The 72,089-nt window shown below is 37.5% G+C and overlaps 1 protein-coding gene, 1 long non-coding RNA gene and 1 pseudogene across 3 annotated transcripts; 2 read left to right on the forward strand and 1 right to left on the reverse strand.

Annotated features, from left to right (window-relative positions):
* Positions 1–6,084: 6,084 nt before the first annotated feature.
* LOC110929777 lies at positions 6,085–9,414 on the forward strand. 2 transcript variants are annotated; one of them, XR_002587385.2, is made up of 4 exons: positions 6,085–6,566; positions 7,098–7,887; positions 8,144–8,191; positions 8,283–9,414. It is a non-coding gene; the product is annotated as an uncharacterized LOC110929777 (long non-coding RNA). The 2 variants fall into 2 exon arrangements; XR_002587384.2 differs by lacking the exon at positions 8,144–8,191 and having other exon boundaries at positions 6,086–6,566.
* An 11,014-nt stretch (positions 9,415–20,428) lies between these two features.
* LOC110928019 (oleosin 5) lies at positions 20,429–21,206 on the reverse strand. Its single transcript, XM_022171275.2, has one exon. It carries the CDS (start codon positions 21,156–21,158, stop codon positions 20,682–20,684), a length of 477 nt encoding a protein of 158 aa, XP_022026967.1. The 5' UTR covers positions 21,159–21,206; the 3' UTR covers positions 20,429–20,681.
* Positions 21,207–22,453: 1,247 nt separating this feature from the next.
* On the forward strand, positions 22,454–24,016 carry LOC118490696 (annotated as a pseudogene).
* Positions 24,017–72,089: the final 48,073 nt, after the last annotated feature.

Here is a 72,089-nt window from a genome sequence, read left to right on the forward strand (position 1 = left end):
TGGTCTAAGCTTGTTTGATCCGACCATTTACTGTTTTGACCCGGTTCGGAACCGAAAGTTGCAAAACTTTGACTTTTGCTTTGACTTCAGTTCTGACCCGATTTAGTATGACTTAGAAATGCCTTAGGACTCCCTTAGGACCAGGTTACATGATGGTATAACCCTCTGTGGGTGGTTCGATGTTTGTCCGAGTCTTTTGCACCTTTCCGTTAAATGCTTAAATGTTGATCATAATTCCCTTTTTACCATAAAACGAGAATTTTGGATATGTGAAAGGACAATAACCTTAGTTACTGATTTCTAAACATGTCCCTAAAATTTCATGACAATCCGAGGTCCAGAATAGGAGTTATGCTAAATAGGGCAATTAAGAAAACTTTGTAATTAAACGGCGCACTTAGCATAAAGCCTATCTAAACCCAAATTTCGACACCAAACCTTTTACACACTGATGTAATATAATGTTTTAGTATTTTTAAAGATTTTTAATTATTTTTAACCTGCTCATAACCTAAGGTTATGACCTTGATTCGGTAAATACCGAATATACCCTTTTCGGACATAAAACGAGTTCTACATAGTATTTTGACGCCCATACAATTGCTACTGATTTTAAATAATAAATAAAGTATTTTGAACTATATAACCTGGTCAGAAAACTCAGATTTCCTGTATAACCCGGAAATCGCTTAAAACGACTTTATACGCGTATTAAACGCATAGTTTGGGTTTAAAACCATTTTTGTCATAAAGACTTATTACCTACTGATGTAACTTGTTAAAATAAGTGGTTTTACTGATTACTTCAGACCCAAACATCAGAAGTATAAATAATCTCTTTTATAATCTTTAAAATGACCAAAATACCCCTACGGGGCGTATTATGGGATTAAACTCGTTATGGGCATAATGGAAGGTATCCTACTGATATCACAACATATTTAGAGCATATTGACTTAGGAAACCTGTTTAAGACTCTTACGGTTACCCGTTACGCCATTTACGCGTTCGGTTCGGTTTATGTAACTAGTTTACATAAATTAGCCGAAACGGGTCTAACCTTGTCGTTTTTATCTCAAAATCTAGAATGTGGTTGGATTACCCATATTATACAAGTCTTAAAACTTGTCGGGTGTAAATCACATTCTATTCCGGTCTTCGCTTATTCGTGCGTAACCGTATCTTTCGTTAAAACTAACCGGTCTAAGCTTAGGCTTAATTAAAGACCCGTTAGGATTCTAATAGGTTATTATAAACCTTCGTTCCAGAATAGGAGACCCGGTAAAAGCTACTTGCAATTGCTGTTTGTGAATTATACTTTGCAAAGGTAAATACTTTTAACTTAGTTCCCTTATACGGGCTTGGGGTATGGTATATAGAATACCGCTTGGTCCGGCATTGAATCTTTAATCGAATAGAGATTAAATCATTGATATGCCTTGTTTTGAAATGTTTTGTTTGCTTAAAGCCTTTGGGGGGTTAATCACCATGTCCCGGATATCCTTGGCATCATCTTACGAGATGGCCACGACTTGAGCATGGGGTGTAGGCGTACACCCGTTGATGCATAAATGAATAAATATAATGTGGTGTGTCTAGTGATCTTTAACCCGGTCTACGGAACGGGCTACTGAACGCATAAGAAACATGTAATTCGTTTACAAATATTATATTAAAATAATTATCCCAAGTTATTAATGTTTGTGCCACGTGCATTCAAATCAATTTTATTAAACCTTTTTCAAAAGTGTCGGTTGAATGTATTTACCAGTGTAAACTGACGTATTTTCCCCACAAGGTTAAGTGCAGGTACTAAGCGAACTAGGCTGGCTTTCTCCTAGCATCCTCAATAAGTCCCGCAAGCTTGGATGTCAAACTGTTGAACATGTTTCCTATTTATTTTGGATCCCCTGTGGATTAATTTCGACTGTTGTGATACTTGATATTACAATTTATTAAAGTTGAAATATATCTATCTTTTGCTTCTGCTGTGCATTTAAATATTGTGTTGCTTGACTATAATGTTACCAACTACGTCACGATAGTTGTAACACCTTGAAAATTTGTGTCCAATAAAGTATAAACACGTGTCATAAGCTCTGAACGTGAGAAAGAATACTTTGAAGGGACTAAAGTTGACAAAACAGGGAAACTATGTGAATATAAGGGTCCAAAGTGTCAACAATGGATAAATACATTCTAAAATAGCCCTACATAATGTTTATACCTCCCAACGAATAAATCATGGATCATACGAAGCTAAAAATGAAAGAAAGTGAGGAATTACAAACTACAGGGGCTAAAAGTGTCAACATGTGCAAAGTATACCTCTGAGTGACCTTTTGGCAGACCCGAAGCTTTGTAACGGTAAAATATACTCACTAGAATATGTGGTTAAAATTTCATAAAGTTTCGTTATCGTATGAGAAAGTTATGATCAAATTCGTGTTCGAGGGGTTAAAAGCGTCAACATCGAATTCTATGGCCTTATGAGTGGTTACAAGGTTGGTCAAGGACTTAACCAAGTTAGTAAAAGTCCCAAGGCCCTTAAAAATCAAGTTTGGAGGCTGAAATGGTAATTTAGAAGCTCAAAACCACGTTACAAAGGACCAGGGACCAAAAGTGCAAAGTTTGAAAACTTGTTGACTGATCAGACAGTCAGGCGGCCCGCGTGAGAATCCCTGGTAACCCCAGGCGGGCCGCATCAGACTCCCAGTAACAGAATTCCATGCACAACTGCCAGTCAGACCTGTTAACCGACTTTGTGACCTGTAAACTGATACCAGGGGCTGAACAAATGGGTTTTCATGCACTAGGGACAGTTGTGATGATCAGGGAGCATGCATAGGCTCTTGTGGCATCATCTTATGAGATCAAGAATGCTATATAAAGAGATAAATGTTGTGAACATTTGGGCATTCATTTGCAAAGTTCACAAGTATACTCTCTGGAGCTCTCTGGTCAGCAAGCACTCATCCTTAGGCTCTCTAATCTCAATTAGGACTCTTGTAAGTGTCCTTAACCCTTCCTAATTCGTTTTAGCTTAGTTAATTAGCTAAAAGTCAAACCGTCGTAATTAAGGTTTGACTTCGTGATTAATTAAAATGTGCTCTATCAAATCACGAATTAAAAGTACCTTTAAGTAGGTAATTATGTGGGTAACAAACTCTTAAAAGGGTATTTCCAGATTCCCACTCTAACTATGTTAATTGTCGAGTCAAAGCTTATTATAAAAAGTCAACAGAAAGGTTATTTGCGAATTAATACATAATTAGCAATGTAGGATACATGCAACCTGTTTAATCATTAAAATAACTTGGTAATTAATGTAAGAACATGTTCCAACATGTTCAACTCGACAATTTTCAGATTAGGCTCGGTTTGGAACCGAAAGTCGCAAAGTTTGACTTCTGTTTTGACTTTCAGTTCTGACCCGTTTAAGCCAAGATTAGGATTGCCTTAGAGCTTCTTTTGAACCTATTTACATGTTAGTATAACTCTCTGAGATTATACAACTTGGTTCATTAGATATCCTATTCACATGCATGTTTCCGTTAATCGCTTATATGTTGACCATTATGCCCATTTGACCTTAAAACGTGATTTTTGAAAATGTAAAAGGGTAGGCACTTTAGCTACTGAATTTTAAACTTGCACCCAAAATTTGAAGTCAGTTTGAGGTCTAGATTAAGAGTTATGCTCAATAGCGTAATTAAGAACTTCTTTACTAATTAAATGGCGTAAATTACGTATAGCCTATCAAAACCCAAATTTTTATACCAAACTTTTTACCCACTGTTATAAAATAATATTTTGGGATTTTTGGAGATTTTTATTTATTTTTAGGCTGAGCATAACTTAGTGATCTAAGATTAATCCGGTTTATGCCGATTTTGCCCTTGTTAGCCATAAAATGAGTTTTACAAATCCTTTTGACCTCAAACCAATTCCTACTGATTTGTTATGATAAATAAATTATTTTGAGCCTTCTGGAATATTAAAAATATCAGCTTTTTACAGAAAACCCGGAAATGGCTCCAAATCGCCTTTTTAGGCATTTTTAACGCATAAGTGTGCACTAGAACCTTATTAAGCTTAAGGGGTTGAACCTACTGATGTAATTAGTATATTTTTATATTTTAAACAGTAGGCAAATGTTTTGAACTCAGAATTCCAGAATTGACCTTTTAGGCACATGTGAAATTACCAAACCCCTGCGGTGCATAGTAAGGTTAAAGATAATAAATTTCACATAAATTTGATACCCTACTGTTATAACTTAGTAAATTAAGTATATTTACTAATTTAATCAGACCTGTAACTCAGGTTATCATTTTAACCCTTTTTCACTTTATAAAATGACCAAAACGCCCTTTTGAGGCATAGTTTTGGTTTATAATCATTTGGGGCATAATGGAAGGTATCATTCTGATATCACAACATATTTTAAGCATATTGACTTCAGAAACTTGTATTTGACTCTTATGGTTACTCGTTACGCATTATACGCATTCGGATCGGCTTATGTGACTAATTTGGCCATTTTAGCCGAAACGGGTCAAACCATATCTTTTTTGGTCTCAAAATCCAGAATGTGATTATGTTACCCATATAAAACAAGTGTGCAAGCTTGTTGGGACAAAACCACATTCTAAAACGGTCTTCGCCTTATTGTGCGTTTAAAACCGTAATCTTTATATAAAACTAACCGGTCTAAGCTTAAGACCCGTTAGGATTCTAATAGGTTGTTAAAACCTTAATTTCCAGATCTAGGAGCCCAGTAAAAGCTATGTGCACTCGTTATATTTGGTTTATACTTTGCTCAGGTAAATACGTTTAACTTATTTTCCCTATACGGGTTTGGGGTACGGTATATAAAATACCGCTTGGTCGGGGAATTGACCTTAACCGGTCTTGGTTATGTGCAGTCAAATTAACCCGTTTGAAAATGCTGTTTTGTTTGTTTAACGCCTTTGGGGGCTTAATGACCATGTCCCGAATATCCTTGGCATCATTCAAAGAATGGCCACGACCTTAGCACTCGGGTGTAGGCGTACACCCGTAGTGTTGTACAACATGTATAATCGTCGGTACGAGAGAAGTCTCGGGGCGGAATTATATTAAGTGGTGTGTCTATTAAACTTTAACCCGGCATGACCCGGGCTACTGAACGCAGAACGAACATGTAATTCTTTTACAAGATTATTAAGCAAATAATTATCCCAAGTTATAAAAAGTTTTATGCCATGAGCATTTAAATCAATTTTAAACATTTTCAAAATGAGTCAGTTGAATTGTATTTACCAGTGTAAACTGACGTATTTTCCAAAAAGACTAAGTGCAGGTACTACGCGTAATAGGCTGGTCACTCCTTAAGCATCCATAGAAGTCTCGCAAGCTTAGGATGCATGAAGTCTGTTGAAATGAAGTTTCCTTTTTATTTGATTCTGCCTGTGGATTCTATTTCGACATTTTGTGATACCCGAATATTACAATAATTTAAGTTGAAATAAATCTATCTTTGCTTCCGCTGTGCATTATAATTTGTGTTGTTTGACTATGATGATATCAACTACGTCACGTTAATCCCTCACCGGGCCCACCGGTGACACGTGGAAATTAGGGGTGTGACAATAGTCCCCCACCGGGCCCACCGGTGAAACGTGTGAAAATCGGGGTGTGACAATTGGTTTAGATTTCGAAAACAAATTATTCAGAAAATCATGGAGAAAAACGGTTACAAAAATATGGACATGGATAGTTAGTTAATGAAGATAAATTCCAAAAATAAAAATAGAATGTGAAAGTACACAATTACCCTTCTAGTTAAAAATCTTCAATGCCACATGTCGCATTCTGATTGCTTCCTAGACTTTCTAGAAAAAACCCACTTTCTACCCAACTCCTACTCTATAGTGGTATGATGTTTTTTTTAACATTAAGTAATATAAGTATATTCAAAATACAACTCTAGCAGGAATCGGGGGAATATGAAGACATTTATTTATATACTCTTAAATACAAAGGTCGGTGACCCGACCAAATGACAAACCTGCCCCTAAGAAATGTGTTACCAAATGACAAAACTGCCCCTAAGAAATGTTGTCATTATTGTTGTGCCATTGTCTTCTTATCTACCTTTCGTCAATCCCTAACGCCAGATCACCTCTTTCTTCTCCAAATCACCCTCTTCAACATCCTCTCATCCTCCTTCTCACTCACCATCCTCTATTTCTAACCCTAAACCTACAACTCCGTCGCCTCTACAAACCAAAAGCGCTAACAAACAGCCCTTAGTTATCGACAATTCTCCTTCATTAGGATCATTTACAAACACTTAAAAACCACCACCACCACAAATCTGGAGAACCACATCGACCCACTAGAGATTTACGAGAGAGAGAGAGAGAGAGAGAGAGAGAGAGAGAAAGATAAGAGTTGGCGGTCACCGCAGCGGCGGTCAGCAACCCCGTGGTTTAGCAAGGTGTGAATCGGCGGTGACTTGGGAACTAGGATTCAATGGATTCCGGCGATCGGTATGGATTAACGGTAACAGGGATAAACAGGTATGGATTTTTTATCTTGGTCAAGAAATTAGAAGAAGGGTCTAGGGTTTTGAAGGTAAATTGGTGACAATGAAGCACTGGCGGCCAAGGTGCAATGAAGTTTTCTATGATTTCTTTAGAAACGCTTGATATTTGGGAATTTTTTGAAGTACGATTATTTGATCAAAAAATGTTGACAAACAAAGTCAAGAAAGAATGGCTTAACATAAATCATATGGTGACAAGCTTATTAAGGTGTCACCAGATCATACAGGAATAAATAGGGCATATAAAATTAGACTTAATTTCATGGTTAGTAGCCATCATATATTGTTAAACTCCATGAACTGTAATAGTGTGTGTATATATACGTTAATGAATTTCAAGTGCAATTAGTTTATATAAATATTTAACCAAGTACAACAACTGAAATAAGTATGTTAGGTGGTTTTGACTTGAGGTCTACGAAAATTCACGGAAGCAACTGTTTCTGACAAATTTATGACTAAATTAATTTTAATTCAAAGTGTTTGTCGACCTATACATATGCAGGTTCGTGTCGGTCTGGGGATCAAAGGGAGCATCAGGGCCGAAATCCAAAGTTCGAACTTCAGTCACGAAAGAAACTTGGTATGTGGGACTGTGTTCTTATGTGATAGCACGCGACGACAGTGTACTGGTGAAGGACGATTGTGAAGCTGGTGGTGGATGATACGATGTTCGGGTTTGAGATGGAGGTAGGGTGGGCGTAGGGGGTGGTGATGGGTAGTAGTTTGGGTGGTGGTGCCAGAAGGTAGAACAAATAAAAGACGACAATCACTCCCTCTACGTTCAATAAAAAGCATAACCTTTATTTGTTTATTTTATTTTACTTTTTTTTTACTTTTTTATCACTCTAAGTTCTCAAATGGAATGATCATAGGATATTTTACTAATTGAGGAAAATCGTCACCTTGATTTGTGGATGATCAGCGACGCTGCATGATTACCAGGAACAAGGGACAACAAAATTGAGGACCATTGGCACGCCCACTTGAACAAGTGCAGCCTAAACAAAATCATGAAGTTGTTTATGAATGGAAAGAGGAACAAAATATTAACACTTAACAGGAGACAAAATAATTTTCAAGAAACATCACAGAGAATAATGATTCAAGTTCAGGCCCTGCATACAAATCATTACAGAGGATCTTTGATGATTCAAGTTCAGGTCAATGACTAGGACGATTCATCATTGTTGAAACTGGCCTATTAAAGTTCAGCCACCGCAAAAGGAAACATTCGCCATTTAAAAATGTGAGGGGAACATTGTGTTTTTAACATGGAACCAACCGATGAAAATGTAAGTTTACGTTGCAATTTTAATATTAAAATCATTTTATTTGTGTTAGAAAATTGCACCATCATGTTTTTATGTTGTATGCATTAATATTAGTTAGGGTCAAACGGAATGTTTTTTCATAGGCTATGCTTGAATTTTTAACACAGGGTTGATCACAAACTCTAGCTTACTTCCTATTTTAATCATTTGACCCGTAAAATAAAAACCACCCAAATCACCACATTGACATTTCTATGTTATATTTTTCATCTTCCAGAAATCTATAACTGAATGGAGGGAATTTTTTTTAAGAAGAGTTCTTAAGGTTTTCCTAATAAAAATATTTGTTGCTTTTGAATTCTCATACACCGTCTCTTATGAGAATTTGGTGCCTAATTTTGACTTTTGGTTTGTAGGTGCAGTCAGCAGTTGGCAGCAACACATACATTTGATTGTATTGTGGCTGAGTGAATTCTGATAATGACCAATGGTTAGATAAATATGTCTAGATGAGTGATTATGAAACTCTGAACACGACATGTTTTTATATGGTTAACGCATCACATAACGTGTCGTTAGCCTTAAACGACGAAGGCATTGCCGCCGCAACGCGCGGCGGGTACAAATACTAGTATAGTCTTAAATATAAAGGTCGGTGACCCGACCAAATGACATACCTGCCCCTAAGAAATGTGTCACCAAATGACAATACTGCCCCTAAGAAATGTTGTCATTATTGTTTTGCCATTGTCTTCTTATCTACCTTTCCTCAATCCCCAACGCCAGATCACCTCTTTCTTCTCCAAATCACCCTCTTCAACATCCTCTCATCCTCTTTCTCACTCACCATCCTCTATTTCTAACCCTAAACCTACAAAAATGGCCCCTGCCACATTCTTCTTCTACATGCAACAAAACATGGCTCATTCTCTTTCTTTATCTCCTGTCTCTGTGTCTCTCTGTGTTTCTCTGGGATGAACGAGGAAGACGAAGACGATAGCGGACTCCGGCAGTCGGACTCTGGCCGTCACGGTGATTTGGATTCGGTCTGAGATAACCCCCAGCAGATTAGCGTCGTCTAGGGCCAGTGAACGGCGACGATTCAGTTGTTAATTTGACCGGTTCCGACGAGTAGATGAGTGTTTGCCCAGAATCCGGTCACTACAGAACTCAGAACCGGCGAGTAAGGTAAATTTGAGCTTTGTTCTTTTCAGTTGTATAATTTTATCAACAAGTGATGTTCAATTTGTTGATGGTTATGATTCTATTTTTTTTTTCTTATGGGTTGCTTTGTTCCAAATCCATGTTAGGTCTATGAATTTAAGAGGTTTTAGGATTAATTAGACAGAGATGATTGCATCTTAATTGAGCTTGATATCAAATTTATTTATTAGCTTGATTTGGAGGAACAACGGATTCTATCTTCTGAGTCTTTTGGGCTTTTATAGTTTGATTTATTATATAGGGAACATAGCTTGAAGCACCAGTTGAATGATTAAATGCAATTTGTATTGAAAGCTAAGCAATCCTAATCAAATAACCAATATTCTATTTATTTAAACAAATATTTTTTTATAACTGAAATTTAGGCTGTGTAGGGTCGTTCATTGCCTTGAATATCAATAAACATATAACAGTTACTCTACAAACTAAAAGCGCTAACAAACCGCCCTTAGTTATCGGCAATTCTCCTTCATTAGGATCATTTACAAACACTTAAAAACCACCACCACCACAAATCTGGAGAACCACATCGACCCACCAGAGATTTACGAGAGAGAGAGAGAAAGATAAGAGTTTCCGGTCACCACAACATTTTGCTCAAGAACCACATATCTACGTTTCGAGTTAGTATAATTTTTAACATAGCATTTCTTGGGCTAAAATAGAATATGTTTTCATTCGACGGTATAAATTCCAGTTACTCTATTTCGACGTAAATTTAGTTCGGAAAGAGTCAAGTACGCCGCCGCAACGCGCGGCGGGTACAAAAACCAGTTAACACCAAATACAAAGTCTAAATTACATCATAATGGCACCATTTTCACTATTCAACCTCATCAAGATTACGTACATCTAGGCTCTAGCTATCCTCAATAATGTTGTCTACCAGCACCTTCTTCTTTGAAGACCACCCAACCATTACGGGATTTCCAAAGAATCCAAAACGTTGCGAAAGTCATGTGTATCTTCAACTTTCCAACTTTCCTTAGTCCGTCCGTAGTGGCAGGGGCGGACCTGTAGTGTAAACGGGCGTAGTCCGGGCTACGGCTCAAGTTTTTACGAGTAGTGTAAAAAAAAAAAAATTCCGATTTTTATACACAGGACACCCCTGAACAAGTACGAGGACACCCCTAAAAAATTTTGGGATACCCCTAAGTTGAAGGTCTAGTTCCGCCACTACGTAGTGGGGCGTTTTTTTTTTTTAAAAATTGAAAAAAAACGCCTAAAAACGCCCTTCCCACCATTACATGGGGGGTTTTTTTTTTAAAAAATTTCAAAAATTTGGTTCCAGCGTTTTATTTATAACGCTTTGTTAATTTTTGGGGGGCCAATCAATGTTAAGCATGTATGACAATCACCCACCATTGCATGTGCACAAGTTTGACCAGCCAATCCCATCTCTTTGCTTTTTTTTTTTTTTTTTTTCTGTTTAACAATTGGAAGGGGCGTTATTGGAATAAAGCCCCACTACGCCACTTTTGCTATAATGCCCAACGCTGATTAGGATGCCACGTGTCAGATAATGCCCCATGGTGGGGGCATTATTTTTCTCTACCACTACGGGTGGTCTTACAAGTATAAAGTTATATGGTATTTGAATATAAAAATAATATTAGTTATTTAAAATAAAAATTTGGCTATAATATATTGATTGGGTATTCAACAATAGAGAAGAAATTTGGTTAGTTGATTTGTTGAATTGAAATTTTGGTGTTTGAAGCGACTAGTGATTTTGATGTTTTGTTTGGTTGTCAAGGTAGTTTGATTTTAATTTTTTATCCTTGTTGGTCAAAATTTCTCGATTAGTTCAACTCATATATGGTTACCTTACATTAAATTTATCTTCATTTTATTTTATTTTGAGTTAATTACTACTATCAAAAGCGAGCGCTTTTTCGCCTAGGCGTTTTTTCTGGGCGACTCGTATTTACTGCGCTTATAGTTTTCCTAGGTAATAATAGCGCAGCCTATTTCATCCCATGCGTATTTAATTCCGGCGACGGTGCTACTTTCAGCCGGAAACCAGGAAGAAGGGGGAAGAAGAAGAAGAGAGCGGGTGCATTCATGAGTGTGTTAAGCTTTTAGGGTTTTAAATAAGTTTAGGTATTTAAACATTTAACCCCTCTATCTTTCCCTAGTTTATATTCAGTCCTTAAAACTTGTATTTTTTTACTTAAAAAGTGTAAAACTTGTTTGTGTATTTAAACATTTAACCCCCTGTACCTTCAGTAGTTTACATTTGGTCCTTAAACTTTTTAATTTATACATAAAAAGTATAAAATTAACATTATAAATACATATATAAATTATAAATAGCTGTTTTTTATTTTTTAAATTATCTACTACCTTATCGCTTTTTTTTCTCGGGCGCACGCTTTATTTGCCCCTATCGCCTAGGCCCTAATCAGTGCCTATGCGCCTAGAGTGCGCTTCACGCCTTTGATAACTATGAATTACTATTTTCGTCCCTTTGGTTTGTCAAAAATCACTATTTCAGTCCATTAGTTTAAAAACTGTGATTTCAGTCCCTGTGGTTTCACTTTCGTAACCATTTCAGTCCACCTCCGTTAACCCCATCCATTTATTCTGTTAAGTACACGTGAATTGACCATAATGCCCTTATTAATAAAATACAAAAAGAAATCTAAATGAGTTAATTATTGTTTTCGTCCCTATGTTTTGTCAAAAATCACTATTTCAGTCCCCGTGGTTTCACTTTCGTAACCATTTCAATCCAGTCTCCTAACACCGTCTATTTTACCGTTAATTTTTTAATGAAATACCTAAATTACCCTTGTGTTAATAAAATAAAAAAACCATGGAAATTTAAAAGATTGTATTCTAGGACCCACTTGTTAAAACATAACCCCACGCTACCCCACCCCACCCCACTCCAACCCTGCTCTCATTTCTGGCAAAAGTTTCCGGTCATCTTCTCCGGCATCACAACCCCGCCCTCTTCATGTCCGGCGACCCATTACCCCACCCCAATTAATATCTTCCTAGCAGCATCAGTTAACATAATAACTTTGAAAAATAATGCTTATCTGAACATTTAAATTAAAATTTTGGAGCCATATATGTAAAAATAGTGTCAGACTTCTCCTTCTACTGAAGCCATGGTGAGTCGAACCCTAAAATTGTTTGGCTAAGCTTTTTGAAACAACTTATTGACTTACTGGCTTTTTGAAAAGTCATAAGCTCCAAAATGATGTTTGGCAATGAAGGTGTATGTGAGGGGGAAAAGCCAATAAATCAATAAGTCACTTCATATTGACATTTCCAAAAAGCCAATAAGTCAATAAGTTGTTTCAAAAAGCTTAGCCAAACATGCCCCAAGTCCATATGTCATACAACAATAAAATCATATAAATCCAATAATAAAATCATATAAGTCCATATTTAATTAACACAAGGGTAATTTAGGTATTTCATTAAAAACTTAACGATAAAATAGACGGTGTTAGGAGCTGGACTGAAATGGTTACGAAAGTGAAACCACATGGACTGCAATCGCAATTTTTAAACTAATTGACTGAAATAGTGATTTTTGACAAACCACATGGACGAAAACAGTAATTAACTCAGTTAGATATCTTTTTATTTTTTATTAATAAGGGCATTATGGTCAATTCACGTGTACTTAACAGAATAATGGATGGGGTTAACGGAGGTGGACTGAAATGGTTACGAAAGTGAAACCACAGGGACTAAAATCGCAATTTTTAAACTAATGGACTGAAATAGTTATTTTTGACAAACCACAGGGACGAAAACAGTAATTAACTCTTTTATTTTAATTTTCTTTTTATTATTTAGTAAATGTGCAATTGGATCCGTTGATAAACTAAGATTCGGTATTTGAATCAATTTAATAAAACTTCTGTTTAATAAAAACACCTTCGTACAAATATTTTTTTTTTTTGAACAGCCAATAAACTCAATCCCGAGCACTCTCGGGGCACCCACTGGACAAACGGAGTACTCCGAGAGTAACCCGAGTCCACCACCAATTCCGGGGAAAACCCGGTAACCCACCCGCCCGTAGGCACGACAGTGAAATTACCGGTAAAACCCGTTTGGCTCAAGGATCCAACCCAGGTTTCCCTGGGTCTCCTATCATTGTCCACCAGTGCCTCACTCTGCACCAAGTGAGAGTCGAACCTGCATCTCTCAAGAGAGATGCAAGCCCTCCACCACTTGATCTAGAGATCATGATCTAGAGTACAAATATTATGAAACAAAATTTAAATAAACATCACGATTCCAGGCATGTGTATTAAGAGCTGATGTATTTAATAAACTTTAGATCTGATAATTTGTTGTATTTAATTTTTTTTTTACTTTTGGTCTAAAAAGCTTATACTTGTTAACGTTTTTTTTATAAAACTTTGCAACGTTTTTTTTTTTTTTTTTTTTTTTTTGTCAAACTTTGAAATCAATTTATTATTATTTTTTTGCACGACAAATTTCTTTTAATTCCTTACGTATGTGAGACTCGAACCCAAGACCTTACACTCTCAAACTCAGATGTTTAAAGACTTTACATTTGTCAATAGACCATCACCCTATTAATTTGAAATCAATTTATTGTTAACGACTAATTAACGTCAAATGGGCTTTTATTTTTTAACACATTTATTTTAACAAATACAATAGTAGGCTTTGTCTTTATTGATTTATATCTTTATTCATTAAAGAGCTATATTTTTTTTAACTTACTTTTACTTATACTTTACTTACATCAATAATTTTGAACTATCAATTTGCTCAGGTTTGAATATAAAACCTTCTCTAAGAGACGTATAACAAATAAGCTAGCTCTACATTGGTACTAAAAGGCTACATGATAAATGCCGATTTAAAATGAGGAATATCAAATAAGCTAGCTCTACATTGGTACTAAAAGGCTATGTGATAAATGCCGATTTAAGATGAGGAATCTCTAACAAATTTAGTAGAAAAAGACGGGAAGGAAACTAGTTTTCTGGATTAATTTTCTACTAAAAACAAGCCTCTTTACAAAGGAATTATAATACGAGGATTATGGGGACAATGCATACACTACAAAGTAGGTATTTTCTTGCAATTGTTTCACAAGAGGATTGTCGTCCCTTCTAAGGGTAACTTCTTGGTCTTAAAACACGTGCGTTTGCTAAGTCAGAGAAATACAAGATAACCCAAAAAAAAGGTAATTTTTTTATGCAATTGTTATCACAAGGGGGTTGGTTCCCTACCTAGGACGACTTCTTGATCTTAAAATGTATGCTTTTGCAAGATCAGATGAGAAGTATGAGATGATACATAAATCACCCTTGACAATTGACATGGGCAACATATACCATGTTTGGGGAAACAACTCTAGCTCAGGTGACATGTTGTTATAGTCAAATTAAGAAATAGAGAAGGGGTGACCTCTCGTTATAGTCAAGTCAATAAATGTAGAAAGGGATAACATCTTGCCATAGTAAGTCAAGAAATGGAGAAACACTGACCCGGACCAGAAGCAACCTCTCATTTGGTTGTCAAATCGATCATCAACTATTCATAGCAAGTTGAAGGACACTAAAACTAAGACCAAGTCAACTCTCATGTAAGACGGTTGCTAGAAAATACCCACTTGACTACTTGAGATGCATGCATTGATTCCACACTCATTTATTAAATAAAGATCCCACCGACATACACCACGGGCCACAATGACATCTCGCCACTCCAACCCTGCCACTGCCCAATGCCCATCATCAGCCGCCCTTCGCTTACCTCAAGGCAAACGCTTTGGCGCCCATCATCTACCGCCTCTTTGCTTGACGCAAGACACATGCTTTAGTTTCGAAAGCGGTTAGGTTTTTGCACGTAAGTGCACATAGTTTCGTATTAGAGTTTTCTTTCCTACTAAAAATAAACCCCACGTTAATAATGCACACCCACACATTTTCCTATTAAGGCCCCCAAGTGTGCCTCATTTTCTTTCATGTTCATTTGAAGCCTGTGTTTTTTTCAAAGCACAAACCAAATAAAACACATCTTTTTTATTCAAAGCCCAAATCAAATAAAAAGAGAAACCGCCAATGACCTCTAGCTCAAAGTGGTAGGAGGACTTGAGTTCTTCTTTGAAGACTCAAGTTCAATTCCCTTTTGGTGCAAAAAAGGAGTGAGGCACTGGTGGGAGTGATAGGAGACCTAGAGAAACTTGGGTTCGATCCTTGAGCCAAACGGGTTTTACCGGTAATTTTACCGTCGTGTCTACGGGCGGGTGGGTTACCGGGTTTTTCCCAGAATTGGTAGTGGACGACTCGGGTTACTCTCGGAGTACTCTGTTTGTCCAGTGGATGTTCCGAGAGTGCTCGGAATTGATTTATTGGCCGTTAAAAAAAAAGAGAAATCATGGAGGAACCATCTGAATTGTTACCCAAAGTCTTTCCATCTTCTAGTTGTGACCTATTGACTATTGAGGCTATTTGACAGTCCAAACTTATCCGTGGTTAAAATACTTATTATTGTTGTTGTTTAATTGCCTATTAATGGTAGAAAAATTACATAAGGAATGGTAGTTAAATGACAACAAGTTGCGTCGCACCTTGTTTGGAATAGTAAATCCAATTCTACCAAAGATAAAACTTTGATTCCTTGGTATTGAAAACTTGTTGTGCACGACCCTCTTCTGTAAAAAAAACCTAACAGTTTTGAAGTGAACCTAACTAGTATTAAGAACCCCGCGTTGCGGCGGGGGCGAACACTAATGTCACACTACTGCCAACAACCACCGACATTGAAGTTGTTGCGTGTTAATGCGAAGAAATTAAAGCGAAACGTAAAACATAGAATAAAATAACTAAGTTGATATAGGACTCGCGCATTACGATAAACTCGCGTCTATACTTTCCCGTTTGATAGGTTCATCGTAATCTATATATAATATATATCATTAGCACTATACAAACCATAATGCATACATTACAACAACCATTGCATCAATATGTTGCAAATGATATTTATAAAAGATTTTGGCTAAATTAATTAGATTATTATAAATAATAATAATAATTTACAAATAAAACAACACAACTTTGAATAGATCAAACTGATTGAATTTGGTAAGATAATGAAACCATTATTTGATTAAGGTACAACCACTTAAGCACAATTTACAACCATACATGCATACAAAATAGATTGAATTTGGTTAGATAATGAAACCATTATTTAATTAAGGCACAACAACTTAAGCACAATTTACAAAAATGTTACAAAATAATAGTATATAAATAAATTAAAGAATAAAACAACTATTTAATTAATATACAACAACTTAAACACAATATACAACCATATATGCATACAAATGTTACAAAATAATAGTATATAAATGTATCAATTGCCTATATTACTTAAATATTTATTGTTTTTTTTAATTGCCTATATTACTTTAAATTTCCACTAATGTTGAGAGTTGGAATTTTTGCCCAACCCATCTGCACTAATATTGAGTTGGAAATCATTTTATTTTAGGATTAATTTCGTATATACCTTTAAAAACTTGAAATTTTTTATATACTCAATAAAAATTAAAAATATTATATATATACTTACAAAATAGTTAAAATATCAAATATACCCAATTTAGTAAAGACAATCTAATAATTAATTATTCTAACCTTATCTTTTTAGCTTTAAGTTTTCACATATACCCATCTTTTTACTGCATATTATTATATAATATAAGGTTAAATTTATTTTTACCCGTTTTTATATTTTTATTTTTGTGAACCATAGTATTCTTCATATATAATATTTAAACTAAATAAATTAAGCTAAAAATGAGTAAATATAATATTTGACGTCAAAAATCGTATGAAATCTCAAAGGTTTATAAAAAATAAGAGTAAATTTGTTATTTATTAAATTGTTTTTAATGAATTGGTTATATATGATATTTCAACTACTTTGTAAGAGATATGACATTTGTAATTTCACAAGGGTATATATATAGGGTTAGGTTAATGTACAAATGCCCTTATCGTACATTACGTACGCGATCATCTCATCCGTCAGATCTTCATCACACATTGAAATCGCATATTGATTTTTTGTAACAATTTCGCATGTTGGTTTTTTAACATGCGATTTCATCAAAATTATCACATGCAAAATTGTTACAAAAAACAAACATGCAATTTAATCAAAATTATCACATGCGATTTCATCCATGCTATTTTATAACATGCGATTTCACTATATTGTATGTAATGTACGTTAAGAGATATTGTATTTTACACTTTACCTATATATATATGATATTTTACAAGTTTGTAAGGGTACATATGAAAATTGGTACCCGATGAAAATATATTTTTAATCCGCCACTGGTTATCAAGTGGAAAGTACATATACATCATGATTGTGCATGACAGGTTTTAAGAGGGTTTATGTGAGAGTTTGTGTACCAATAGCAATTGTAAGAATGCTTCTCGGGTGTAGGTAGTGTAGGAATCCATTCGTGCAAAATAAATAAAAACTTTTATTAACTTGAATTACAAACTGAAATAAGGAAAGCAATAAATTACAATACCTGTTACAACTGAATTAAAATGAAAAACAAGAACATAACTACAAACAGAAAAGGAGTTCTTGGCTGAGTATCGTGTTAGACATGCGTCCCTTAAAACAAATTTCGAGTTTCCCAAGAGAATTCGTTTGTTTCCAGGATACAACAGAACAAGCAGTTGTACTGCCGAAGTTGACTAAAACCAGAAGGTATACCTGAAACAAGAAGAAGAAGAAAGAGGATTATGCGGGGAAAATATTGCATATGTTGGTAAGTATTCGGTGTATATTCTGCAGGTCTACTTCCTATTTATACTGCAGATCCTACTCGAAACAGAAAAATAAATTAAATGGGAGAATTAAATTGGATTAAACGTACTCAATGCACTTTAATTCGTCATTTTATTCTCAGTCAAAACCGTTGACTTGTCTGTTTCGAATGCTGAAAAGAAACTGCTCAGTCATTAACGTCTAGAAGCTTCTGCGCGCGCACGCACAAGACAGACTGGTACGCGCGCAGGTCTGAACACTCATGCGCCCATCGCCCACGCACGCACGCTTGTGGGAGTTAGAGTGCACCCTTCGCTAGTACATTAGTGTGTGTTTCCATGAAACAATAAGGATGAGTGTTCCCACTTAATACCCCTTTAAGTTTCACCTCTCCTCCTATGTAGGAGGAGGTACTACTTTCCTAATTTTTCAGGATTCAATGTTTCAAATACCAAACACTTTAAGCATCGATATCTCATTCATCTTAGCTCCGTTTTGGACGCGATTTATTTCGTTGCAAAACTCTTCCAACATAGAAGACAAACCCACAAATAAATATATTCAAACAACTCAGTTTCTTATATTTATTAATGAATTTTCTATATTTATGAAAATTATTATTTTCAGACATTTCCAAGAGTTGGTATCCTCGAAGGTAATAAGTTGCTGATTGTTCCATCAACTTGTAACATGCATAAGCATAAACAAGAAGGTGTATCAAGTTCAAGTGTTTCACAGCTTATTAAAAAAGGAACAGTGCTCGCCTGCGACCATCCTAAATGTGGGACCTTCCCAAGTGTGTAATACATCAACTTATATTTTTTATACATATTGAACTCATCATGAACAGTAACATATAATAAAGATATTTATATATAAATAATAGCAAGTCTTCAAGAGTAGATATAAATAAATAGGTATTTTAATATAATTATTTTGTTATTATTGTATGTTATAAATAAATTTATTTTATTCTTATAGTATATATGATATACACATTTAATATACTTAATTGTTTTACTAATTTGGTTTTTCTTCGATTACTTGCGTTTGTTGACTTAAAAACACTAAATACGTAGCTGTGTTTGGTTGTTGTTTTTTTCGACGTTCCTATATAAATTTGATTGAAAACAGCGTTATGTTCGAAACAAAGTCTTTATATTGTGTCCTATGCTAGATCAAGTGTTGGTGTCATAGCGGTACCATGACGAATAAACCTGGTGCCGACTGAACAATGACCATACCGGTATAGGTAACCATATAGTTTAATTAATTTGATTTTCGTTTGATAATTCGCGTTCATTATCATTTTTTATAAATGTGAATGCCGACTTTGTTAATATTTTTTTCTTGCTGCTCCTATAAAACGCTGTTGAAAAAGAGTATATTTTTCAAAATAGTACCATGACGAATTGAGTTGATATCAAAATCGTAACCAGTATAGTTATTACCGGAAGCATCACCATTATTCATTCTCATAGTTTTCAATGTAAAACAACCTTTTGGACATATCATAACTTTAAATGGAGTGCTGGTACCATACTAATACCGTAACAAACCAAACTGATACCGACTGAATTCCCCTATATAACGAACCCAACAGATCCCCACCGAACTCCCGCTGCATTACGCGGGTAAACTCAACTTTATTATTAATTTGAAGTTGTCATGAACAGTAACGTTTTAGTTTATTTTATTATTTAACATTAGTTTTTTATTATATTTATTATTAGTATATTGTTATAACTAATTATTATAATAATTAATTTATTTTATCCCTTTACTATATATATTATACCCTTCTAACCTGTTTAACTTTTTAATAATTTGATTTTTCTCTGATTACTTGCATTCTTTTGCTTAAGAAAAACTAAATACGAAGTTGTTTTTGATTTTTTTTCTCGACGTTTCTATATAAAAGCGCCGTTATGTTTGAAACATAGGTTTTTTTTTGTATCATGTGCTATACCAAGTGTCTGTGTCACAACGGTTCCATGATGAACGGAACCAACACCGACTAAACCATGTCGATACCAGTATTACTATTATCGGTATATACTTACAAAAATATACGTTTTTAGCCCATCTGTTTTTATTTAGTTTGATTTCCATCTGAAATCTCGCATCCAATATCTTTTTTATAAAATAGAATACATTACTGTGTATAAAAAAAGCTCGTCACCAAAACCGACAATGATATCGTTATTGCTATAGTTATTATACGAACCGACACCTATATTCATTTTTATGATTTTCAATGTAAAACACATTGTTTTGAACATATCGCGACTTTAAATAGAGCGTCGGTACCATAACAAATTGAACAATTTCCGCAGCATCGCGCGGACAAATCCACCTAGTTACAACTAATATGCGATGAACTTGACGTGTATTATCCTACTAATTTTCAATTAGTTCTGTTATCAAAATATTATTATATATTACTATTTACTAAAGCTACACATTACACGAAATGACGAAACAGAAGCTGCGAAATAAAGATACCCAACACACACATCCATAAGATAATCATCCTTCCACAAATTATAACCAAAGTTCGACCACTTGAGCCAACAACCTTCCTATGTGCAAGGAAATACATGACATGAATCTCTTGGTTCGACCCCACCTAGGTAAAAGATTCATACCCTCACTAATTTTAACTTTTAACCAACCCACCCCCACCCTATTCGTGCATGAACACATTCTTTATTATATTATTATATTAATACACCACAACAACGTACAATTATTATCTTCATCACAAATCACACCTAAGCTCTATTTGCCGTCACATTTTCCGGTGAGTCCTGCACCGTCTGTTTCAGGTTACCAGCCCACTCTTTCCCGGTATTTTTCACACTTTCTTTCACATTCTCTCCAGTCTCCAACAACTTCCCGGTCACACTTTCCAGCCCCTGCTGAAACTGACCGCTTTTAACCGACCGCAAGACCCACCCCAAAGCCGACACCCCTGCGATCGCCAACAAGCCCGCAGCCCCGAACCCGGCCATAGCAGCTACAATCACAAACCCAGCCCCCAATATAACAGGACTGAATATGATGAGAAGCGGTGAGGTGACCACAAATAGAGCCATTGTTGTTATGAAAATGAAACTCATCAACGCCAAAAGTGGTCCTCCTATTGTAACTCCCACTATGGCTGCGATTACCATTGTTTTTGTGCTCATTTGTTGCTGCTTCTGCTGCTGTTGGTGGTGTGGCATGAGTGTATCATATTGGGTATCCATGAAATGATTGTTTTCGTTATTATTTGGTCTTGTGTTTTGTGATAAGGATGGGTTTAGATTGAATATATATGGAGGGATTGTGAGGTGATGAGATTGAGACGAAATCACGTGTAGTTGGTCGAGAAGATTGCTTAGTGGACACGTGGCAGGGTTTATGACATGTGGCAAGTGCTTGATATGTAGTTGGAGTATACATAGTCGGTTTTTAGATCATCATCCATCCATGTATGAAACAAAAACATTAATGTTTTTTTTTTCAGATTTTATTTAGATGATTGAAAATTATATAAACAAATGCTGGTAGCGGTATCGTTAATATTGTTTGATTCGGTATCTGTTTAGTTTGAAAATCTCACAAAAATAAGGCCACATGGCAAAGTAGCTTGGTAGTATTAATGAAAACAAAATTGTAGCATATAATTGTAACTAAATCACTAATAATGATACACAAATAATTTTAAGTGTAAATTATTCGACTCGTTAAAGTTTAATTCAAATGAATTTATGTTCACTGGGAGAAAATATAGAAACAGATCGGTGCAGCCAAGCCAAGAAATTGGGGTAAATGCGGTAAATGGGGTGATACTCCTCAGTTTTGGGTACGATTCTGTAATCGTTCTACATCTCTACAATCATAGAAAACTCGTTAGAGGGTACATAGAGTATAGGTACTCTGACACTCGAGTCAAGTCGGGCTACCATGGACGGCCTTGGGGTGGCGTGATTCCGAGGGACACATTGTTTTCAATAACGCATATAGAAATTAAACAAGTAAATCCATAAATAAATTTAAAGTATTCATGTAGGACATCCGTTCACAAAATAAAATACTATTTAATTGATTTTCCAATTACACGTTACAATGATAATAATAACTTGAACAGAAACAAAAGTATTGAACAAATTACAACTTTTTTCATGAAAATACCAAGGTTGGAGAACTCGCAAGTCGCTAGTCGGCCGGTTAGGTGGGGACTAGTGACTACTCGGGTTTAATCGGATTGGGTTTTTTATATGTAATTTTTAGTTGAGTAAATTACAAAACTCGTCCTTTATATATATATATATATATATATATATATATCTTATTGCAAATCATGTCCTTTGTCTTCAATAATTACATTAATCATACCTAATGTTTACAAATCCTAACATTTATATCCTTTACCCCAAACCTAGTTAATTTTCTCAGTTAAATTAATGTGTTTTAACCTACCCATCTCTTTCCCCCATTTAAAACCCCAAATAACCCTATTTTACAGATCATAACAATGGCGATGATGATGATGGTTTGCCCTGTGCTTCATTACTTGATTATAATATTCACATGGAACCGTCAACACTCACCACCACAGCCACCATCTCCACCACAACAACCACCACCATCACACGCCGCCATAAACGTAAAATCGTCATCATCATGGGCCCCACCGGCGCCGGAAAATCACGCTCTCAATCGATCTAGCTACTCGTTTCTTCCACAACGCAGAGATCATAAACTCCGATAAAATGCAAGTTTACAGTGGTCTCAACATTACAACAAACAAAACCATCATTGAAGAACAACTAAATCCCCCCCCCCCCCCCCCCACCTTCTCGGAACAATTGACCCGACAAAACCCGTCTTCACACCTTCAGATTTCCGAAAACTCGCATCGGAATACATCTCCGACATTAATCTATTCACTAGTTACAAAACGGTTCGACCCGAAATCAGACGTCTTCAACAGACCCGACCCGGACCCGGTTAGTACAGAGCTTTGTTACGATTGTTGTTTTATCTGGGTTGACGTATGTTTACCCGTTTTAAACAAATATTTACCATTGTTAGGATCTGTAAATGTTCATGAAGCTCCAAATCTATCTGGGTTGACGTATGCAACCAATATCAGTTTGTTTATTTGGGGTTTTAAAAGCAGGGAAAGAGATGGGTAGGTTAAAAGACATTAATACCTTGATGTAGGTCTCACGTGACTACAATTAACTGAGAAAATTAATTGGGTTTGGGGTAAAGGATATAACATGTTAGTATTTGTAAACATTAGGTATGATTGATGTAATTATTGAAGACAAAGGACATGATTTGCAATAACATACATACATAAAGGACGAGTTTTGTAATTTACTCTTTTCAGTTTTATGTATACATATATACATTTTTATAGGTAAATATCTTAACTAGCTAGGTTTTAAATCTTACTCATTATTTAAGTATACAAGATTAATTGTTGTAATTCACATGGTTTGATTGGAAACTGTCCGGAATTTAGAGGTTTTGGCCGGAATTTAGAGGTTTTTTTTTGCCGAAATCTGGCCGGAATCACCGATTTTTGGCCGGCTGTCTAGGCCCGACTAGTGATTAATGGACTGATTAACGAAAAATTACTTAGTTTCTGGCTGACTAGCAATTACTGGGCGACTAGTCGCGATTTTTACAACACTGAAAAAAGCAGAATTAAGCAAAAAGATCCTTAAATTGTATTGATACATATACGGACCCTGATCCAGACCCGACAGCCCACGACCCGCGACCCGATTGAAGATATTTGGCCGATCAGAAGCTCCAGCTCAAGTCCTATCCTTTAGTATTTAATTTTTATAATTCCTAAGTTGTTGGACTTTTAGTTATTTTATTATCTTTGTTTATTTTGTTTGTTTAAAGACTCGTGGCTGGGGATCTCTTTTGAATTGGATTTTGATTATTGAACATTCTCCTTTGGAGTTTTCTTTTATCACAGCAACCTGTGTCAAGTGGTAATCAGAGCATAGGTTTCGATGGAAGGTAGTGGGAGAGATGCTCGTTTTCACCTCCGTAGAGACGCCGCCAGAGGCAACGAAGGACGTTATCGAGATCCACGAGACATCGAAGAAATCGAAAGGCTGCAACAAAGGGTTCGAGACCTAGAGTTGCAACAGTATAATCGTCAACAAGAAGGTCGTTGGGAAGATTGCTGGGAGGAAACTGAAACTGATTCGAATATTTGGTATGATGGAGACGCCGACTATCAGAACCCTTTTGCTCGAGCCGAAAATCAAAATCCTTTCGCGTGGAGGCATGGTAACCAGGCAGGACGACAACCGGATCCGCTTCGAAACCTGGGAATCCGGTTAGAAATTCCAGAATTCGAAGGTAAATTACAACCCAATGAATTTATTGACTGGCTTAGTACGGTTGAGCGAGTGTTTGACATCCGAGACATACCCGACAAGACAAAGGTAATACTCGTTGCCATTAAATTACGTAAGTACGCGTCATTATGGTAGGATCATGTTCGAAAGAAGAGAGCTCAAGAGGGTAAATCGAAAGTAGAGTTGTGGGGAAAGATGAAAAAATTATTACAGGCCAAGTTTTTACCCGTAAATCATCGTCAAGATGCATATCTTGACTATAATAATTTGAAACAACAATCTTTAAGTGTGGAAGAGTTTATTACGGAGTTTGATAAGCTTCGAATGAGGTGTGGAGCCGATGAAGAAGATGAACAAGTAATAGCTAGGTTTTTAGGTGGCTTACGAACTGAAATATCTGATGTTGTGCATTTACAGCCATATTGGACGCTAAATGACGTTTACAAACTAGCTCATCAGGTAGAGAAGCAACTAAAAGCCAAACCAAAAACAACGCCCACCCGTTTCTCTTCAACTAACCGAGTTCCCACGGCTAGTACAACCACTAACACGCCCGGCCCAATCAAAGCCGAAGCCTCAAGTAGCCCTACACCGCCAGTAGTGCCATCACCTCCGGTAAATAAATGTTTTAAATGCCATGGCTTTGGTCACCTTAAACGAGAGTGCCCAACTAAGCAGATGGTTACTTTCGTAGATGAAACTGATCCCGTTTATGACACCGAAGATGAAGTTACATACGAAGACGGCATGACCGAAGTTATATATCCGGACAAGGGTGAAGCGTTGATATCTCAAAGGGTGCTTAGTGCATCAGTAGCCAAAACAGAAGATGGTGACAATTTATGGTTACGAAATAATATTTTTCGGACTAAATGCACATCAAAAGGGAAGATATGCACGATCATTGTTGATGGCGGGAGTTGCGAAAACAGGTTGCTGCAATAATGGTGGAGAAGTTAGGATTACGTACGGAAGTTCATCCTGAACCGTACCAACTGACTTGACTTGGTTAAAAAAGGTAATTTAGTTAAAGTAAACCATCGTTGTCTAGTGCAATTCTCAATTGGAAACAAGTACTCTGATGAAGTGTGGTGCGAGGTGATTCCTATGGATGCGTGTCACATACTATTAGGTCGTCCATGGCAATACGACCGGCGAGTTAAACATGATGGTTTTCGCAATACGTATAGTTTCAAGAAAGATGGCACAAATATTACCCTAGCACCCTTGGATCCACGTGATTCACATACAGAAGCTTTAGTCCTCACAAAGTCAGAATTCATGGATTATACCTCGGCCATAACTCCTGCCTTCATGTTCGGCCTTCTCGTAGCTGAGGAAAATCCGCTTATCGCTAGCCTTCCACCTGAGGTACAACCATTAATTACCGAATTTATAGATGTTTTTCCCGACGATATACCCGCGGGTTTGCCTTTGGTGCGAGAAATACAACATTGTATCGATTTTCTTCCGGGTGCTAGTATACCGAACAAACCTGCGTACAGGATGAACCCAAAAGAATTTGAAGAACTACATAGACAGGTTACCGAACTCTTGGATAAAGGGCTGATTCGGGAGAGTATGAGTCCATGTGCAGTTCCGGCTTTACTCGTTCCCAAACCAGGGGGTGCATATCGTATGTGCATTGATAGTCGAGCAGTTAACAAGATTACTATCAAATATAGGTTTCCCATTCCCCGTTTTGAAGACTTGCTCGATCAATTACATGGGGCTAACGTGTTTTCAAAGATAGATTTGCGTAGTGGTTATCATCAAATTCGCATGAGACCTGGAGACGAGTGGAAAACTGCATTTAAGACTCGGGATGGACTTTATGAATGGATGGTCATGCCTTTCGGGTTGTCGAACGCCCCGAGTACGTTCATGAGGCTCATGAATCATATCTTTAAACCTTTCATTGGTCGATGCGTGGTAGTGTACTTTGATGACATCCTCGTTTTTAGCAAAAATAGCCAACAACACCTACGACATCTTCGTGACATTTTCTTAGTCTTGCGGGAACAAAAGTTATATGCTAATCGCAGGAAATGCCATTTTTTGACATCTGAGGTAATATTTTTGGGCTATTTGGTTTCGGGAAACGGCATCCGAATGGACGAGTCAAAGGTTACTGCCATAACTACGTGGTCGACACCCACGTCGTTGCAAGAGGTTAGGAGTTTTCATGGGTTAGCATCGTTTTATCGTCGCTTTATTCGTAATTTTAGCACCATTGTGGCACATGTTACAGAGTGTTTGAAGGGTAATAAGTTTATATGGACGAAGGCAGCTCAAATAGCCTTTGACGAATTGAAGGTACATGTCACTCGTGCGCCGGTTTTAACCCTGCCTAACTTTAATGAAGTTTTTCAAGTAGAGTGTGATGCGTCCGGCCTCGGCATAGGTGGTGTTTTGAGCCAAGCAAACAGGCCTGTTGCTTTCTTTAGTGAAAAATTCAATGACACCAGAAGAAAATATAGCACCTATGATAAGGAGTTCTATGCTATTATACGTAGTCTCGAATATTGGGGCCATTATCTTCTACCAGGAGAGTTTATTTTATACTCAGATCATCAAGCTTTAAAATATATCCATGGGCAGCCCAAACTCAATCCAAGACATGCTAAGTGGGTTGAAATGTTACAAGATTACTCGTTTGTAATTCGCCACAAGTCTGGAGCATCTAATACGGTGGCCGACGCCTTAAGCCGACGCCATAGTCTTCTCTCGTCCTTACGTGTACAGGTAACCGGGTTTGATTCCTTGTCTCACTTGTATCAGGATGACCCAGATTTTAGAGATCATTGGGATAAATGCAATATATCTCCATTCAAAGATTTCACTCGCAAAAATGGGTTTTTGTTTAAAGGTCGTCAGTTGTGTGTTCCACGATCATCATTCCGTGATGCCATTATATTAGAATGTCATCAAGGAGGCCTTGTTGGTCATTTCGGAAGGGACAAAACCATGGTGTTAGTACGTGATCGTTTTTATTGGCCAAACTTGGATAAGGATGTCATGCGTATTATCAAACGGTGTCGGGTTTGTCATATTGCAAAAACCCAAAATACGAACCAGGGACTTTACACACCGCTTCCTGTACCGGAGGGTCCCTGGGAGGATATTAGTCTTGATTTTGTGTTGGGTTTACCTCGAATACGGCGGATGAAAGATTCTATTATGGTCGTTGTTGATCGCTTTTCTAAGATGGCGCATTTTATTCCGTGTGCGAAAACGTACGATGCATCTCAAGTGGCACGACTTTATTTTGCTGAAATTGTAAGATTACATGGAGTTCCAAAAATAATCACATATGATCGTGATGTCAAATTCGTGAGCCATTTTTGGAGGACACTTTGGAAGAATTTGGGATCGTAGTTGCAGTTTAGCAGTTCACATCATCCCCAAACCGACGGACAAACCGAAGTTACTAACCGCAGTCTCAGAAACCTTCTTCGTAGTCTCGTTGGCACTAAACCCGCTCAATGGGATCTTGCTTTACCTCAAGCCGAGTTTGCATATAACAGGTCCAATCATGGGTCAACGGGGAAAAGTCCATTTTTTATTGTGTATAGTCGTAACCCGTTCACTCCTTTAGACCTTGCCCCGATTCATGATCCACTGCATTTCAGTTCTGATGGGGATGAACGGGCCACTCAAATCAAGGAGTTGCATCAACAAGTCAAAGAACAAATCATTAAACATAATCTACAGTATCAAACTCGAGCCATTCAACATCGGCGCAAGGTTGTGTTCAAGGAAGGAGATCTTGTGTGGATTCATCTACGTCGTGAACGTTTTCCACAGGGTCGTTTTGGTAAGTTACATCCCCGTGCGGATGGCCCTTTTTGTGTTCTTAAGAAACTTAATGACAATGCCTACACAATTGATCTTACCTGGTCATTACAATGTGTCCGCTACTTTTAATGTTTCGGATCTGGCACCATATGTGGAGGGAGAAGAAGTTGACTCGGGGTCGAGTCCTTTTCAAGTGGGGGAAAATGATACAGATACGGACCCTGATCCAGACCCGACAGCCCACGAGCCGCGACCCGATTGAAGATATTTGGCCGATCAGAAGCTCCAGCTCAAGTTCTATCCTTTAGTATTTAATTTTTATAATTCCTAAGTTGTTGGACTTTTAGTTATTTTATTATCTTTGTTTATTCTGTTTGTTTAAAGACTCGTGGCTGGGGATCTCTTTTGAATTGGATTTTGATTGTTGAACATTCTCCTTTGGAGTTTTCTTTTATCACAGTAGCCTGTTTCATGTATACAATGAAAGTAGATAAACAAGAAAAGAAAGTTGAGGTTTGGCTTAGGCACGTTTGAGACGCTTCCCTTAAAACAGATTTCGGGCCATCCAGGTGAACCCATATGTTTCTCCGGGTATAATAGCCTAAGCAGGTTGCACTGTCGGGATTAGCCTAGCACCTGAAATGATACCTGAGCTTGCAGGTCCGAAAAATTAAGTAAATTATTAGAGGTTTCGAATGGATGTTGGAACATGTAAAAACTTTCTGTGTATTGAACAAGACTCTAAGTCTTGTATATATCATCAACACTAAGCAGGTAAAGAATAAGAATTGTCTTTATATTAACTGAACTTCATCAATTCGTAATTACATGTCTAATTCAATTCTATTAAATTCTCGAAACCGGTGGAACTTGAAGAGTCTTGTCCACACCAGACAACTACGCCAAGTCACAGACCCGAGCCATACTAAAAATATAGTAAAGGCGGCTCTAAGCCATCAAAACGCGACATTACGCCCATTGCCCTTGTCCCGGTCGCGGTCCAGTGCCCGGGCCCGGGCATGCGTGCACGACGGGTGCTTCGCACCCTCCTGATTACCACTAGGTGTGAATTGTCACATTAGAATACATTCGTATAAAGAACTCTAATTATAAATCTACAAAAGATTTATCTCTCTACCAACATGGGACAAGCATAACTTTCCACACATTAAAGTTCCAACATAATTAAAGCTTCTGATCTCCCATTCATTTGTTTTAATCACTAAATAATCATTATATTATTCAATAATATAATATTATTTTCAATATTTCCAACAAGCCATAACATAAAACAAGGAACTGGTCTAATGGTTATTCGTTTGATTGTAAGTTAGATTGCACGCTTTGATCCTAAGAGTTCTCGTGTTTAATTCCCGGTAGTTGTGTTTTTTTTTTCTGCAACGAGTTACGCTTATAGAAAGAAATAGGGTCAAGAAATAATTTTAAAAAAATCAATTTTATTTTTAAGGACATTTTTTGTATGTTTGTCTATTTGAACCCTAATAGTTTACATTACCTTTATTTCTAGAGTAAATTATACAAATTGTCCTTTATTTATGTACTAAATTACACTCTTTGACATTTGTATTTAAAAAGTACGCAAAACGTCCTTTATTTTAACGCTTTGCACACCGTTTGTCTTTTAACCTAACTAATGTTAATTTTTCAGTTAACTCTAGTCTAAGGTAAAATGACTATTTTGCCCAAAAGATATAATTTGAAGTTTACTTAAAAAAGACTTAACATGTAATTTGATTAAGTTCTTTTATTTTATATTATTTTCTTTCTTTTTTATTTTAGTAGATTTATAACTATTGTTTTATTGATTACTTTAAATTTTCTTAATTCATTAATTATCATTTTTTATAAAAATATATTGTTTCTAATTTATTTATTTTTGTATGTTGGATTAAATTATTAATTTTCTTATTTTATAATTAAGGTCATTTTTATACTATGTTTTTACGTTAGTGTGATCGAGTTATTTTTTATCACTTTTACAATTATTATATGTTATTCAAACGAAATTTACCTAAAATATGGAGAAAATTAAGCATGTTGGTCGCGCGGTAAGATGGGTCGTTTAAATTATGATGTTCTATAAAATTTTGAAATTTTGTAACGTTATTTTTAAAAGCAACCGGTTATTTTAGACGTGGTATAAAATGTTTGACGTACGCTCAACTCAAAATACAACATTGTGGCATGTTTTTTTTTATCTATGTTTAAACCGACTCGTCGTAACACGCAACCGGCATGCTTACTTTTCTCCACATTTTGGTGTAAAGCTTGTTCGAATAGCATATAGTAATTGTAAAAGTGATATAAATAACTCGATCACATCAACGGTTTATGTAAACACATAGTATAAAAAAATTACATTATTTGTAAAATAAAAAAAAGGTTAATAATGTAATTAAAAAACGAAAATAAATAACTTATAAAAACATATATTTTTATTAAAAAATTGTTAGTTAATAATTTAAGTGTAACACCTCAAAAATATTTATTAAGAGAATAAGTTAAATTAAATTAAAAATTTAACTTAGTTGGTAAAATGTGTTAAATAACTAGCTTAGTGATGATATATGCCTAAATAAAACAAATGCACAAACTAGAAGGGGGAAAGGTGAAAATTAAAAAAACAAAAGGATTAATAAAATTAAAACCCAAATTCACACACTCTGGTGTGTGGGAGTTCGACCAGAACAAGGGAAAAACAAGGGAAACCCTTGTTCTTGCTAAAATCACTCAATTGATCAAGGAATTCAAGGCTAATCACTTGCATGATTCTAAATTTTCGGCCATCCACATACTCAGTAAAGTGGTAAGTTAAATCTCTTGATTTGGTGAATTATAGGAAATGGGTTTCAACCCAATCATGTGTTCATGTTAAAATATGTGTAATTAGATGTAATGGTTGCACTATAGGATAAGGTTTATGTGTGAATTTGATCATTTGAAAGACTAGTTGCATAAAACCATTTGATATGAAATATTAGAGATGTAGGATGATGAAAATTAGGAATGATCATGTGTAAATTTGGCATATGATGATGTTGTAGTACTTGAATCTTAGGCAAAATGATGTAGGATAAAAGAATGATATGAACTTGATTGATTATTGACGGGTTATGAGGCAAACTAGAAGGAATTGTACTTCAAAAGCTTATATGTAGTGTCCTACAAATGCGAAACCCGCCAAGTGCTCGATACAATACCTAAGGGTGTAAGGGGCACTCCTCTAAGTGGGGAGTGACATCTCTTATCCACAGCCAATCAGCACGCGCCACGTCAACTTCCCACTTAACCCCCCCACACCCTCAATTTGATGGCGGCACTCCTCTCTTGGGGACTTGGTTTTATTTTTTTTGTATAAATATTTTATAAAAGTAAAACATAATTTAAATAAATTAAAACTAAATAAAAATAAAAAATAGAACATTTCATTAATTAAAAACAAGTTTGAGGGGTATTTTTAAAAGTAATAAAAAATTTAAGTGTTTTTTTAAATTAAAAATAAAACTTAAGGGTTATATTTGAAAATTCTTTTTCTTCTTTTTCTTTCTTTCTCCTCCTCCTCCCCTTCTTCTTCTTCTTCATTTTAACCTGCACTTTCATCTTCACCTGCAAATTCTTTGTTCTTCATCCTCCTACAAAATCACAAGGAAAAAAAAAAAACTCAAAAATATACAAGTTTCACACGGTGAATGATACCCGCTCCCCAATCCCCGATTTGGGTCACCGAGGGGTCAACGGTGGTGTTCCCGATCGGGGAGTACACTCACCGCACCCCTCCCCGCAGGCACCTCGGACACCCTAAAAGAACATATTTGTGAAATTCGGAAGAAATTGTGATAAAGTTGCCATATGTTAGACTATGAAAATAATGAAATGATATTTGAATGAACTAAAAGATGGAACGAATATGTTAATGTAGGCGTGAAGGAAGAAAGCTCAAGTGCTAGGAAAACGGAAAACACGCAAGATCGAGGTATGTTATTTATGCATACTAAATTCTATTAGTAAATTGTTGTTTGTGCTAAAGCTATAAATTTGATAGTTGTGATAGATAAATAGTAAATGGTTTGATCCTTTGTGAATGAATTGCATGAACCGTATGTGAGATTAAATATATTATTAATGTAATATTTAATCTTGTAGCCTTTATAATCATTTATATTATATTAGATCAAAATATATTAATAACCTATTAATAATTAGTTGGTAATTGTTGATGGACCATATTACCCTTATTAACTAATTAGATTTCCTCTTGGGTGTATAAATAAGGGGATTATTAGAGAGTTTAAGGGTTACACAAATTACACAATCACAAACCCTCATAACATCAAATTCGTCTCTCTCCCCATAACCGAAATCAACCCTACTTTCGGTTCTTCACCATCATTACCTTACACCCTAAGGAGGAACCAGATCATCCTGACAATCATGTCGAACTCTATGGCTGCATCTCTGACTGGATTCTCTACCGGTCTCTCTGCTGTAACAGGTATGTTATTCATGTTTTCCATTACATTTAAACAGAACTGATCCAACATGTGGTATCAGAGCATATGTTGATTAATCAGTTCTGGTTTTGTATCCATTATTCTGGGATCAAAAATCTGGAAAACGGAAGTTTTTTAAAGCCATATAAATCACGGCTGTTTTCGGTTTTCTATGAGCCGAAATCAGTATTTTAAGAAAAGGGTGGTTAAATCATGTCCACCCGAAACCATAAATGGGATAATAATATCCGAAATCTGTTAACTGAAATCATAAAATTTAGATTTCGGAACCCAGAATCATGTTTTATTTTTTTAGGGTTCATGATAATGTTCTAAGAAAACTTTAAAATTCTCTAAATTTTGGAATAAAATTTGGATTAGTGGGTGTTTTTCATGATTTTGATCTTAATTTTATCTATTAAAATTTTGAAAACTGTTAATAGATTTCAGTTATTATTTTCGAAATCATTTGATAAGTTTAGATCAAAAATAAAATAGGAAATACTATCCCAAAATCCCTTAAATTTCGAGTTTTAGTTATTATCACAATTAACAGCCATTAATTGTGGGTTTCGAAATCATAAATGTACAAATCGCACAAGTCCCTTGACATTCGCACAAGATCAGATCTCAAAAAAAAAAAAAAAAGGGTCTGATCGCACAAGGGAAATCGCACAAGATGTGTGGATCGCACAAGACTTGTGGATCGCACAAGGCATTACTGATCACACAAGTTATTGGGCCTTACTGATCGCACAAATTATTTGGGCCTCACTGATCGCACAAGTCATTATTGATCGCACAAGTCCTTACTGATCGCACAAGTCTTGGGCCTCACTAATCGCACAACACTTGGGCTTTACTGATCGCACAACACTTGGGCTTTACTGATCGCACAAGACTCGAAACCTCATTACTTTAGCTGTTTAATGTGGACTAAAAATTTTTTCGGGGCTCCGCCCCGAACCCCGGGCGGGGGCACGCTGTTCCCCGCAACCCCCAGTGAACTCACCGCGGAGTTCGATCCGCGCTAACAGGTGGTTTGCTATTAAATACTTGGTTTTGTTAACACTTAATTAATTAATCAAAATCAGATAATTTTTACAAAACCAATATAGCTTTACTTGAATGAGCTTCTGATGTATTAATTCTGGCCAAAGCTGATTTAATACATCTATTTATTGTTCAAGTATTATGAAAGCTATGTTGAGTATGCATTACAAACGTGAAATGTCTTAATTCTGGCCAAAGCTGATTTAATTCATTTATGTTTAGCATGCTTGACAAGTGCATAACTAAAGTGATTGTCTCATTTCTGGCCAAAGCTGATTTGTCACGATTACTTTGCACACATGCTTAAATGATTACACTTCTGGCCAAAGCTGATTTGTCTTCGTTTAAGTAGAATTTCTAACTAAGTCTATTATTTTGATGTTAGTAATAGACATTATCACAGCTTCATAATTAAAATGGTCATTATTTATGCCTGCCTTAGTATAACATGCCCATTAGATCACATTAGGACTTCTTCTTTTGTATCATAACTTGCTCATCTTATTTCCACTATCAGCACCCAATTGCGGGATTCCACCTTTGACTGGTGATAACTTTGCTGAATGGAAGGATGCCCTCATGCTTACACTAGGATTGCTAGACTTTGATTATGCTCTAAGAGAGAATAAGCCAGCGGACCTTACCGCCACAAGTACTGCTGCTGAGCAGATAGTCCATGATAAATGGACTAGGTGTAACCGCATGTCTCTCATGTTCATGAAGCAGTCCATTCATAACTCAATCAGAGGGGCCATTCCTGATTCTGAAGATGCTAAAACCTATTTGGCTTCTGTGGAGAATCAATTCAAGGGAACATCAAAAGCACACGCTAGCACTCTTATCCTCAAGCTGGTGACAACTAAGTATGATGGGAGGAGCGGCATTCGCGAGCACATCATGATGATGCATGACATGGCCAATAAGCTGAAGGGCCTAGAGATGGAGATCAGTGATGGTTTTCTTGTTCACTTCATCATCACTTCGCTTCCTTCGTCCTATGAAGCATTCAAGATCAATTACAACACTCAGAAGGACAAATGGACGATGAGTGAGCTGATCGCTATGTGCGTGCAGGAGGAAGAGCGTATGAAGATGGATCGCACTACTGATGTTGCTAATTTCACCACCTCCAGCTCAAAGAAGAGGAAGAACTCTTATCAAAGAAAGGATGCTTCTAAGGTTCAAAAGCCAAATCCAAATCCTAATACAAGTGCACTTTCCAGCTCTAAGAACTCCTTAGGCAAACCCTATTGCAAGTTCTGTAAAAAGACAGGACATAAGCAAAAGGAATGCCCTGACTTCAAGGAGTGGCTGGCTAAGAAAGGTAACGATTTTTTCATGATACTTGAGTCCTTTAATTTAAATGTTCCTGCTAATTCTTGGTGGTTTAATTCTGGTTCTATGGTTCATGTTACCAATTCACTTCAGGGATTCCTTACAATCCGGAAGCTGGGAAGAAACCAAAGAACACTTAAAGTTGGGGATGATCGGGAATTAGAAATGAAGGCCATAGGAACATTACAATTATTTTAGAAAACTGGTTTATGTATTAAACTTTATGATACCTTATATGTTCCTGAGGTAACTCGGAACCTTGTATCAGGACCAAAGTTAGACATGGACGGTTTTGTCGTTTCTCATGGTCATCGCAAACTCTCTATTCTTTATGATTCCGTTGTTTATGGTACTGGCATTCTGGATGGTGGTCTCTATAGATTAGAACTAGATGATAATTTTTCCAAATCTTTGTTGTCATATAATATTAATGAATCACTCACAAAGATGGAAAAGAAACAAATTCGAGACTTAGAGACTTCATCTATGTTGTGGCATCAACGTTTAGGCCACATCTCAAGAGAACGATTAAATCGTCTCGTAAAGGATGAAGTCTTACCTCCTCTCGATTTCACTGATTTTGGAACATGTGTCAAATGTCTTAAAGGCAAAATGACATCAGCGAATAAGAAAGGTGCCACTAGGAGCTCTAATTTATTAGAACTCATTCACACTGACATTAGTGGTCGCTATCAAATCGCTGGCATCACAGGACATACTTCATTTATCACTTTCATTGATGATTATTCTCGTTACATGTACTTGTATCTTATTAAGGAAAAGTCTGAATCTCTTACAACTTTTAAAGATTATAAAGCTGAAGTTGAAAAGCAATTAGATCGTCAAATTAAAGTTGTGAGATCAGACAGAGGCGGTGAATATTATGGAAGACATACTGATGTGGGTCAAGCTCCTGGTCCATTTTATGAGTTTTGTAAGGGCCAGGGGATTGTGAACCAATACACCATGCCTGGTACACCTCAGCAGATTGGTGTCGCTGAACGAAGAAATCGTACCCTTATGAACATGGTGCGCAGTATGTTAGCCAACACTAATTTACCATTATTCCTCTGGACTGAAGCGTTAAAAGCAGCTGTTCATAATACTCAATAGAGTTCCTTCTAAGTCTGTCCCTATAACTCCTTATGAACTTTGGACAGGAAGGAAACCGAGTCTTAAATATATGAAAGTATGGGGCTGCATTGCTGAAGCAAAACTCTATAATCCTTTCCTAAGGAAACTTGACCCTAAAACAGTTACTTGTTTCTTTATTGGGTATCCTGATCATTCAAAGGGTTATCGTTTCTATTGTCCTTCCCATGTCACCCGTATTGTTGAAACCAAGCGTGCTGCGTTCCTGGAGGATTTCAAGGTCAGTGGGAGCAGTACCAACCCTTACGAAGAATTGCAAGAAGTACAAGACGCGGGGGGGAGAGACTCGTCGCTTACCATTACTCCGTTTACTCCTCTTGTACCCCATGCAACTGCACCTGAAGCCACTGCACAAACTCCATCTCCACAACCAGAACCCATCATACCTCATAACGAAGGCACATCAAACGCTTAAAACCAAGACAACGCTGAACCCGAAAATCAGCTCAGGAGGTCATCTAGGCAGAAACGGCCTACTAATTGGGATGATTATGTTACCTACCTGACTGAAATGGATGCTGGAAAGCTCAATGATCCTATCTCTTATAATGAAGCCATTAGCAGTGATCAGTCTTCTGAATAGAACAAAGCAATGATTGATGAGCTTGAATCCATGAAGGAAAATGACATTTGGGATTTGGTAGAATTACCCAACGGTGTCAAACCTGTAGGTTGTAAATGGGTGTTCAAAACGAAACTAGATCCGAATGGGAACGTTGAACGCTATAAAGCGAGATTGGTTGCAAAGGGCTACACTCAGAAAGAGGGAATTGATTATCAAGAGACGTTTTCACCTGTCTCTCGTAAAGATTCATTAAGGATCGTTATGGCCCTAGTAGCTCATTTTGATTTAGAGCTACATCAGATGGACGTCAAAACTGCTTTCCTTAACGGAGACTTAGACGAAGATGTTTACATGAAACAACCTGAAGGCTTTAAACCTGAAGGTCAGGAGCATCTAGTCTGTAAGTTGAAGAAATCCATTTACGGGTTAAAACAAGCATCACGTCAATGGTACCTCAAGTTTGATGAAGTCATGAAGAGGCAAGGTTTTATGAAGAATCAAGTGGATCAATGCACCTACCTCAAGATGAGTAGGAGTAACTTTACTATACTTGTCCTTTATGTAGATGATATTCTATTGGCAAGTAATAGTTTAGACATGTTGCATGAGTCGAAGCGGTTACTCTCGCATAACTTCGACATGAAGGATCTCGGAGAAGCTTCTTACGTCATTGGCATCGAAATTCACCGAGATAGACACAAAGGGATCTTAGGATTGTCTCAAAAGACCTACATAGATTGTGTCCTTACACGTTACAACATGCAACAGTGCAAACCCTCTGTCGCTCCAGTAGTTAAGGGAGATGTTTTCGGTTCATTCCAGTGTCCGACAACAGAGGTTGAAAAGGAGCAAATGAGCCAGATACCTTACGCGTCAGTAGTCGGGAGCCTGATGTATGCTCAAGTCTGTACTCGCCCAGATATCGCTTATATTGCTGGAATGCTAGGCCGTTATCAGACTAATCCTGGCCTAGATCACTGGAAAGCAGCTAAGAAGGTCCTTAGATATCTGCAAGGGACGAAAGGCTATAAACTGACTTATAGAAGAAGTGATCACTTAGAAGTGGTAGGTTATTCTGATTCTGACTTTGCCAAGTGCAAAGATGACAAGAAATCCACTTCGGGCTACATCTTTATGTTAGCAGGCGGACCTATCTCATGGAAGAGTCATAAACAACAGTTAACTACAACTTCCACAATGATGGCAGAATACATTGCTGTTTACAACGCAACCTGTCATGGAATGTTGCTTAGAAATCTGATCACTGGACTCAAAATCGTTAATTCCATTTCTATACCATTGAAGCTTTACTGTGATAACTCAGTTGCCGTTAGTTTCTCGAACAGTAACAGTTCGACTGGAGCTGGTTTATATCTCGATACAAAATATTTGTTCGTACGTGAACGAGTTGAGGAAAATAATCTTTGTATTGAGTATATTAGTACTAAAGATATGCTAGCGGATCCGATGACTAAAGGTCTCCCACCTAAAGTTTTCGAAGAACATGTAACGAATATGGGACTTACGAAAGACCTTATTTAATGGCATATTGTACTAGCTTATGTTTTAATTAATGAAATTTCCTCAGTTTGATTTTGTATGTCTCTAACATATGTTCTGCCGGTGTAATGACATATAGACAAATATAAATACAAATCAGACGCTAAAGGGCTTATACATATTTTGATCGTAACTATCAGGTTTTAAATTGAGGCTATAGTATGACTAATGAGGGTCCTGAGTCGAATGATGATTCAACGGCTGTATTTCTCTGCTATAGTTCTTGGTTTAAAGCTAAAATGAGTGTTAACTCCTGGCCAGGCTTACCTAATACTCATGATAAATGATTACTCGGCTAAGTGGGAGAATGTGAGATTAAATATATTATTAATGTAATATTTAATCTTGTAGCCTTTATAATCATTTATATTATATTAGATCAAAATATATTAATAACCTATTAATAATTAGTTGGTAATTGTTGATGGACCATATTACCCTTATTAACTAATTAGGTTTCCTCTTGGGTGTATAAATAAGGGGATTATTAGAGAGTTTAAGGGTTACACAAATTACACAATCACAAACCCTCATAACATCAAATTCGTCTCTCTCCCCATAACCGAAATCAACCCTACTTTCGGTTCTTCACCATCATTACCTTACACCCTAAGGAGGAACCAGATCATCCTGACAATCATGTCGAACTCTATGGCTGCATCTCTGACTGGATTCTCTACCGGTCTCTCTGCTGTAACAGGTATGTTATTCATGTTTTCCATTACATTTAAACAGAACTGATCCAACATGTGGTATCAGAGCATATGTTGATTAATCAGTTCTGGTTTTGTATCCATTATTCTGGGATCAAAAATCTGGAAAACGGAAGTTTTTTAAAGCCATATAAATCACGGCTGTTTTCGGTTTTCTATGAGCCGAAATCAGTATTTTAAGAAAAGGGTGGTTAAATCATGTCCACCCGAAACCATAAATGGGATAATAATATCCGAAATCTGTTAACTGAAATCATAAAATTTAGATTTCGGAACCCAGAATCATGTTTTATTTTTTTAGGGTTCATGATAATGTTCTAAGAAAACTTTAAAATTCTCTAAATTTTGGAATAAAATTTGGATTAGTGGGTGTTTTTCATGATTTTGATCTTAATTTTATCTATTAAAATTTTGAAAACTGTTAATAGATTTCAGTTATTATTTTCGAAATCATTTGATAAGTTTAGATCAAAAATAAAATAGGAAATACTATCCCAAAATCCCTTAAATTTCAAGTTTTAGTTATTATCACAATTAACAGCCATTAATTGTGGGTTTCGAAATCATAAATGTACAAATCGCACAAGTCCCTTGACATTCGCACAAGATCAGATCTCAAAAAAAAAAAAAAAAAGGGTCTGATCGCACAAGGGAAATCGCACAAGATGTGTGGATCGCACAAGACTTGTGGATCGCACAAGGCATTACTGATCACACAAGTTATTGGGCCTTACTGATCGCACAAATTATTTGGGCCTCACTGATCGCACAAGTCATTATTGATCGCACAAGTCCTTACTGATCGCACAAGTCTTGGGCCTCACTAATCGCACAACACTTGGGCTTTACTGATCGCACAACACTTGGGCTTTACTGATCGCACAAGACTCGAAACCTCATTACTTTAGCTGTTTAATGTGGACTAAAAATTTTTTCGGGGCTCCGCCCCGAACCCCGGGCGGGGGCACGCTGTTCCCCGCAACCCCCAGTGAACTCACCGCGGAGTTCGATCCGCGCTAACAGGTGGTTTGCTATTAAATACTTGGTTTTGTTAACACTTAATTAATTAATCAGAATCAGATAATTTTTACAAAACCAATATAGCTTTACTTGAATGAGCTTCTGATGTATTAATTCTGGCCAAAGCTGATTTAATACATCTATTTATTGTTCAAGTATTATGAAAGCTATGTTGAGTATGCATTACAAACGTGAAATGTCTTAATTCTGGCCAAAGCTGATTTAATTCATTTATGTTTAGCATGCTTGACAAGTGCATAACTAAAGTGATTGTCTCATTTCTGGCCAAAGCTGATTTGTCACGATTACTTTGCACACATGCTTAAATGATTACACTTCTGGCCAAAGCTGATTTGTCTTCGTTTAAGTAGAATTTCTAACTAAGTCTATTATTTTGATGTTAGTAATAGACATTATCACAGCTTCATAATTAAAATGGTCATTATTTATGCCTGCCTTAGTATAACATGCCCATTAGATCACATTAGGACTTCTTCTTTTGTATCATAACTTGCTCATCTTATTTCCACTATCAGCACCCAATTGCGGGATTCCACCTTTGACTGGTGATAACTTTGCTGAATGGAAGGATGCCCTCATGCTTACACTAGGATTGCTAGACTTTGATTATGCTCTAAGAGAGAATAAGCCAGCGGACCTTACCGCCACAAGTACTGCTGCTGAGCAGATAGTCCATGATAAATGGACTAGGTGTAACCGCATGTCTCTCATGTTCATGAAGCAGTCCATTCATAACTCAATCAGAGGGGCCATTCCTGATTCTGAAGATGCTAAAACCTATTTGGCTTCTGTGGAGAATCAATTCAAGGGAACATCAAAAGCACACGCTAGCACTCTTATCCTCAAGCTGGTGACAACTAAGTATGATGGGAGGAGCGGCATTCGCGAGCACATCATGATGATGCATGACATGGCCAATAAGCTGAAGGGCCTAGAGATGGAGATCAGTGATGGTTTTCTTGTTCACTTCATCATCACTTCGCTTCCTTCGTCCTATGAAGCATTCAAGATCAATTACAACAGTCAGAAGGACAAATGGACGATGAGTGAGCTGATCGCTATGTGCGTGCAGGAGGAAGAGCGTATGAAGATGGATCGCACTACTGATGTTGCTAATTTCACCACCTCCAGCTCAAAGAAGAGGAAGAACTCTTATCAAAGAAAGGATGCTTCTAAGGTTCAAAAGCCAAATCCAAATCCTAATACAAGTGCACTTTCCAGCTCTAAGAACTCCTTAGGCAAACCCTATTGCAAGTTCTGTAAAAAGACAGGACATAAGCAAAAGGAATGCCCTGACTTCAAGGAGTGGCTGGCTAAGAAAGGTAACGATTTTTTCATGATACTTGAGTCCTTTAATTTAAATGTTCCTGCTAATTCTTGGTGGTTTAATTCTGGTTCTATGGTTCATGTTACCAATTCACTTCAGGGATTCCTTACAATCCGGAAGCTGGGAAGAAACCAAAGAACACTTAAAGTTGGGGATGATCGGGAATTAGAAATGAAGGCCATAGGAACATTACAATTATTTTAGAAAACTGGTTTATGTATTAAACTTTATGATACCTTATATGTTCCTGAGGTAACTCGGAACCTTGTATCAGGACCAAAGTTAGACATGGACGGTTTTGTCGTTTCTCATGGTCATCGCAAACTCTCTATTCTTTATGATTCCGTTGTTTATGGTACTGGCATTCTGGATGGTGGTCTCTATAGATTAGAACTAGATGATAATTTTTCCAAATCTTTGTTGTCATATAATATTAATGAATCACTCACAAAGATGGAAAAGAAACAAATTCGAGACTTAGAGACTTCATCTATGTTGTGGCATCAACGTTTAGGCCACATCTCAAGAGAACGATTAAATCGTCTCGTAAAGGATGAAGTCTTACCTCCTCTCGATTTCACTGATTTTGGAACATGTGTCAAATGTCTTAAAGGCAAAATGACATCAGCGAATAAGAAAGGTGCCACTAGGAGCTCTAATTTATTAGAACTCATTCACACTGACATTAGTGGTCGCTATCAAATCGCTGGCATCACAGGACATACTTCATTTATCACTTTCATTGATGATTATTCTCGTTACATGTACTTGTATCTTATTAAGGAAAAGTCTGAATCTCTTACAACTTTTAAAGATTATAAAGCTGAAGTTGAAAAGCAATTAGATCGTCAAATTAAAGTTGTGAGATCAGACAGAGGCGGTGAATATTATGGAAGACATACTGATGTGGGTCAAGCTCCTGGTCCATTTTATGAGTTTTGTAAGGGCCAGGGGATTGTGAACCAATACACCATGCCTGGTACACCTCAGCAGATTGGTGTCGCTGAACGAAGAAATCGTACCCTTATGAACATGGTGCGCAGTATGTTAGCCAACACTAATTTACCATTATTCCTCTGGACTGAAGCGTTAAAAGCAGCTGTTCATAATACTCAATAGAGTTCCTTCTAAGTCTGTCCCTATAACTCCTTATGAACTTTGGACAGGAAGGAAACCGAGTCTTAAATATATGAAAGTATGGGGCTGCATTGCTGAAGCAAAACTCTATAATCCTTTCCTAAGGAAACTTGACCCTAAAACAGTTACTTGTTTCTTTATTGGGTATCCTGATCATTCAAAGGGTTATCGTTTCTATTGTCCTTCCCATGTCACCCGTATTGTTGAAACCAAGCGTGCTGCGTTCCTGGAGGATTTCAAGGTCAGTGGGAGCAGTACCAACCCTTACGAAGAATTGCAAGAAGTACAAGACGCGGGGGGGAGAGACTCGTCGCTTACCATTACTCCGTTTACTCCTCTTGTACCCCATGCAACTGCACCTGAAGCCACTGCACAAACTCCATCTCCACAACCAGAACCCATCATACCTCATAACGAAGGCACATCAAACGCTCAAAACCAAGACAACGCTGAACCCGAAAATCAGCTCAGGAGGTCATCTAGGCAGAAACGGCCTACTAATTGGGATGATTATGTTACCTACCTGACTGAAATGGATGCTGGAAAGCTCAATGATCCTATCTCTTATAATGAAGCCATTAGCAGTGATCAGTCTTCTGAATAGAACAAAGCAATGATTGATGAGCTTGAATCCATGAAGGAAAATGACATTTGGGATTTGGTAGAATTACCCAACGGTGTCAAACCTGTAGGTTGTAAATGGGTGTTCAAAACGAAACTAGATCCGAATGGGAACGTTGAACGCTATAAAGCGAGATTGGTTGCAAAGGGCTACACTCAGAAAGAGGGAATTGATTATCAAGAGACGTTTTCACCTGTCTCTCGTAAAGATTCATTAAGGATCGTTATGGCCCTAGTAGCTCATTTTGATTTAGAGCTACATCAGATGGACGTCAAAACTGCTTTCCTTAACGGAGACTTAGACGAAGATGTTTACATGAAACAACCTGAAGGCTTTAAACCTGAAGGTCAGGAGCATCTAGTCTGTAAGTTGAAGAAATCCATTTACGGGTTAAAACAAGCATCACGTCAATGGTACCTCAAGTTTGATGAAGTCATGAAGAGGCAAGGTTTTATGAAGAATCAAGTGGATCAATGCACCTACCTCAAGATGAGTAGGAGTAACTTTACTATACTTGTCCTTTATGTAGATGATATTCTATTGGCAAGTAATAGTTTAGACATGTTGCATGAGTCGAAGCGGTTACTCTCGCATAACTTCGACATGAAGGATCTCGGAGAAGCTTCTTACGTCATTGGCATCGAAATTCACCGAGATAGACACAAAGGGATCTTAGGATTGTCTCAAAAGACCTACATAGATTGTGTCCTTACACGTTACAACATGCAACAGTGCAAACCCTCTGTCGCTCCAGTAGTTAAGGGAGATGTTTTCGGTTCATTCCAGTGTCCGACAACAGAGGTTGAAAAGGAGCAAATGAGCCAGATACCTTACGCGTCAGTAGTCGGGAGCCTGATGTATGCTCAAGTCTGTACTCGCCCAGATATCGCTTATATTGCTGGAATGCTAGGCCGTTATCAGACTAATCCTGGCCTAGATCACTGGAAAGCAGCTAAGAAGGTCCTTAGATATCTGCAAGGGACGAAAGGCTATAAACTGACTTATAGAAGAAGTGATCACTTAGAAGTGGTAGGTTATTCTGATTCTGACTTTGCCAAGTGCAAAGATGACAAGAAATCCACTTCGGGCTACATCTTTATGTTAGCAGGCGGACCTATCTCATGGAAGAGTCATAAACAACAGTTAACTACAACTTCCACAATGATGGCAGAATACATTGCTGTTTACAACGCAACCTGTCATGGAATGTTGCTTAGAAATCTGATCACTGGACTCAAAATCGTTAATTCCATTTCTATACCATTGAAGCTTTACTGTGATAACTCAGTTGCCGTTAGTTTCTCGAACAGTAACAGTTCGACTGGAGCTGGTTTATATCTCGATACAAAATATTTGTTCGTACGTGAACGAGTTGAGGAAAATAATCTTTGTATTGAGTATATTAGTACTAAAGATATGCTAGCGGATCCGATGACTAAAGGTCTCCCACCTAAAGTTTTCGAAGAACATGTAACGAATATGGGACTTACGAAAGACCTTATTTAATGGCATATTGTACTAGCTTATGTTTTAATTAATGAAATTTCCTCAGTTTGATTTTGTATGTCTCTAACATATGTTCTGCCGGTGTAATGACATATAGACAAATATAAATACAAATCAGACGCTAAAGGGCTTATACATATTTTGATCGTAACTATTAGGTTTTAAATTGAGGCTATAGTATGACTAATGGGGGTCCTGAGTCGAATGATGATTCAACGGCTGTATTTCTCTGCTATAGTTCTTGGTTTAAAGCTAAAATGAGTGTTAACTCCTGGCCAGGCTTACCTAATACTCATGATAAATGATTACTCGGCTAAGTGGGAGAATGTGAGATTAAATATATTATTAATGTAATATTTAATCTTGTAGCCTTTATAATCATTTATATTATATTAGATCAAAATATATTAATAACCTATTAATAATTAGTTGGTAATTGTTGATGGACCATATTACCCTTATTAACTAATTAGGTTTCCTCTTGGGTGTATAAATAAGGGGATTATTAGACAGTTTAAGGGTTACACAAATTACACAATCACAAACCCTCATAACATCAAATTCGTCTCTCTCCCCATAACCGAAATCAACCCTACTTTCGGTTCTTCACCATCATTACCTTACACCCTAAGGAGGAACCAGATCATCCTGACAATCATGTCGAACTCTATGGCTGCATCTCTGACTGGATTCTCTACCGGTCTCTCTGCTGTAACAGGTATGTTATTCATGTTTTCCATTACATTTAAACAGAACTGATCCAACATGTGGTATCAGAGCATATGTTGATTAATCAGTTCTGGTTTTGTATCCATTATTCTGGGATCAAAAATCTGGAAAACGGAAGTTTTTTAAAGCCATATAAATCACGGCTGTTTTCGGTTTTCTATGAGCCGAAATCAGTATTTTAAGAAAAGGGTGGTTAAATCATGTCCACCCGAAACCATAAATGGGATAATAATATCCGAAATCTGTTAACTGAAATCATAAAATTTAGATTTCGGAACCCAGAATCATGTTTTATTTTTTTAGGGTTCATGATAATGTTCTAAGAAAACTTTAAAATTCTCTAAATTTTGGAATAAAATTTGGATTAGTGGGTGTTTTTCATGATTTTGATCTTAATTTTATCTATTAAAATTTGAAAACTGTTAATAGATTTCAGTTATTATTTTCGAAATCATTTGATAAGTTTAGATAAAAAATAAAATAGGAAATACTATCCCAAAATCCCTTAAATTTCGAGTTTTAGTTATTATCACAATTAACAGCCATTAATTGTGGGTTTCGAAATCATAAATGTACAAATCGCACAAGTCCCTTGACATTCGCACAAGATCAGATCTCAAAAAAAAAAAAAAAAGGGTCTGATCGCACAAGGGAAATCGCACAAGATGTGTGGATCGCACAAGACTTGTGGATCGCACAAGGCATTACTGATCACACAAGTTATTGGGCCTTACTGATCGCACAAATTATTTGGGCCTCACTGATCGCACAAGTCATTATTGATCGCACAAGTCCTTACTGATCGCACAAGTCTTGGGCCTCACTAATCGCACAACACTTGGGCTTTACTGATCGCACAACACTTGGGCTTTACTGATCGCACAAGACTCGAAACCTCATTACTTTAGCTGTTTAATGTGGACTAAAAATTTTTTCGGGGCTCCGCCCCGAACCCCGGGCGGGGGCACGCTGTTCCCCGCAACCCCCAGTGAACTCACCGCGGAGTTCGATCCGCGCTAACAGGTGGTTTGCTATTAAATACTTGGTTTTGTTAACACTTAATTAATTAATCAGAATCAGATAATTTTTACAAAACCAATATAGCTTTACTTGAATGAGCTTCTGATGTATTAATTCTGGCCAAAGCTGATTTAATACATCTATTTATTGTTCAAGTATTATGAAAGCTATGTTGAGTATGCATTACAAACGTGAAATGTCTTAATTCTGGCCAAAGCTGATTTAATTCATTTATGTTTAGCATGCTTGACAAGTGCATAACTAAAGTGATTGTCTCATTTCTGGCCAAAGCTGATTTGTCACGATTACTTTGCACACATGCTTAAATGATTACACTTCTGGCCAAAGCTGATTTGTCTTCGTTTAAGTAGAATTTCTAACTAAGTCTATTATTTTGATGTTAGTAATAGACATTATCACAGCTTCATAATTAAAATGGTCATTATTTATGCCTGCCTTAGTATAACATGCCCATTAGATCACATTAGGACTTCTTCTTTTGTATCATAACTTGCTCATCTTATTTCCACTATCAGCACCCAATTGCGGGATTCCACCTTTGACTGGTGATAACTTTGCTGAATGGAAGGATGCCCTCATGCTTACACTAGGATTGCTAGACTTTGATTATGCTCTAAGAGAGAATAAGCCAGCGGACCTTACCGCCACAAGTACTGCTGCTGAGCAGATAGTCCATGATAAATGGACTAGGTGTAACCGCATGTCTCTCATGTTCATGAAGCAGTCCATTCATAACTCAATCAGAGGGGCCATTCCTGATTCTGAAGATGCTAAAACCTATTTGGCTTCTGTGGAGAATCAATTCAAGGGAACATCAAAAGCACACGCTAGCACTCTTATCCTCAAGCTGGTGACAACTAAGTATGATGGGAGGAGCGGCATTCGCGAGCACATCATGATGATGCATGACATGGCCAATAAGCTGAAGGGCCTAGAGATCGAGATCCGTGATGGTTTTCTTGTTCACTTCATCATCACTTCGCTTCCTTCGTCCTATGAAGCATTCAAGATCAATTACAACACTCAGAAGGACAAATGGACGATGAGTGAGCTGATCGCTATGTGCGTGCAGGAGGAAGAGCGTATGAAGATGGATCGCACTACTGATGTTGCTAATTTCACCACCTCCAGCTCAAAGAAGAGGAAGAACTCTTATCAAAGAAAGGATGCTTCTAAGGTTCAAAAGCCAAATCCAAATCCTAATACAAGTGCACTTTCCAGCTCTAAGAACTCCTTAGGCAAACCCTATTGCAAGTTCTGTAAAAAGACAGGACATAAGCAAAAGGAATGCCCTGACTTCAAGGAGTGGCTGGCTAAGAAAGGTAACGATTTTTCAATGATACTTGAGTCCTTTAATTTAAATGTTCCTGCTAATTCTTGGTGGTTTAATTCTGGTTCTATGGTTCATGTTACCAATTCACTTCAGGGATTCCTTACAATCCGGAAGCTGGGAAGAAACCAAAGAACACTTAAAGTTGGGGATGATCGGGAATTAGAAATGAAGGCCATAGGAACATTACAATTATTTTAGAAAACTGGTTTATGTATTAAACTTTATGATACCTTATATGTTCCTGAGGTAACTCGGAACCTTGTATCAGGACCAAAGTTAGACATGGACGGTTTTGTCGTTTCTCATGGTCATCGCAAACTCTCTATTCTTTATGATTCCGTTGTTTATGGTACTGGCATTCTGGATGGTGGTCTCTATAGATTAGAACTAGATGATAATTTTTCCAAATCTTTGTTGTCATATAATATTAATGAATCACTCACAAAGATGGAAAAGAAACAAATTCGAGACTTAGAGACTTCATCTATGTTGTGGCATCAACGTTTAGGCCACATCTCAAGAGAACGATTAAATCGTCTCGTAAAGGATGAAGTCTTACCTCCTCTCGATTTCACTGATTTTGGAACATGTGTCAAATGTCTTAAAGGCAAAATGACATCAGCGAATAAGAAAGGTGCCACTAGGAGCTCTAATTTATTAGAACTCATTCACACTGACATTAGTGGTCGCTATCAAATCGCTGGCATCACAGGACATACTTCATTTATCACTTTCATTGATGATTATTCTCGTTACATGTACTTGTATCTTATTAAGGAAAAGTCTGAATCTCTTACAACTTTTAAAGATTATAAAGCTGAAGTTGAAAAGCAATTAGATCGTCAAATTAAAGTTGTGAGATCAGACAGAGGCGGTGAATATTATGGAAGACATACTGATGTGGGTCAAGCTCCTGGTCCATTTTATGAGTTTTGTAAGGGCCAGGGGATTGTGAACCAATACACCATGCCTGGTACACCTCAGCAGATTGGTGTCGCTGAACGAAGAAATCGTACCCTTATGAACATGGTGCGCAGTATGTTAGCCAACACTAATTTACCATTATTCCTCTGGACTGAAGCGTTAAAAGCAGCTGTTCATAATACTCAATAGAGTTCCTTCTAAGTCTGTCCCTATAACTCCTTATGAACTTTGGACAGGAAGGAAACCGAGTCTTAAATATATGAAAGTATGGGGCTGCATTGCTGAAGCAAAACTCTATAATCCTTTCCTAAGGAAACTTGACCCTAAAACAGTTACTTGTTTCTTTATTGGGTATCCTGATCATTCAAAGGGTTATCGTTTCTATTGTCCTTCCCATGTCACCCGTATTGTTGAAACCAAGCGTGCTGCGTTCCTGGAGGATTTCAAGGTCAGTGGGAGCAGTACCAACCCTTACGAAGAATTGCAAGAAGTACAAGACGCGGGGGGGAGAGACTCGTCGCTTACCATTACTCCGTTTACTCCTCTTGTACCCCATGCAACTGCACCTGAAGCCACTGCACAAACTCCATCTCCACAACCAGAACCCATCATACCTCATAACGAAGGCACATCAAACGCTCAAAACCAAGACAACGCTGAACCCGAAAATCAGCTCAGGAGGTCATCTAGGCAGAAACGGCCTACTAATTGGGATGATTATGTTACCTACCTGACTGAAATGGATGCCGGAAAGCTCAATGATCCTATCTCTTATAATGAAGCCATTAGCAGTGATCAGTCTTCTGAATGGAACAAAGCAATGATTGATGAGCTTGAATCCATGAAGGAAAATGACATTTGGGATTTGGTAGAATTACCCAAAGGTGTCAAACCTGTAGGTTGTAAATGGGTGTTCAAAACGAAACTAGATCCGAATGGGAACGTTGAACGCTATAAAGCGAGATTGGTTGCAAAGGGCTACACTCAGAAAGAGGGAATTGATTATCAAGAGACGTTTTCACCTGTCTCTCGTAAAGATTCATTAAGGATCGTTATGGCCCTAGTAGCTCATTTTGGTTTAGAGCTACATCAGATGGACGTCAAAACTGCTTTCCTTAACGGAGACTTAGACGAAGATGTTTACATGAAACAACCTGAAGGCTTTAAACCTGAAGGTCAGGAGCATCTAGTCTGTAAGTTGAAGAAATCCATTTACGGGTTAAAACAAGCATCACGTCAATGGTACCTCAAGTTTGATGAAGTCATGAAGAGGCAAGGTTTTATGAAGAATCAAGTGGATCAATGCACCTACCTCAAGATGAGTGGGAGTAACTTTACTATACTTGTCCTTTATGTAGATGATATTCTATTGGCAAGTAATAGTTTAGACATGTTGCATGAGTCGAAGCGGTTACTCTCGCATAACTTCGACATGAAGGATCTCGGAGAAGCTTCTTACGTCATTGGCATCGAAATTCACCGAGATAGACACAAAGGGATCTTAGGATTGTCTCAAAAGACCTACATAGATTGTGTCCTTACACGTTACAACATGCAACAGTGCAAACCCTCTTTCGCTCCAGTAGTTAAGGGAGATGTTTTCGGTTCATTCCAGTGTCCGACAACAGAGGTTGAAAAGGAGCAAATGAGCCAGATACCTTACGCGTCAGTAGTCGGGAGCCTGATGTATGCTCAAGTCTGTACTCGCCCAGATATCGCTTATATTGCTGGAATGCTAGGCCGTTATCAGACTAATCCTGGCCTAGATCACTGGAAAGCAGCTAAGAAGGTCCTTAGATATCTGCAAGGGACGAAAGGCTATAAACTGACTTATAGAAGAAGTGATCACTTAGAAGTGGTAGGTTATTCTGATTCTGACTTTGCCAAGTGCAAAGATGACAAGAAATCCACTTCGGGCTACATCTTTATGTTAGCAGGCGGACCTATCTCATGGAAGAGTCATAAACAACAGTTAACTACAACTTCCACAATGATGGCAGAATACATTGATGTTTACAACGCAACCTGTCATGTAATGTTGCTTAGAAATCTGATCACTGGACTCAAAATCGTTAATTCCATTTCTATACCATTGAAGCTTTACTGTGATAACTCAGTTGCCGTTAGTTTCTCGAACAGTAACAGTTCGACTGGAGCTGGTTTATATCTCGATACAAAATATTTGTTCGTACGTGAACGAGTTGAGGAAAATAATCTTTGTATTGAGTATATTAGTACTAAAGATATGCTAGCGGATCCGATGACTAAAGGTCTCCCACCTAAAGTTTTCGAAGAACATGTAACGAATATGGGACTTACTAAAGACCTTATTTAATGGCATATTGTACTAGCTTATGTTTTAATTAATGAAATTTCCTCAGTTTGATTTTGTATGTCTCTAACATATGTTCTGCCGGTGTAATGACATATAGACAAATATAAATACAAATCAGACGCTAAAGGGCTTATACATATTTTGATCGTAACTATTAGGTTTTAAATTGAGGCTATAGTATGACTAATGGGGGTCCTGAGTCGAATGATGATTCAACGGCTGTATTTCTCTGCTATAGTTCTTGGTTTAAAGCTAAAATGAGTGTTAACTCCTGGCCAGGCTTACCTAATACTCATGATAAATGATTACTCGGCTAAGTGGGAGAATGTGAGATTAAATATATTATTAATGTAATATTTAATCTTGTAGCCTTTATAATCATTTATATTATATTAGATCAAAATATATTAATAACCTATTAATAATTAGTTGGTAATTGTTGATGGACCATATTACCCTTATTAACTAATTAGGTTTTCTCTTGGGTGTATAAATAAGGGGATTATTAGAGAGTTTAAGGGTTACACAAATTACACAATCACAAACCCTCATAACATCAAATTCGTCTCTCTCCCCATAACCGAAATCAACCCTACTTTCGGTTCTTCACCATCATTACCTTACACCCTAAGGAGGAACCAGATCATCCTGACAATCATGTCGAACTCTATGGCTGCATCTCTGACTGGATTCTCTACCGGCCTGTCTGCTGTAACAGGTATGTTATTCATGTTTTCCATTACATTTAAACAGAACTGATCCAACACTGTAGTGTCACACCCCGATCTCCACGTGTCCCCGGTGGGCCCGGTGTGGGGTATCGTGACGTAGTTGATAACATCATAGTCAAACAACACAATATATAAATGCACAGCGGAAGCAGAAATAGATTCATTTCAACTTTACATAAACGTAATATTTAATATCACAAGTAGTTGAAACGGATCCACAGGCGGATCAAATAAAATAAGACAAATGTTCAACAGACTTTAGACGCCTAGAACTTGCAAGATTCCTTACTAACGCCCTGAGCAGCTTCCAGCCTATTACGTACTTGTACCTGTCACTTAGACTTTGGAAAATACGTCAGTTTTCACTGGTAAATACACTCAACTGACTCATTTGAAAAGAGTTTATGAAAATTGGTTTAGGCGCACAAGGCACAAAACTATTTTGACACTCGATTAAAATGCACAAGGCAAGCTTAATCTTTTATACTTGGGACAAACTATATCTCATGTTATCAGTTTTACATAACTTGCTCTACATGCGGGGCCCGGTCCTATGCCGGTTCAAGATTAACCGACACACCACTATTCCCTTATTGGGAATCCCTTATTGGGTATAAACAATTAATAGCATAAAGCATCTGTCAGGTGTATGCCTACACCCCGTGCTTAGGTCGTGGCCATTGCATTTAATGAGTCAAGGATATCCAGGACACGGTCGCATTAATCCCCAATGTTTCAGTCAAGCAATACGAATTAAAACAGGTTATTTGGATTTCCCGACACATTGGTCTTCGAATCCCATACCTGACCATGCGGTATTTATATTACCGTATCCCAAGCCCGTAATAGGGAAAATAAGTTAAGGGTATTTACCTAAGCTAGCTCCTGTCTTAAATTGCAAGAATTATAATAACTCAGCCGTATTCACTTAAGTAAGCGTAGGTACAATTTACCGGAAGGCTCTAGTCTGGAACGATGGTATAAATAACCAATTAGAATACTAACGGGTCTTTAATTAAGCATAAGCTTAGACCGGTTAGTTTTAAGGAAATATACGGTTCAAGCGCACGATTAAGCGAAGACTGGATAGAACGTTATTTAGACCCGACAAGTTTGAATACTTGTATAATATGGGTATACAAAATACATTCTGGATTTTGAGACAAAAATGATAACGTTTGACCCGTTTCGGTCAATTTACACAAACTAGTTACGAAAACCGAACCGAACGCGAAAAGGGCGATACGGGTAGACAAATGATTCAAATGCAAGTTCCCTGATATAATATGCTTTAAATATGATATAATATCAGTAAGTTATGTTCTATATTGCCCGGAATAATTTTAAACTCAATTTATGCCTTAGAAGGGCATTTTGGTCATTTAAAAGATAATAAAAGAGTAAAATTTGAAATCTGAGTTTAGGGTCTGGTTCATACAGTAAATATACTTAATATAACATATTATATCAGTAGGGTATGACCCATATACCAAATTTATCATTTAAAACCAAACTATGCACCGTAGGGGTATTTTAGTAATTTCACAAGGGCTAAAACTGCCAAAACTGGAAATCTGAGATCTTATACTTATACTTACTGTTATTATATGAAAATATGCTAAACACATCAGTAGGTATAGGTCTTATATGTTTAAAACAAGTATAACGCTTACTATGCGCTTAAAATGCTAAATATGCGATTTAGAGCCGTTTCCGGGTTTATATATGAAAGCTGAGATTTTTATATTTCCAGAAGGCTCATAATAATTTATTCAACATTTAAAATCAGTAGAAAAAGGTTTCGGGTCAAAAGGATGTGTAAAACTCATTTTATGGCTAAAACGGTCAAAACCGACATAAGCCGAAATGACTAGGCGATCTAGGATCCGTTCAGCCAAAAATTAATTAAAAATCATCCAAATTCCCAGAATATTATATTACTTCTGTTGGTAAAGAGTTTCGTATCAAAACGTGGCCAGAAACGGGTTCTACGCGAAAAGGACCGTTTATGTAAATTTATAATATAGTTTTACGCTAATGGCCATAACTCAAAATCTGGACCACCAACTGATCCGAAATTTTCGGTGCAAGTTTATATATTAGAAATAAAGATTTCTACTCTTTCACTTTTCCAAAAATCACGTTTTATATCAAAAAGGGCAAAATAGTCAACTTTTAAGCATAATCGGAAACATGCAAATGAATCGGCTAAGTATAGACTCAAGCAACAAAATTCCAGAGAGTTTTACAAAAATAGAAATGGTCAAAAATACTCTCCAATACAGATCTCAAACATGCATGTACGAATCCGAATCGATAGTCTACGAAATAGTCGTTTTACAAGACTTTCGGTTCCGATTCGTATCTATACTAAAGATTGTCGAGTTGATCATTGTAAAACACATTCTTATATTCATAATAAAGCTTTCTATGAAGATCAAACAGATTGCATGTCATCTATATCATTATTCATGTCATTTTTCACAAAAATCGCTTCTGTTGACTTTTTAGAAATAGGTTTGACTCGACATTTAGCATGCATGTAGTGGGAATCAGAGAGTACCCTTTTGAGGGTTTGTTTCCCATAATATTACCAACATGTATCAGGTTTCAATTCGAGAAATGACTGATTGAAACTTGTTTAATCAGAAAGTCAAAGCTTATGAACAACCAGTTTGACTTTTAGCAATAATCACAACAAGAACGGATTAAAGATTGAATTGAAAGCTTACAAAGGTCCTATAGGTGCTTAGTTAATACTAGGATGTTGCCTTGTCGTTCAGATTTGCTCCAGAAAGTTGCCTTGAATGTTCTTGAGAGTTGAGAGCTCTTGATCACAAAGGAAATGCCCAAGAAATGAGCTCTTTGATCAATATATGGAGGAATTTAGAGGTTACTGTAGTAGTAGGCATGCATGCAATTTAATTGGAGCAAATGGAGGTGTTGCAAGCTGGTTAGCACTCAGATTCGGACCCAAATTACCCGAATTCGCGATTTCTGCACCTGGCAGTCCCACGCGGCCCGCCTGGGCATGTCCAGGCGGGTCGCCTGACCCTCTGATCAGCCAAATAACTTTCATTTTTGGCAGATTTGGTCCCTGGTCTTGTACGCGATGTTTCGGCTGCTTTTCTCGACCCGTAAACCCCCAAACTTGGTTTCTAAGAACCTTAGGACTTTTACCAACATGGAAATGTCCTCGGAACATTTTGCGCTCAACCGAAAAGCCCTGAAATTCGACGTTGACGCTTTTAGTCCTTCAAGTACGGTTTTGGCCATAACTTTCTCATACGTTGACGAAACTTCATGAAATTTTTACCACATATTCTAGTGAGTATATTTTAGCTTTACAAAGCTTCGGGTCTGCCAAAAAGTTCACTCAGAGGTATAAATTAAACATGTTGACACTTTTGGCCCCTATAGTTTGCAATACTTCACTTTTGTGCAATTTCCGCGTCGTATGATCCATGAACCATCCGTTTAAGGTTATAAACATTATGTAGGGTTATCATAGAGTCTATTTATCCATTGTTGACACTTTGGACCCTTACGTTCCATAGTTTTCACTGTTTGTCACTTTTAGTCCCTCTAAAGTATGTTTTCACATAACGGAACCTTATGACACGTGTCAAGACATTATTGGACGAAATTTTTCGAGGTGTTACTTCCTCACCCCCTTAAAAGAAATCTCGTCCCCGAGATTTTACTGAAACAAACGAGGATATTTCTCTTCATCGTGGATTCCACTTTCCACGTATATTCGGGACCTCTACGGGCATCCCATTTGACCTAGAAAATAGGTACATGCTTCCTTCGAAGCTTCTTTACCTGTCGATCCTCAATCGACAAGGGTTTTTTTTTCCACGAACTTCAAGCTCTCATCTATGTGTATATCTGTATGCGGTATAACCAGTGATTCGTCAGCGAAACACTTCTTCAAATTACAGATGCGGAACACATTATGTATAACGCTAAGTTCTTCAGGCAAGTTTAACTTATAAGCGACTGCTCCGACACGTTCGATTATCTCGAAAGGTTCTATGTATCTCGGGCTTAGCTTGCCTTTCTTTCCAAATCGCATTACACCTTTCCAAGGTGATACCTTGAGCAACACTTTTTCACCCACATCGAAGTGAAAATCCTGGCGCTTAGGATCCGCATAACTTTTCTGCCTATCCCTGGCAGCTTTCAAACGATCGCGAATCTGCACGATCTTGTCCGTCGTCTCAAAGACGATATTTGGTCCTGACAATTGGACATCTCCAACTTCTGCCCAACAAATGGGCGATCTACACTTTCTACCGTATAAGGCCTCCAAAGGCGCGGCCCTAATACTAGTATGGTAGCTATTTTTATAGGAGAATTCTATCAAGGGTAGGCGGTTATCCCAACTGCCACCTAAATTAATCACACATGCTCGAAGCATGTCTTCCAATGTTTGGATGGTACGCTCACTCTGTCCGTCCGTCTGCCAACCGTTATGTGATGATGCTCCTTGACTCATTGGGGAAACATATCCTTAAATCCTTAGGGTGTAATACATTGCGAGCTCCACCAAGCTCCTTAAATAGGTTTTAGCTCATAAGTTATTTGATCTCGATATATTCGTTTACTTCGAATGGTTTCATATATTCAGAGCTTACTAGCCTGACAATTAACAGCTTGGCACACCTTTCCAGGGTGATATCTTTTGTTGAACCTTATTTCTTAGCAAGAACCTAGAAGGTTTGCTATCTCCATGAATCCTTGATTCTCTGCCGAATACTGGCAACTTATAGATGGTTATGGATTTGCTCGATCTTATTCGTTGTTTCCAAGGCAACTTTTAGATCCCGATAATTGGACTTACCAATTTTCTGTCTAGCAATAGATGTTTAACATCTTATCTATACAAGGTCTCCCAAAGGAGCAGCCTTGATACTTATATAACGACTGTTATAGACAAGCTAATCTTAAGGTGAGATGGTTATTCCAATCACTGCTTAAAACTAACCTTAAGGGGTAGCTAATCTTTTAAGTCAGTCGAATAAATCGACGATCCTGGGCGGCAATTGGGGATTCCTAGATATTGCCTAAATAGGGTTGCGGTAATCAATGCATAAGCAAGATGAACCGTCTTTCTTATTTACTAAAATCGGAGTTCTTAGAACTTTGAATTTTGGCTTTACGAAACCTTATCCAAAACTTATGGATTTGGCTCTTAGTTCTTCCTGTTTCGCTGGTAATAACAGATATAAGATTCTTACAATAACTGCAGCCCTAAGCGGGATGTTTGTCCTAACATCCTCTTGCCTCTCAGAAGGTAAACGTGGTAATTCTTATAAAGAAGCTAATTATGACACATAGAGATGTCAGAGATTTCCGTATTCTCAGACTTTGGCTCATCTATCGCTGCCGGTGTCAGATAAATGTCACATTCCCTTTACCATTGCAAGGATGCCCTAAGTAGAGACACTTATAAGGACATTTTTATATTGGATATCTCCTTTGAATACTACTAGTCGACTTTAGTACAATATGACCATTGGAATATCTTCGGGGATCCCATGCATTAAACCTCCATACTGATCAGGCATGGAAGCAATCTATGGGACACACTAGGATACGCAAATCCTCATATGGTACTCTTATCAAACATAGTTTGGCATTCGCAGATGATAGAAAACAATGAGGAAAAATAATAAAATAAAATAATTAGTATATATTGGCGTACTCTTTCTGGGGAAGAGTACTCCAGATTATTATGAAAGGATTATCTCCGAGGATGGGAGAGAGGTCATTAAAGATTCCATTGGTAAATTATACCTCATATTTAATATATGAAGTCCTTATGAATGTAATCCAGAGTTTGCTAAGCTTATGGTTTGCTAAAGGTTTATTATCCCTTGCATCAATGCAAAAATACTTGGCAGTCATTATCAATGCTAAATGGTATAGGACGTACCTATTGCTATTATCGATGTGCACTGTCGCAGGTATTCAACCGGTAGTCTAGGCGGTTCCTTTCTTATCCTTTCCAGACCTAGCTGCTCCTTTCTTGGCAGCCATAGGGCAATTAGTACTGATGTGCCCCTTTTCACCACAGCTGAAACAGTTTGCATCCTTCATGTCCCTACATTCGTGGGACTGGTGGCCAGTTCTTTTACAGATGCCACATTGCTTTATCTTTTGGCTTAATCGACACTGCCCCCAATGTCTTCTTTTACAGGTTTTGCATGTAGGCTTTTTGTTGGAATCCTGTTGGTTATTGTTGAGCTTGGATTTGCTCTTCTTAGGATTCTGAGAGTTATCCTCCTCCCTTTGTCTTTTGTCATTAGTTTCATTCATGAACGACTTTTGTCTCACTACATCTAGAGTGAGAGACAAGGATAGATCTACAGCTGATCTGTAGTTGGTTGGCATTGAAGCCTTAACATCCCCTTTTATTTCTGGTGCCAAACCACCGATGAAACGCGCAATGCGTCTTGGTTCCGGGGTGATTAAATAGGGTACTAGTCTAGATAGGGAGTTGAAGTCGGTAACATATTGCTGACAATTTAGGTTTTTCATTGTGAGATTCAGAAAATCTGACTCCACCTTTTCCACTTCGTGCTGTGGACAGTAGTTCTCTTTGACAAGGTCCGCAAACTTGGACCATCCCATAAGGTATAGGGGAATTTTCCCCGTGGACTGCATCATGGCCTTCCACCATACAAGAGCCTCTCCTTTAAAAGATTGTGAAACAAATTTTACTACGTCTTTATCAGCACAATCGCTGATGTCCACAACCGTTTCCATTTCCTCAAGCCATTCCATAGCATCAATTGCTCCTTTTTCGCCATTGAAATCTCTGGGTTTGCATGAGACGAAATATTTGTAGGTGCACCCGCCCTCAGCTGAACGGGACTTATCATAGAGTACTAACTCCTGAGGTTCGCTCTTTTCATGTGAAGAGTGAACGGAGCTCTCCTTACGAGCTGATGTATGCGTTTCCGTATGGATCTTTGAGTGAGTGACACTCGGTTCCTTTTTGTTCTCAAGGACCTTTTCCACAACTTCACTAATTGCTGCGCTAATCAAGGCCTGAAGAGTAGTGCCATTAACATTTATATTTATACTTGCATTCTTGTTTTTAGCCGCTGCACTGCTGTGCGCTTCGTCGGAAACCTCCATTCTGGAGCCTTGGTACTAACACCAAAAATAACGTATGCTTAGATGTAAGTTATTATGAGATCATCGTAATGGATGATTTATAAAGTCATGGTATTACTAAACCATAATGGCTGTTTGGTTTATAACTTCCTTATAGTATGCTACTAGAAAGTATGTCAATTATATTTTGCCTAGGTCAAAAAGGACCATCAATTGTGTTTATGGTTTGGACCGAGTCCATCACCTTTTGACTGAGGATCACAATGTCACAACTGTCCTTGTCATAACGACAATCTTTAGATAGTTGGAAGGCTTGTCATGAAGGACATTAATATTCATAGGCCCGAAGGCCTTGTCATAAAGGACATACAAAATATGGTACATAAGGCATTAATATATAAGCCGCAATCTTATTGGATCAGAGATCTTAAGGTTCGAACATAGTTCTTCACCTTTGGACAGAGAGTCAAAGACTACAACCGTCATCTTTTGAAAGATAATTTATTTGCCACAAAGGCTAGTCAATGTACATCATTCTGACTAACTAGATGATTGTGAGCCCCAGAGGAGTCAGCCATGGTGAAGCCTTGAAGGCCAACTAACCATGAAGTAATAGCTTACTTAATTATAGGGAATTGTCGAACTTGATAATTTAAATAGCCATGGTGCAAACAAACCATATAGGCTAATAGATAGTATTTAGTTTATTTGATCATGTTTTGCCTAGATTTTAAATAAACCATCTTTGGCGTTTAAATGGAATAAATCCTTTATACTTACTAGACAGGGGACATAAATCACGACTGTCAATGTCATAGCGACATCTTATATAGCACAACGGCTTGTCCCATAGGACTTTTCGATGGCACAGAAGCCTTGTCACTAGGGAAATTTTTAATACATAATCAATGATTCCTCTGGATCGGAAAATTTCATAATTCATTGTCTTGACAAGAAGTTATGAAATAGTACTATCGTTTTCATGTATGCATCTTTGCCCGTAGGTATACATCCCAGTGGATGTTTAGATGTGTACATCATGTTCGACGTTTATTAGCCATGATTCCTATCGATCATATAGGCTAATTAAGGGGTTTGGAAGTTCCTAATATAAAGGTGACAATCGCGATTTTATCGCATCACTGTTGTCGGGAGTGTTAACACGTTTTCAAGTGTTAATCAGGATCTGAATCTCTTCTAATCAGGTTTTACCGTCTTAGCAAGGTCTTCAATGACATTCAAGCTAGGTCAAACCTTTTCTCCTTTAATACATACACTTAACAGAAAAGGAATAATGTTAATTTTATTCAGGATTTTTATCATGAATCCTAATTTATAAGTGAGTAATGGCACAAATGGCCTAGTCGAGAAGACAAGTTTAATTTATAAGTCATGATCGTCTGGGATCGAGGCATTTAGTAATAGCACAAAAGGCTTAGTCACGAGGACATTTATAAATTATAAGCTAGGATTTCATAGAATCGAAGCCTTGAGGTTTGAACCTAGTTCATTACCTTTTTCTTGACAGGGAGTCATAGACCACCACTGCCTTTTGTCTTATATGACAATTAGTATGGCCCGTAGGCGCTACATCACTATTGGATGTTTAATAAGTTTGGCCCGTAGGTACTACATCACTAATGGATGTTTAATAAGTTTGGCCCGTAGGCACTACATCACTATTGGATGTTTAATAAGTTTGGCCCGTAGGCACTACATCACTAATGGATGTTTAATAAGTTTGGCCCGTAGGCACTACATCACTAATGGATGTTTAATAAGTTTGGCCCGTAGGCACTACATCACTAATGGATGGCTATTTTACTTGCAGGGAATTTTAAATAAATCCCAATTTTCAAATTTATTACCCGTAGGCATCAAGTCATTATCAGACTTGTATACAGATATAATCTGTAGATAATTTATAAAAAGAGTGGCTTGTGTGATTTTACGGTCACGCTTAGCCAGGAGTGTTAACATGTTTACATATGTTAACAGAGATTTGAATCTTTTCAACCAGGTTTTACCATATTGGCCAGGCCTTTTATTAAGACATTCAAGCTAGGTTTTACCTTACTAAGATTCTTGTTAGATGGCAAATCAAATAAAAATTGATATTTTCCATTTATTTAATATTTCTTATTTAGAATGAAAGTCCAAACGTAATCATTCCATTATATAAAAGTAAAAGTATAAAGTTGCCCTAAGCGGGACTTGAAAGGAATAATGTTGTCCTCGTAGGGACTGAAAGATAAATATGTCCTTATAAGGACTAATAAGGAAACGATCTTCAGTAAAAGGAGCTTCTTCTTCATTTTATTTCTGAATGCTTTCTCCTTGGATGTTCATTTCACTTTAGCCGTGGTACGAAGCTCAGCATCTCGGGACTCCGGGTGTGGAGAACTCCTGTTACGGCTCCTTCGCTTGGCGACGTATCCAATATATAAAATAATTGGAAGCAGTAAATTCCAGATTAGAATCGGGAGTATTCCTATGTTAAGTCTAGACTCAGAAGGTTAAGGAATGTGCTATTGTGTCATTGAGATTAAACACAAAAGGCTAGTGTTTAATTCACTCAATGTTGGCTCTGATACCAACCTGTCACACCCCGATCTCCACGTGTCCCCGGTGGGCCCGGTGTGGGGTATCGTGACGTAGTTGATAACATCATAGTCAAACAACACAATATATAAATGCACAGCGGAAGCAGAAATAGATTCATTTCAACTTTACATAAACGTAATATTTAATATCACAAGTAGTTGAAACGGATCCACAGGCGGATCAAATAAAATAAGACAAATGTTCAACAGACTTTAGACGCCTAGAACTTGCAAGATTCCTTACTAACGCCCTGAGCAGCTTCCAGCCTATTACGTACTTGTACCTGTCACTTAGACTTTGGAAAATACGTCAGTTTTCACTGGTAAATACACTCAACTGACTCATTTGAAAAGAGTTTATGAAAATTGGTTTAGGCGCACAAGGCACAAAACTATTTTGACACTCGATTAAAATGCACAAGGCAAGCTTAATCTTTTATACTTGGGACAAACTATATCTCATGTTATCAGTTTTACATAACTTGCTCTACATGCGGGGCCCGGTCCTATGCCGGTTCAAGATTAACCGACACACCACTATTCCCTTATTGGGAATCCCTTATTGGGTATAAACAATTAATAGCATAAAGCATCTGTCAGGTGTATGCCTACACCCCGTGCTTAGGTCGTGGCCATTGCATTTAATGAGTCAAGGATATCCAGGACACGGTCGCATTAATCCCCAATGTTTCAGTCAAGCAATACGAATTAAAACAGGTTATTTGGATTTCCCGACACATTGGTCTTCGAATCCCATACCTGACCATGTGGTATTTATATTACCGTATCCCAAGCCCGTAATAGGGAAAATAAGTTAAGGGTATTTACCTGAGCTAGCTCCTGTCTTAAATTGCAAGAATTATAATAACTCAGCCGTATTCACTTAAGTAAGCGTAGGTACAATTTACCGGAAGGCTCTAGTCTGGAACGATGGTATAAATAACCAATTAGAATACTAACGGGTCTTTAATTAAGCATAAGCTTAGACCGGTTAGTTTTAAGGAAATATACGGTTCAAGCGCACGATTAAGCGAAGACCGGATAGAACGTTATTTAGACCCGACAAGTTTGAATACTTGTATAATATGGGTATACAAAATACATTCTGGATTTTGAGACAAAAATGATAACGTTTGACCCGTTTCGGTCAATTTACACAAACTAGTTACGAAAACCGAACCGAACGCGAAAAGGGCGATACGGGTAGACAAATGATTCAAATGCAAGTTCCCTGATATAATATGCTTTAAATATGATATAATATCAGTAAGTTATGTTCTATATTGCCCGGAATAATTTTAAACTCAATTTATGCCTTAGAAGGGCATTTTGGTCATTTAAAAGATAATAAAAGAGTAAAATTTGAAATCTGAGTTTAGGGTCTGGTTCATACAGTAAATATACTTAATATAACATATTATATCAGTAGGGTATGACCCATATACCAAATTTATCATTTAAAACCAAACTATGCACCGTAGGGGTATTTTAGTAATTTCACAAGGGCTAAAACTGCCAAAACTGGAAATCTGAGATCTTATACTTATACTTACTGTTATTATATGAAAATATGCTAAACACATCAGTAGGTATAGGTCTTATATGTTTAAAACAAGTATAACGCTTACTATGCGCTTAAAATGCTAAATATGCGATTTAGAGCCGTTTCCGGGTTTATATATGAAAGCTGAGATTTTTATATTTCCAGAAGGCTCATAATAATTTATTCAACATTTAAAATCAGTAGAAAAAGGTTTCGGGTCAAAAGGATGTGTAAAACTCATTTTATGGCTAAAACGGTCAAAACCGACATAAGCCGAAATGACTAGGCGATCTAGGATCCGTTCAGCCAAAAATTAATTAAAAATCATCCAAATTCCCAGAATATTATATTACTTCTGTTGGTAAAGAGTTTCGTATCAAAACGTGGCCAGAAACGGGTTCTACGCGAAAAGGACCGTTTATGTAAATTTATAATATAGTTTTACGCTAATGGCCATAACTCAAAATCTGGACCACCAACTGATCCGAAATTTTCGGTGCAAGTTTATATATTAGAAATAAAGATTTCTACTCTTTCACTTTTCCAAAAATCACGTTTTATATCAAAAAGGGCAAAATAGTCAACTTTTAAGCATAATCGGAAACATGCAAATGAATCGGCTAAGTATAGACTCAAGCAACAAAATTCCAGAGAGTTTTACAAAAATAGAAATGGTCAAAAATACTCTCCAATACAGATCTCAAACATGCATGTACGAATCCGAATCGATAGTCTACGAAATAGTCGTTTTACAAGACTTTCGGTTCCGATTCGTATCTATACTAAAGATTGTCGAGTTGATCATTGTAAAACACATTCTTATATTCATAATAAAGCTTTCTATGAAGATCAAACAGATTGCATGTCATCTATATCATTATTCATGTCATTTTTCACAAAAATCGCTTCTGTTGACTTTTTAGAAATAGGTTTGACTCGACATTTAGCATGCATGTAGTGGGAATCAGAGAGTACCCTTTTGAGGGTTTGTTTCCCATAATATTACCAACATGTATCAGGTTTCAATTCGAGAAATGACTGATTGAAACTTGTTTAATCAGAAAGTCAAAGCTTATGAACAACCAGTTTGACTTTTAGCAATAATCACAACAAGAACGGATTAAAGATTGAATTGAAAGCTTACAAAGGTCCTATAGGTGCTTAGTTAATACTAGGATGTTGCCTTGTCGTTCAGATTTGCTCCAGAAAGTTGCCTTGAATGTTCTTGAGAGTTGAGAGCTCTTGATCACAAAGGAAATGCCCAAGAAATGAGCTCTTTGATCAATATATGGAGGAATTTAGAGGTTACTGTAGTAGTAGGCATGCATGCAATTTAATTGGAGCAAATGGAGGTGTTGCAAGCTGGTTAGCACTCAGATTCGGACCCAAATTACCCGAATTCGCGATTTCTGCACCTGGCAGTCCCACGCGGCCCGCCTGGGCATGTCCAGGCGGGTCGCCTGACCCTCTGATCAGCCAAATAACTTTCATTTTTGGCAGATTTGGTCCCTGGTCTTGTACGCGATGTTTCGGCTGCTTTTCTCGACCCGTAAACCCCCAAACTTGGTTTCTAAGAACCTTAGGACTTTTACCAACATGGAAATGTCCTCGGAACATTTTGCGCTCAACCGAAAAGCCCTGAAATTCGACGTTGACGCTTTTAGTCCTTCAAGTACGGTTTTGGCCATAACTTTCTCATACGTTGACGAAACTTCATGAAATTTTTACCACATATTCTAGTGAGTATATTTTAGCTTTACAAAGCTTCGGGTCTGCCAAAAAGTTCACTCAGAGGTATAAATTAAACATGTTGACACTTTTGGCCCCTATAGTTTGCAATACTTCACTTTTGTGCAATTTCCGCGTCGTATGATCCATGAACCATCCGTTTAAGATTATAAACATTATGTAGGGTTATCATAGAGTCTATTTATCCATTGTTGACACTTTGGACCCTTACGTTCCATAGTTTTCACTGTTTGTCACTTTTAGTCCCTCTAAAGTATGTTTTCACATAACGGAACCTTATGACACGTGTCAAGACATTATTGGACGAAATTTTTCGAGGTGTTACACGTAGATTTATAAATGAAATGTTTTATGACCGGTCCTTTATGGGAGAACCGGATAATGAGAAAATGAGTATGAAAGGAATAAGTTTGTTCGTCCTAAATGAACCGAATGAAAGTTATATTATGAATGATATTATCCGTTACTAACGAATAAGTAATGAATGACCGCAACCAACTCGAATAATGAGAAAATGAGTATGAAAGGAATAAGTTTGTTCGTCCTAAATGAACCGAATGAAAGTTATATTATGAATGATATTATCCGTTACTAACGAATAAGTAATGAATGACCGCAACCAACTCGATCCGTCGCTCACGGATTTGAGTGTATGTAAAAGATTGAAAGGAATGTATTTGTTTGTTATAAACGAACCGAATGAAAGTTATGTATGAATGAAAAAATGCCCGTTTCAACGGGATAAGAATGGCATGTTATATCTCAATCTTGAGATAGCATGTTTGACCCGTTTCACGGGGTAAGAAGATGCACGTATGTGATGAATGTATGAAAGGGATTAACATTGATTTACTAGTCTAGAAGTAACGTACTAACGAGTTTAAAATTTTGATGTAGGTAAATCCGCAACTTAGACGTGATGGCGAACTTGGAACGAACACATGCGTGAAACTTGTCTATATGCGCTTCCGCTATTTTGTGATGATGTTATGGTCAAAAGCTACTTTTGTTGTAATTAGTTTTGAGTAGTAACTAGTCTTTTTAAGTCAACATGTTAAATCTTTTAAAACATAAATGTTGTCGTTGGTAGATATATAAACGTAATGCCATGGCGTTGTATGTCCTTTTGAAAGTGTCTTTAAATTCTTGTATTAAGGATTACTAAAACAGGGTTTGCTCTCGTTACGGACGGGTCATGCCCGAATTTTGTTAAAATTTTTTATGTATTCTAATACTTATAGAAAGTTTGTAAATCCATGCTGCCCTTACCATGGACAAGAATCTTTCTCTGATATTAAAGTCACCCTCGACCTTTAACTAGGCGCATGTGGCATCAACTGAAATGCTACCTTCGGTACAGGCAGGTTTTCGGGAAATGATAGAAATACTAAGTTAACTGATTTTTGTCTCAAGGGATTTTTGCAATAATACTTATACTTTACCAAAAAATAACTCTATCTATACGCTAAAGTGAGGCTAAACATGTTACATTTATGCATAAATTAGGACCGATGGTATATTTTCCAATAGATATGTATTAAACCCTTAACATCGATATACCACAAAAACCAAGCATGTAAATAATTCTAAATTACAAAGAGGAAAAAAAACAAATGCTTACTTGTCAAACATGATAATGAACATGTTAATAGTAGTTAAACTTCATTCTTATAAAAAAAAAAATACTAATTTTGTAACTTTAATATTAGATTTTTAATTGTTTGATTTAATTATTTAAAAAGTAGTTTAGACCACAAGAGGTACGTGTTTTTTTTTTCACAACAAGCACATACACCTCTTAGCATGTACTCTTAAAATCCATCTATTATGAATTATGATAACTTGAACTTGTTGGAAGTTTAGTGTGAATGAAAGTCTCAAGTTGGTAATTCACCTTGTCCCACATTGGTGTGGGAACAAAAAGATAGGCTATTTATAAGGTGAAACCTTAATGAAGCCTTTGAAGTCTTATGACATATTTTACCACAAGTCCTACCCCCGCGCGCGCAAGGGGGGGGTGCAAAAAATGGAACCGGATTTAGTTGAACTCGCGTATGCCCGCACGTCCTGCGGACACGAATGCAGCTCCGAAAACCCGGGCTCGCGGGAGACAGTTTTTGCACTCGAGACTGACTAATTATTTTTTATTAATTAGTCTTTAAAACAGTTGGTCTTAATGGGTCTTTAACTGAAATGATTTTCAGTTTTAATGAGAATCATTATACTATTCAGTTTCGAAACCGCTGAGCCATTATGTGAGTTAATTCTCTGCAATGATGAGGCATAAGTTTTGAAACCGACTAGCTTTAATTCTCTGCAATGATGAGGCCAGAATCAGTTATGATCTGTGCCTATAAAACCCAATGCAGACGACCTGTTTAAACACACTTCAACAGCTTCTCTCTCTATCTCAGTTTCTGCAACCCAGCTTCTTTTCGTTTCAGGCAAGTGCTCAAGTCCGGCAGTGCGCGGTGCTGCTTAGAACCGGCGTACCCTGGGAACAGACGACGAATCTGTTTAAGGGAATTGTGTCAAACACAAGCCCGGTTCACTCGTTTACTGTTCTTCAATTTTATTACATTCTGTCCAGTTTCTGTTCAATTCTTTGATACAGGTTTTCTAACAAACTTAAACAGATTCTATTACTTATTTGTTCCTGCATTCTTTTCGTTTCAGAATGGAATCCTAGCCGATGACTACTGCTGTTTCTGCTGTCATGACCAGTGCTGTTTCTGCGGTCATGACTTCCGCTGTTTCTGTCACTACTGGTCTGGTTGCACCGCTGCCTAATGCAGTTTCGCATGCTGAAAAACCAGAGAAATTCAATGGTGTGAATTTCAAACAGTGGCAGCAAAAGATGTTCTTTTATCTGACCACACTGAATCTGGCAAGGTTCTTGACTGAACCTAAACCCCATGTTGATGAAGGGGAAATGGATGCTCAAACTGTGAGCGCGATGCATGCTTGGAATCATTCGGATTTCCTGTGCCGCAACTTTATCTTGAATGGTTTGGTGGACACATTGTATAATGTGTATTGCAAAGCCAAGACTGCCAAAGAATTATGGGAGTCGTTGGATCGCAAATACAAAACAGAAGATGCGGGCACTAAGAAATTCGTGGTGGCTAAGTTCTTGGACTTTAAAATGATAGATGCTAAAACTGTCATGAGCCAAGTCCAAGAATTGCAAGTTATTCTTCATGATATTCATGCGGAAGGAATGGTCCTCAGGAGACATTCCAAGTTGCGGCAATGATTGAGAAACTGCCACCAAGTTGGGTTGATTTCAAGAACTATCTCAAGCATAAGCGAAAGGAGATGACCATTGAAGATCTCGTTGTTCGTCTTTGTATTGAAGAAGATAACAAATTGGCTTTGAAACGGATTGATGGTCCTGAAACAGTGAAGGCCAATCTTGTTGAACATGGCCAATCTTCAAAGGGAAAAACAGTGGAAAAGGAGGAAAGAAAGGTCATGGGAAACGCTCCAACCTTGGTCCTAAAGGAGGAGTTGGGAAAAAGAAGTTCCAAGGAACTTGTTATAATTGTCAAAAACAAGGCCACAAGGCTAGCGAATGCAAGCTTCCCAAGAAGAAGGAAAATGCTCAACAAGTGAACATGGTAGATGAAGTCGATAAGCTTGTTGCCATGGTCACGGACCTCTCGATCTTGGTCACGGAAGTGAATATAGTTGGGCAAAATAACAAGGATTGGTGGGTCGATACGGGGGCTACCCGACATGTGTGCTTTGACAAAAGCCTTTTCAACACCTTCAAGGAGGTGACTAATGGAGAAAAGGTTTTCATGGGAAATTCTGCCACGGCAGAAATTAAAGGCGAGGGTAACGTGGTCTTGAAGATGACGTCTGGAAAAGAGCTCACATTGTCCAATGTGTTGTATGTTCCAGAAATTCGTAAGAACCTTGTTTCGGGGTGGCAACTGAACAAGTTTGGGTTCAAAATGGTGATTGAGTCGGAGAAGGTCGTATTGACCAAAAATGGTGTGTATGTTGGTAAGGGCTATGCCCTAAATGGAATGTTTAAACTCAATGTAATTGTCGTGAATGCAATGAAAGAAAACGCTACTAGTTCTACTTACTTGATTGAGTCTTCTAATCTATGGCATGGTAGACTTGGTCACGTAAATTATAATTCCATTCGTCGTTTAATCAAACTTGATTGCATACCAACATTCGATATCGACTCAATTAATAAATGTGAAACTTGCGTAGAAGCAAAACAAACAAAATCGTCATTCAAAAAGGTTGAACGAATCATCGAACCCCTCGAGATGATCCACACTGATGTGTGTGATCTAAAAGCAATTCCTACTCGTGGTGGGAACAAGTACTTCATCACGTTTATTGATGATAGTACAAAGTTTTGCTATGTGTACTTACTTAGGAGTAAGGACGAGGCTGTTGACAAGTTTATCTTGTTCAAAGCCGAAGTTGAGAATCAACTAAATCGGAAAATCAAAATCGTAAGGAGCGATCGAGGAGGTGAATATGTTTCACCTTTTATTGACGTATGTGCAAAAAGTGGAATCATCCACGAACTCACGGCTCCTTACTCCCCTCAATCAAATGGCATAGCGGAACGGAAAAATCGTACCTTGAAAGAAATGATGAATGCCATGATGATAAGTTCTGGTGTAAACCAAAACATGTGGGGGGAAGCAATCTTATCGGCAAATTATGTGTTGAACATGATACCCAATAAGAAAAGGAATGTAACGCCTTACGAATTATGGACGGGAAAGAAAGCACCATATAAATCCTTGAAAGTGTGGGGGTGTCTAGCTAAGGTGGTGGTCACACCACCTAAGCGCCTACTAATAGGTCCCAAAACGGTGGATTGTGTACTTATAGGATACACCCGTCCTTATGGTCCTTATCGTTTTATTGTGCATGATTCCAAGAACCCTGGAATATGCAAAGGCACCATAATCGAATCTAAGGATGCAACATGGTTTGAACATGTGTTCCCATGCTTAGATAGAAGTGAACCGAGTTCTTCTAGACCGGTTGAGGAGATTGTTCCCGAGGGTGAAGTTGAAAACGATGAACCTCGAGAACAATCTAAGAATGAAGAAGTTGAAGTCAGGAAAAGTAAACGGCAAAGGACAGAAAAATCCTTTGGTCCTGAGTTTCTTACCTATATGGTAGAAGATGAACCTCAAACGTACCAACAAGCGGTGCATTCCTCAGAAGGACCTCAATGGAGGGAGGAAATCAAAAGTGAGATAGACTCTATCTTACATAATCATACTTGGGAACTAGTGGATCTTCCCCAAGGATGTAAACCACTAGGATATCGATGGATCTTCAAGAAGAAGATGAAACCAGATGGAACCATCGATAAGTACAAAGCAAGGTTGGTGATCAAAGGATATAAACAACGAGAAGGTTTAGATTACTTTGATACATATTCGCCAGTTACGCGAATAACATCCATCAGGTTGGTGCTTGCCATTGCCGCCATTAGAAATTTGGAAGTTCACCAAATGGATGTGAAAACAGCTTTCTTGAATGGGATTCTCGAGGAAGAAATCTACATGGAGCAACCCGAAGGCTTCACAGCTATTGGGCAAGAAAAGAAAGTGTGTAAACTTGTGAAATCCTTGTATGGATTGAAACAAGCTCCAAAACAATGGCATCAAAAGTTTGATCATGTCATGCTTGATGCTGGGTTCAAAATCAATGAATGTGACAAGTGTGTGTATGTGAAGGACACATCTGATGGATATGTCATTTTGTGTCTATATGTAGATGATATGCTCATTGCTGGAAGCGATGACAAAATCATAAAATCTACAAAGAACATGCTAAAAGCAAGATTTGACATGAAAGACATGGGTCTGGCGGATGTGATTTTGGGGGTCAAAATCACGCGAACCCAAAATGGACTCGTTTTAAGTCAATCCCACTATGTAGACAAAATTCTTGAGAAGTTCAATGCAAATGACTCTAATGAAGCTAGAACTCCACTTGACACAAGTCAACATCTAGCCAAGAATATAGGTGAACCCGTAAACCAGTTGGAATACTCAAGAATTATTGGTAGCTTGATGTATCTTATGAGTTGTACTCGACCAGACATAGCATTTGCTGTGAGCAAGCTAAGTAGATACACAAGCAACCCAAGTTCAATGCATTGGAACTGTATCACTCGGTTGCTTCGTTACCTACGATACACTCGGGAATACGGGTTGCATTATAACAGATATCCAGCAGTTATAGAAGGACACTGTGATGCAAATTGGATATCTGACACGAATGATTCCAGATCAACAAGTGGGTATGTATTCACACTTGGAGGTGCAGCGATATCGTGGAAATCATCAAAACAAACGGTTATTGCTAGATCCACGATGGAATCTGAGTTCATCGCTTTAGATAAAGCAGGTGAAGAGGCAGAATGGCTACGTCAATTTGTTGAGGATATACCAAGATGGCCTAAGCCGGCAACGGCCATTTGTATACATTGTGATAGCCAATCGGCACTTGGCAGAGCTCGTAGCACAATGTATAATGGTAGGAACATACATATCAGACGTAGACATAATACGATACGACAACTAATCTCTACAGGAATTATCACTGTTGATTACGTGAGGTCAAAGGATAATATTGCGGATCCGCTAACAAAAGGCCTAAGTAGAGAGTTAGTACAGAAGTCGTCCATGGGAATGGGACTGAAGCCCTTGAAAATATAAGTTCATATGATGGAAACCTAACTCAGTAGACTGGAGATCCCAAGAGCTGAGTTCAATAGGAAAACCTAATTGTATGAATAGTAAGGTCACTGTGGGGGGATAACCCTACGTATATATATAAGGGAGTTTATTGCAAAGCTTAGTAAACTTCCTAGTCCATTCCTAAAAGTGACAAGTGTGAGGCTAAGCCTATGGCTTTTAATGATTCGACTAAAATAGTGAATCACCTATGTGAGAGAGAAGTGGGGTTGCTTCGAAGGGTATTGTTGGGGCACAATACCTAATGGCTCTCGCAGAACCAGGCATCATGTTCATGACCATAACGAACATAACTATGAGGACTTGACTTTGTCAGGGAGAGTCTTGTGTGAAGTGCATTGTCGTCTACACAAACGGCAGACGAGTTCAAAGACATCGAGTTCTACTCAGAGCTAGTAGGCTAAGTGCATTTCATGAGCGAAGGTTCAAAGGGTAACACCTACCTATCGTATGCAAAACTCAACTGCTGAAATGTAATAAGGAATTATGTTGTTTCTGAGATCGACCTCCATTCATGTAGGGGATTGTTGGAAGTTTAGTGTGAATGAAAGTCTCAAGTTGGTAATTCACCTTGTCCCACATTGGTGTGGGAACAAAAAGATAGGCTATTT

Source organism: Helianthus annuus, chromosome 3, assembly GCF_002127325.2.
Source record: "Helianthus annuus cultivar XRQ/B chromosome 3, HanXRQr2.0-SUNRISE, whole genome shotgun sequence".
In the NCBI taxonomy this organism is placed as follows: domain Eukaryota; kingdom Viridiplantae; phylum Streptophyta; class Magnoliopsida; order Asterales; family Asteraceae; genus Helianthus; species Helianthus annuus.

Bases quoted from the DNA above. Each gene is read 5' to 3' on its own strand.
- LOC110928019 (XM_022171275.2), bottom strand. From the start codon at position 21,158: ATGGATACCCAATATGATACACTCATGCCACACCACCAACAGCAGCAG.